Here is a 72,089-nt window from a genome sequence, read left to right on the forward strand (position 1 = left end):
GTCCCATTGACTCAGATACACTCTGGTCCTGGGGGACTGGGGAGAAAGATCAGAGAGAGTCCCATTGACTCAGATACATTCTGGTCCTGGGGGACTGGGGAGGAAGGTCAGAGAGAGTCCCATTGACTCAGATGCACTCTGGTCCTGAGCGACTGGGGAGAAAGGTCAGAGAGAGTCCCATTGACTCAGATACACACTGGTCCTGGGGGACTGGGGAGAAAGCTCAGAGACAGACCCATTGACTCAGATACACACTAGTCCTGGGGGACTGGGGAGAAAGGACAGAGAGAGTCCCATTGACTCAGATAAACACTGGTCCTGGGGATAGACCGGGGAGAAAGGTCAGAGAGAGTCCCATTGACTCAGATACACACTGGTCTTGGGGATAGACAGGGGAGAAAGGTCATTGAGAGTCCCTTTGACTCAGATACACACTGGTCCTGGGGGACTGGGGAGAAAGTTCAGAGAGAGTCCCATTGACTCAGGTACACACTCGTCCTGGGGGACTGGGGATAAAGGTCAGAGAGAGTCCCATTTACTCAGATAAACACTGGTCCTGGGGGACTGGGGAGAAAGGTCAGAGAGAGTCCCATTGACTCAGATAAACACTGCTCCTGGGGATAGACTGGGGATGAAGGTCGGAGAGAGTCCCATTGACTCAGATACACACTGTTCCTGGGGATAGACTGGGGAGAAAGGTCAGAGAGAGTCCCATTGACTCAGATACACACTGGTCCTGGGGATAGACAGGGGAGAAAGGTCATTGAGAGTCCCTTTGACTCAGATACACACTGGTCCTGGGGGACTGGGGAGAAAGTTCAGAGAGAGTCCCATTGACTCAGGTACACACTGGTCCTGGGGGACTGGGGATAAAGGTCAGAGAGAGTCCCATTTACTCAGATAAACACTGGTCCTGGGGGACTGGGGAGAAAGGTCAGAGAGAGTCCCATTGACTCAGATACACACTGGTCCAGGGGATAGACTGGGGAGAAAGATCAGAGAGAGTCCCATTGACTCAGATACACACTGTTCCTGGGGATAGACTGGGGAGAAAGGTCAGAGAGAGTCCCATTGACTCAGATACACACTGGTCCTGGGGATAGACTGGGGAGAAAGGTCAGAGAAAGTCCCATTGACTCAGATACACACTGGTCCTGGGGATAGACTGGGGAGAATGTCAGAGAGAGTCCCATTGACACAGATACACACTGGTCCTGGGGATAGACTGTGGAGAAATGTCAGAGAGAGTCCCATTGACTTTGATACACACTGGTCCTGGGGATAGACTGGGGAGAAAGGTCAGAGAGTCCCATTGACTCAGATACACACTGGTCCTGGGGGTCTGGGGTGAAAGGTCAGAGAGAGTCCCATTGACGCAGATACATACTGGTCCTGGGGGACTGGGGAGAAAGTTCAGAGAGAGTCCCATTGACTCAGGTACACACTGGTCCTGGGGGACTGGGGATAAAGGTCAGAGAGAGTCCCATTTACTCAGATAAACACTGGTCCTGGGGGACTGGGGAGAAAGGTCAGAGAGAGTCCCATTGACTCAGATATACACTGCTCCTGGGGATAGACTGGGGATGAAGGTCGGAGAGAGTCCCATTGACTCAGATGCACACTGGTCCTGGGGATAGACAGGGGAGAAAAGTCAGAGAGAGTCCCATTGACTCAGATGCACACTGGTCCTGGGGATAGACTGGGGGGAAAGGTCAGAGAGTGTCCCATTGACTCGGATACACACTGGTCCTGGGTATAGACTGGGAGAAAGGTCAGAGAGAGTCCCATTGAATCAGAAACACACTGGTCCTGGGGATAGACTGGGGAGAAAGATCAGAGAGAGTCCCATTGACTCAGATACACACTGGTCCTGGGAATAGACATGGGAGAATGTCAGAGAGAGTCCCATTGACTCAGATACACACTGGTCCTGGGGATAGATTGTGGAGAAAGGTCAGAGAGCGTCCTATTGGCTCAGATACACACTGGTCCTGGAGGACTGGGGAGAAAGGTCAGAAGAGAGTCCCATTGACTCAGATACACTCTGGTCCTGGGGCTAGACTGGGGAGAAAAGTCAGAGAGAGTCCCATTGACTCAGGTATTAACTGGTCCTGGGGGATAGACTGTGGAGAAAAGTCAGAGAGAGTCCCATTGACTCAGATAAAAACTGGTCCTAAGGATAGACTGGGTAGAAAGGTCAGAGTGTCCCATTGACTCAGATACACACTGGTCCTGGGGGATATCCTGGGGAGAAAGTTCAGAGAGAGTCCCATTGACTCAGATACACACTGGTCCTGGGGGACTGGGGGGAAAGGTCAGAGAGAGTCCCATTGACTCAAATACACACTGGTCCTGGGGATAGACAGGGGAGAAAGTTCAGAGAAAGTCCCATTGACTCAGATACACACTGGTCCTGGGGATAGACTGGGGAGAAAGTTCAGAGAGAGTCCAATTGACTCAGATACACACTGGTCCTGGGGATAGACTGGGGTAGAAAGGTAAGAGAGAGTCCCATTGACTCAGATACACACTGGTCCTGGGGATAGACTGGGGAGAAAGGTCAAAGAGTGTCCCATTGACTCAGATAAACACTGGTCCTGGGGATAGATTGGGGAGAAAGGTCAAAGAGTGTCCCATTGACTCAGATAAACATTAGTCCTGGGGATAGATTGGGGAGAATGGTCAGAGAGTCCCATTGACTCAGATACACACTGGTCCAGGGGGTCTGGTGAGAAAGGTCAGAGAGAGTCCCATTGACTCAGATACACACTGGTCCTGGGGGACTGGGGAGAAAGGTCAGAGAGAGTCCTATTGACTCAGGTACACATTGGTCCTGGGGGCATGGGTAGAAAGATCAGAGAGAGTCCCATTGACTCAGATACACACTGGTCCTGGGGGACTGGGGGGAAAGGTCAGAGAGAGATCCATTGACTCAGATACACACTGGTCCGGGGGATAGACAGGGGAGAAAGGTCATTGAGAGTCCCTTTGACACAGATACACACTGGTCCTGGGGGACTGGGGAGAAAGTTCAGAGAGAGTCCCATTGACTCAGATACACACTGGTCCAGGGGATAGACTGGGGAGAAAGATCAGAGAGAGTCCCATTGTCTCAGATACACACTGTTCCTGGGGATAGACTGGGGAGAAAGGTCAGAGAGAGTCCCATTGACTCAGATACACACTGGTCCAGGGGGTCTGGTGAGAAAGGTCAGAGAGAGTCCCATTGACTCAGATACACACTGGTCCTGGGGGACTGGGGAGAAAGGTCAGAGAGAGTCCTATTGACTCAGGTACACATTGGTCCTGGGGGCATGGGTAGAAAGATCAGAGAGAGTCCCATTGACTCAGATACACACTGGTCCTGGGGGACTGGGGGGAAAGGTCAGAGAGAGACCCATTGACTCAGATACACACTGGTCCTGGGGGACTGGGGAGAAAGGTCAGAGAGAGTCCCATTGACTCAGATACACACTGGTCCTGGGGGACTGGGGAGAAATGTCAGAGTGAATCCCATTGACTCAGATACACACTAGTTCTGGGAATAGACTGGGGAGAAAGATCCGAGAGAGTCCCTTTGACTCAGATACACACTGGTCCTGGGGATAGACTGCGGAGAAAGGTCAGAGTGAGTCCCATTGACTCAGATACACACTGGTCCTGGGGGACTGGGGAGGAAGGTCAGAGAGAGTTCCATTGACTCAGATGCACACTGATTCTGGGGATGGACTTGGGATAAAGTTCAGAGAGAGTCCCATTGACTCAGATAAACACTGGTCCTGGGGATAGACCGGGGAGAAAGGTCAGAGAGAGTCCCATTGACTCAGATACACACTGGTCCTGGGGATAGACTGGGGAGAAAGGTCAGTGAGAGTCCCATTGACTCAGATACACACTGGTCCTGGGGGACTGGGGAGAAAGTTCAGAGAGAGTCCCATTGACTCAGATACACACTGGTCCAGGGGATAGACTGGGGAGAATGATCAGAGAGAGTGCCATTGACTCAGATACACACTGTCCCTGGGGATAGACTGGGGAGAAAGGTCAGAGAGAGTCCCATTGACTCAGATACACACTGGTCCTGGGGATAGACTGGGGAGAAAGGTCAGAGAAAGTCCCATTGACTCAGATACACACTGGTCCTGGGGATAGACTGGGGAGAATGTCAGAGAGAGTCCCATTGACACGGATACACACTGGTCCTGGGGATAGACTGTGGAGAAAGGTCAGAGAGAGTCCCATTGACTCAGATACACACTGGTCCTGGGGATAGACTGGGGAGAAAGGTCAGAGAGTCCCATTGACTCAGATACACACTGGTCCTGGGAGTCTGGGGAGAAAGGTCAGAGAGAGTCCCATTGACTCAGATACATACTGGTCCTGGGGGACTGGGGAGAAAGTTCAGAGAGAGTCCCATTGACTCAGGTACACACTGGTCCTGGGGGACTGGGGAGAAAGATCAGAGAGAGTCCCATTGACTCAGATACACACTTGTCCTGGGGGACTGGGGAGAAAGTTCAGAGAGATTCCCATTGACTCAGGTACACACTGGTCCGAGGGATAGACTGGGGAGATAGGTCAGAGAGAGCCCCATTGATTCAGATACACACTGGTCCTGGGGGACTGGGGATAAAGGTCAGAGAGAGTCCCATTTACTCAGATAAACACTGGTCCTGGGGGACTGGGGAGAAAGGTCAGAGAGAGTCACATTGACTCAGATAAACACTGCTCCTGGGGATAGACTGGGGAGAAAGGTCAGAGAGAGTCCCATTGACTCAGATGCACACTGGTCCTGGGGATAGACAGGGGAGAAATGTCAGAGAGAGTCCCATTGACTCAGATGCACACTGGTCCTGGGGATAGACTGGGGGGAAAGGTCAGAGAGTCCCACTGACTCAGATACACACTGGTCCTGAGGATAGACTGGGGAGAAGGATCAGAGAGAGTCCCATTGACTCAGATACACACTGGTCCTGGGTATAGACTGGGAGAAATGTCAGAGAGAGTCCCATTGAATCAGAAACACACTGGTCCTGGGGATAGACTGTGGAGAAAGGTCAGAGAGAGTCCCATTGGCTCAGATACACACTGGTCCTGGGGATAGACTGAGGAGAAAGGTCAGAGAGAGTCACATTGACTCAGTTACACACTGGTCCTTGGGGACTGGGGACAAAGGTCAGAAGAGAGTCCCATTGACTCAGATACACTCTGGTCCTGGGGGACTGGGGAGAAAGGTCAGAGAGAGTCCCATTGACTCAGTTACACACTGGTCCTGGGGATAGACTGGGGAGAAAGGTCAGAGAGAGTCCCATTGACTCAGGTACACACTGTTCCTGGGGATAGACTGGGGAGAAAGGTCAGAGAGAGTCCCATTGACTCAGATACACACTGGTCCTGGGGATAGACTGGGGAGAAAGGTCAGAGAAAGTCCCATTGACTCAGATACACACTGGTCCTGGGGATAGACTGGGGAGAATGTCAGAGAGAGTCCCATTGACACAGATACACACTGGTCCTGGGGATAGACTGTGGAGAAATGTCAGAGAGAGTCCCATTGTCTTTGATACACACTGGTCCTGGGGATAGACTGGGGAGAAAGGTCAGAGAGTCCCATTGACTCAGATACACACTGGTCCTGGGGGTCTGGGGTGAAAGGTCAGAGAGAGTCCCATTGACGCAGATACATACTGGTCCTGGGGGACTGGGGAGAAAGTTCAGAGAGAGTCCCATTGACTGAGGTACACACTGGTCCTGGGGGACTTGGGAGAATGATCAGAGAGAGTCCCATTGACTCAGATACACACTTGTCCTGGGGGACTGGGGAGAAAGGTCAGAGAGATTCCCATTGACTCAGGTACATACTGGTCCGAGGGATAGACTGGGGAGATAGGTCAGAGAGAGCCCCATTGATTCAGATACACACTGGTCCTGGGGGACTGGGGATAAAGGTCAGAGAGAGTCCCATTTACTCAGATAAACACTGGTCCTGGGGGACTGGGGAGAAAGGTCAGAGAGAGTCCTATTGACACAGATAAACACTGCTCCTGGGGATAGACTGGGGAGGAAGGTCAGAGAGAGTCCCATTGACTCAGATGCACACTGGTCCTGGGGATAGACTGGGGGGAAAGGTCAGAGAGTGTCCCATTGACTCGGATACACACTGGTCCTGGGTATAGACTGGGAGAAAGGTCAGAGAGAGTCCCATTGAAACCGAAACACACTGGTCCTGGGGATAGACTGGGGAGAAAGATCAGAGAGAGTCCCATTGACTCAGATACACACTGGTCCTGGGAATAGACATGGGAGAAAGGTCAGAGAGCGTCCCATTGGCTCAGATACACACTGGTCCTGGAGGACTGGGGAGAAAGGTCAGAAGAGAGTCCCATTGACTCAGATACACTCTGGTCCTGGGGCTACACTGGGGAGAAAAGTCAGAGAGAGTCCCATTGACTCAGGTATTAACTGGTCCTGAAGATAGACTGTGGAGAAAAGTCAGAGAGAGTCCCATTGACTCAGATAAAAACTGGTCCTAAGGATAGACTGGGTAGAAATGTCAGAGAGTCCCATTGACTCAGATACACACTGCTCCTGGGGGATATCCTGGGGAGAAAGTTCAGAGAGAGTCCCATTGACTCAGATACACACTGGTCCTGGGGGACTGGGGGGAAAGGTCAGAGAGAGTCCCATTGACTCAGATACACACTGGTCCTGGGGATAGACAGGGGAGAAAGTTCAGAGAAAGTCCCATTGACTCAGATACACACTGGTCCTGGGGATAGACTGGGGAGAAAGTTCAGAGAGAGTCCAATTGACTCAGATACACACTGGTCCTGGGGATAGACTGGGGTAGAAAGGTAAGAGAGAGTCCCATTGACTCAGATACACACTGGTCCTGGGGATAGACTGGGGAGAAAGGTCAAAGAGTGTCCCATTGACTCAGATAAACACTGGTCCTGGGGATAGATTGGGGAGAAAGGTCAAAGAGTGTCCCATTGACTCAGATAAACACTGGTCCTGGGGATAGATTGGGGAGAATGGTCAGAGAGTCCCATTGACTCAGATACACACTGGTCCAGGGGGTCTGGTGAGAAAGGTCAGAGAGAGTCCCATTGACTCAGATACACACTGGTCCTGGGGGACTGGGGAGAAAGGTCAGAGAGAGTCCTATTGACTCAGGTACACATTGGTCCTGGGGGCATGGGTAGAAAGATCAGAGAGAGTCTCATTGACTCAGATACACACTGGTCCTGGGGGACTGGGGAGAAAGGTCAGAGAGAGACCCATTGACTCAGATACACACTGGTCCTGGGGGACTGGGGAGAAAGGTCAGAGAGAGTCCCATTGACTCAGATACACACTGGTCCTGGGGGACTGGGGAGAAATGTCAGAGAGAATCCCATTGACTCAGATACACACTAGTTCTGGGAATAGACTGGGGAGAAAGATCCGAGAGAGTCCCTTTGACTCAGATACACACTGGTCCTGGGGATAGACTGCGGAGAAAGGTCAGAGTGAGTCCCATTGACTCAGATACACACTGGTCCTGGGGGACTGGGGAGGAAGGTCAGAGAGAGTTCCATTGACTCAGATGCACACTGATCCTGGGGATGGACTTGGGATAAAGGTCAGAGAGAGTCCCATTGACTCAGATAAACACTGGTCCTGGGGATAGACCGGGGAGAAAGGTCAGAGAGAGTCCCATTGACTCAGATACACACTGGTCCTGGGGATAGACAGGGGAGAAAGGTCAGTGAGAGTCCCATTGACTCAGATACACACTGGTCCTGGGGGACTGGGGAGAATGATCAGAGAGAGTGCCATTGACTCAGATACACACTGTCCCTGGGGATAGACTGGGGAGAAAGGTCAGAGAGAGTCCCATTGACTCAGATACACACTGGTTCTGGGGATAGACTGGGGAGAAAGGTCAGAGAAAGTCCCATTGACTCAGATACACACTGGTCCTGGGGATAGACTGGGGAGAATGTCAGAGAGAGTCCCATTGACACGGATACACACTGGTCCTGGGGATAGACTGTGGAGAAAGGTCAGAGAGAGTCCCATTGACTCAGATACACACTGGTCCTGGGGATAGACTGGGGAGAAAGGTCAGAGAGTCCCATTGACTCAGATACACACTGGTCCTGGGGGTCTGGGGAGAAAGGTCAGAGAGAGTCCCATTGACTCAGATACATACTGGTCCTGGGGGACTGGGGAGAAAGTTCAGAGAGAGTCCCATTGACTCAGGTACACACTGGTCCTGGGGGACTGGGGAGAAAGATCAGAGAGAGTCCCATTGACTCAGATACACACTTGTCCTGGGGGACTGGGGAGAAAGTTCAGAGAGATTCCCATTGACTCAGGTACACACTGGTCCGAGGGATAGACTGGGGAGATAGGTCAGAGAGAGCCCCATTGATTCAGATACACACTGGTCCTGGGGGACTGGGGATAAAGGTCAGAGAGAGTCCCATTTACTCAGATAAACACTGGTCCTGGGGGACTGGGGAGAAAGGTCAGAGAGAGTCACATTGACTCAGATAAACACTGCTCCTGGGGATAGACTGGGGAGAAAGGTCAGAGAGAGTCCCATTGACTCAGATGCACACTGGTCCTGGGGATAGACAGGGGAGAAATGTCAGAGAGAGTCCCATTGACTCAGATGCACACTGGTCCTGGGGATAGACTGGGGGGAAAGGTCAGAGAGTCCCACTGACTCAGATACACACTGGTCCTGAGGATAGACTGGGGAGAAGGATCAGAGAGAGTCCCATTGACTCAGATACACACTGGTCCTGGGTATAGACTGGGAGAAAGGTCAGAGAGAGTCCCATTGAATCAGAAACACACTGGTCCTGGGGATAGACTGTGGAGAAAGGTCAGAGAGAGTCCCATTGGCTCAGATACACACTGGTCCTGGGGAAAGACTGAGGAGAAAGGTCAGAGAGAGTCACATTGACTCAGTTACACACTGGTCCTGGGGGACTGGGGACAAAGGTCAGAAGAGAGTCCCATTGACTCAGATACACTCTGGTCCTGGGGGACTGGGGAGAAAGGTCAGAGAGAGTCCCATTGACTCAGTTACACACTGGTCCTGGGGGAATGGGGAGAAATATCAGAGAGTGTCCCATTGACTCAGATACACACTGGTCCTTGGGGACTGGGGAGAAAGGTCAGAAAGAGTCCCATTGACTCAGGTAAACACTGGTCCTGGGGATAGACTGGGGAGAAAGGTCAGAGAGAGTCCCATAGACTCAGGTACACACTGGTCCTGGGGGAATGGGGAGAAATATCAGAGAGTGTCCCATTGACTCAGATACACACTGGTCCTTGGGGACTGGGGAGAAAGGTCAGAAAGAGTCCCATTGACTCAGGTAAACACTGGTCCTGGGGATAGACTGGGGAGAAAGGTCAGAGAGAGCCCCATTGACTCAGATACACACTGGTCCTGGGGGACTTGGGAGAAAGGTCAGAGAGAGTCCCATTGACTCAGATAAACACTGGTCCTGAGGATAGACTGGGGAGAATGGTCAGAGAGAGTCCCATTGACTCAGATACACTCTGGTCCTGGGGATAGACAGTGGAGAAAGGTCAGTGAGAGTCCCATTGACTCAGATACACACTGGTCCTGGGGGACTGGGGAGAAAGTTCAGAGAGAGTCCAATTGACTCAGATACACACTGGTCCTGGGGATAGACTGGGGAGAAAGATCCGAGAGAGTCCCTTTGACTCAGATACACACTGGTCCTGGGGATAGACTGGGGAAAAATTTCAGAGAGAGTCCCATTGACTCAGATACACACTGGTCCTGGGGATAGACTGGGGAGAAAGTTCAGAGAGTGTCCCATTGACTCAGATACACACTGGTCCTGGGGATAGACAGGGGAGAAAGGTCAGTGAGAGTCCCATTGACTCAGATAGACACTGGGCCTGGGGGACTCGGGAGAAAGTTCAGAGAGAGTCCCATTGATTCAGATACACACTGGTCCTGGAGATAGACTGGGGAGAGAAATCCGAGAGAGTCCCTTTGACTCAGATACACACTGGTCCTGGGGATAGACTGGGGAGAAAGGTCAGAGAGAGTCCCATTGACTCAGATACACACTGTTCCTGGGGATAGACTGGGGGGAAAGATCAGAGAGTCCCACTGACTCAGATACACACTGGTCCTGGGGACAGACTGGGGAGAATGGTCAGAGAGAGTCCCATTGACTCAGATACACACTGGTCCTGGGGATAGACTGGGGAGAAAGGTCAGAGAGAGGCCCATTGACTCAGATACACACTGGTCCTGGGGATAGACTGTGGAGAAAGGTCAGAGAGAGTCCCATTGACTCAGATACACACTGGTGCTGGGGATAGACTGGGGAGAAAGTTCAGAGAGTCCCACTGACTGAGATACACACTGGTCCTGGGGGTCTGGGGAGAAAGGTCAGAGAGAGTCCCATTGACTCAGATACACACTGGTCTTGGGGGACTGGGGAGAAAGTTCAGAGAGAGTCCCATTGACACAGGTACACACTGGTCCTGGGGGACTGGGGAGAAAGATCAGAGAGATTCTCATTGACTCAAGTACACACTGGTCCTGGGGATAGACTGGGGAGAAAGGTCAGAGAGTCCCATTGACTCAGATACACACTGGTCCTGGGGGTCTGGGGAGAAAGGTCAGAGAGAGTCCCATTGACTCAGATACATACTGGTCCTGGGGGACTGGGGAGAAAGTTCAGAGAGAGTCCCATTGACTCAGGTACACACTGGTCCGAGGGATAGACTGGGGAGATAGGTCAGAGAGAGCCCCATTGATTCAGATACACACTGGTCCTGGGGGACTGGGGATAAAGGTCAGAGAGAGTCCCATTTACTCAGATAAACACTGGTCCTGGGGGACTGGGGAGAAAGGTCAGAGAGAGTCACATTGACTCAGATAAACACTGCTGCTGGGGATAGACTGGGGAGAAAGGTCAGAGAGAGTCCCATTGACTCAGATGCACACTGGTCCTGGGGATAGACAGGGGAGAAATGTCAGAGAGAGTCCCATTGACTCAGATGCACATTGGTCCTGGGGATAGACTGGGGGGAAAGGTCAGAGAGTCCCACTGACTCAGATACACACTGGTCCTGAGGATAGACTGGGGAGAAGGATCAGAGAGAGTCCCATTGACTCAGATACACACTGGTCCTGGGTATAGACTGGGAGAAAGGTCAGAGAGAGTCCCATTGAATCAGAAACACACTGGTCCTGGGGATAGACTGTGGAGAAAGGTCAGAGAGAGTCCCATTGGCTCAGATACACACTGGTCCTGGGGATAGACTGAGGAGAAAGGTCAGAGAGAGTCACATTGACTCAGTTACACACTGGTCCTGGGGGACTGGGGACAAAGGTCAGAAGAGAGTCCCATTGACTCAGATACACTCTGGTCCTGGGGGACTGGGGAGAAAGGTCAGAGAGAGTCCCATTGACTCAGTTACACACTGGTCCTGGGGATAGACTGGGGAGAAAGGTCAGAGAGAGTCCCATAGACTCAGGTACACACTGGTCCTGGGGGAATGGGGAGAAATATCAGAGAGAGTCCCATTGACTCAGATACACACTGGTCCTTGGGGACTGGGGAGAAAGGTCAGAGAGAGTCCCATTGACTCAGGTAAACACTGGTCCTGGGGATAGACTGGGGAGAAAGGTCAGAGAGAGCCCCATTGACTCAGATACACACTGGTCCTGGGGGACTTGGGAGAAAGGTCAGAGAGAGTCCCATTGACTCAGATAAACACTGGTCCTGAGGATAGACTGGGGAGAATGGTCAGAGAGAGTCCCATTGACTCAGATACACTCTGGTCCTGGGGATAGACAGGGGAGAAAGGTCAGTGAGAGTCCCATTGACTCAGATACACACTGGTCCTGGGGGACTGGGGAGAAAGTTCAGAGAGAGTCCAATTGACTCAGATACACACTGGTCCTGGGGATAGACTGGGGAGAAAGATCCGAGAGAGTCCCTTTGACTCAGATACACACTGGTCCTGGGGATAGACTGGGGAAAAAGTTCAGAGAGAGTCCCATTGACTCAGATACACACTGGTCCTGGGGATAGACTGGGGAGAAAGGTCAGAGAGTGTCCCATTGACTCAGATACACACTGGTCCTGGGGATAGACAGGGGAGAAAGGTCAGTGAGAGTCCCATTGACTCAGATACACACTGGGCCTGGGGGACTCGGGAGAAAGTTCAGAGAGAGTCCCATTGAGTCAGATACACACTGGTCCTGGAGATAGACTGGGGAGAGAAATCCGAGAGAGTCCCTTTGACTCAGATACACACTGGTCCTGGGGATAGACTGGGGAGAAAGGTCAGAGAGAGTCCCATTGACTCAGATACACACTGTTCCTGGGGATAGACTGGGGGGAAAGATCAGAGAGTCCCACTGACTCAGATACACACTGGTCCTGGGGACAGACTGGGGAGAATGGTCAGAGAGAGTCCCATTGACTCAGATACACACTGGTCCTGGGGATAGACTGGGGAGAAAGGTCAGAGAGAGGCCCATTGACTCAGATACACACTGGTCCTGGGGATAGACTGTGGAGAAAGGTCAGAGAGAGTCCCATTGACTCAGATACACACTGGTGCTGGGGATAGACTGGGGAGAAAGTTCAGAGAGTCCCATTGACTGAGATACACACTGGTCCTGGGGGTCTGGGGAGAAAGGTCAGAGAGAGTCCCATTGACTCAGATACACACTGGTCTTGGGGGACTGGGGAGAAAGTTCAGAGAGAGTCCCATTGACACAGGTACACACTGGTCCTGGGGGACTGGGGAGAAAGATCAGAGAGATTCTCATTGACTCAAGTGCACACTGGTCCTTGGGATAGACTGGGGAGAAAGGTCAGAGAGAGCCCTATTGACTCAGATACACACTGGTCCTGGGAGACTGGGGAGAAAGGTCAGAGAGAGTCCCATTGACTCAGATACACACTGGTCCTGGGGATAGATAGGGGAGAAAGGTCAGAGAGAGTCCCATTAACTCAGATACACCCTGGTCCTGGGGATAGATAGGGGAGAAAGGTCAGAGAGAGTCCCATTAACTCAGATACACCCTGGTCCTGGGGGACTGGGGAGAAACGACAGAGAGAGTCCCATTGACGCAGATACACACTGGTCCTGGGGGACTGGGGAGAAAGGTCTGAGGGAGTCCCATTGACTCAGATAAACACTGGTCCTGGGGATAGACTGGGGAGAAAGGTCTGAGACAGACCCATTGACTCAGATGCACACTGGTCCAGGGGAGAGACTGGGGAGAAAGGTCAGAGAGAGTCCCATTGACTCAGATACACACTGGTCCTGGGGATAGATAGGGGAGAAAGGTCAGAGAGAGTCCCATTAACTCAGATACACCCTGGTCCTGGGGATAGATAGGGGAGAAAGGTCAGAGAGAGTCCCATTAACTCAGATACACCCTGGTCCTGGGGGACTGGGGAGAAACGACAGAGAGAGTCCCATTGACGCAGATACACACTGGTCCTGGGGATAGACTGGGGAGAAAATTCTGAGAGAGTCCCATTGACTCAGATACACACTGGTCCTGGGGATAGATCGGGGGGAAAGGTCAGAGAGAGTCCCATTGACTCAGATACACACTGGTCCTGGGGGTCTGGGGAGAAAGGTCAGAGAGAGTCCCATTGACTGAGATACACACTGGTCCTAAGGGACTGAGGAGAAAGATCAGAGAGAGTCCCATTGACTCAGATACACACTGGTCCTGGGGGACTGGGGAGAAAGGTCAGAGAGAGTCCCATTGACTCAGGTAAACACTGGTCCTGGGGATAGACTGGGGAGAAAGGTCAGAGAGAGCCCCATTGACTCAGATACACACTGGTCCTGGGGGACTTGGGAGAAAGGTCAGAGAGAGTCCCATTGACTCAGATAAACACTGGTCCTGAGGATAGACTGGGGAGAAAGGTCAGAGAGAGTCCCATTGACTCAGATACACACTGGTCCTGGGGATAGACAGGGGAGAAAGGTCAGTGAGAGTCCCATTGACTCAGATACACACTGGTCCTGGGGGACTGGGGAGAAAGTTCAGAGAGAGTCCAATTGACTCAGATACACACTGGTCCTGGGGATAGACTGGGGAGAAAGATCCGAGAGAGTCCCTTTGACTCAGATACACACTGGTCCTGGGGATAGACTGGGGAAAAAGGTCAGAGAGAGTCCCATTGACTCAGATACACACTGGTCCTGGGGATAGACTGGGGAGAAAGGTCAGAGAGTGTCCCATTGACTCAGATACACACTGGTCCTGGGGATAGACAGGGGAGAAAGGTCAGTGAGAGTCCCAATGACTCAGATACACACTGGTCCTGTGGGACTCGGGAGAAAGTTCAGAGAGAGTCCCATTGAGTCAGAAACACACTGGTCCTGGGGATAGACTGGGGAGAAAAATCCGAGAGAGTCCCTTTGACTCAGATACACACTGGTCCTGGGGATAGACTGGGGAGAAAGGTCAGAGAGAGTCCCATTGACTCAGATACACACTGGTCTTGGGGGACTGGGGAGAAAGTTCAGAGAGTGTCCCATTGACACAGGTACACACTGGTCCTGGGGGACTGGGGAGAAAGATCAGAGAGATTCTCATTGACTCAAGTACACACTGGTCCTTGGGATAGACTGGGGAGAAAGGTCAGAGAGAGCCCTATTGACTCAGATACACACTGGTCCTGGGAGACTGGGGAGAAAGGTCAGAAGAGACCCATTGACTCAGATACACACTGGTCCTGGGGGACTGGGGAGAAAGGTCTGAGTGAGTCCCATTGACTCAGATAAACACTGGTCCTGGGGATAGACTGGGGAGAAAGGTCTGAGACAGACCCATTGACTCAGATGCACACTGGTCCAGGGGAGAGACTGGGGAGAAAGGTCAGAGAGAGTCCCATTGACTCAGATACACACTGGTCCTGGGGATAGATAGGGGAGAAAGGTCAGAGAGAGTCCCATTAACTCAGATACACCCTGGTCCTGGGGGACTGGGGAGAAACGACAGAGAGAGTCTCATTGACGCAGATACACACTGGTCCTGGGGATAGACTGGGGAGAAAATTCAGAGAGAGTCCCATTGACTCAGATACACACTGGTCCTGGGGATAGATCGGGGGGAAAGGTCAGAGAGTACCATTGACTCAGATAAACACTGGTCCAGGGGGTCTGGGGAGAAAGGTCAGAGAGAGTCCCATTGACTTAGATACACAATCTGGTCCTGGGGGACTGAGGAGAAAGGTCAGAGAGAACCCCATTGACTCAGGTACCCACTGGTCCTGGGGGCATGGTGAGAAAGATCAGTGAGAGTCCCATTGACTCAGATACACACTGGTCCTGGGGGACTGGGGAGAAAGGTCAGAGGTAGTCCCATTGACTCAGGTACACACTGGTCCTGGGGATAGACTGGGGAGAAAGGTCAGAGTCAGCCCCATTGACTCAGATACACACTGGTCCTGGGGGACTGGGGAGAAAGGTCAGAGAGAGACCCATTGACTCAGATACAAACTAGACCTGGGGGACTGGGGAGAACGGTCAGAGAGAGTCCCATTGACTCAGATAAACATTGGTCCTGGGGATAGACTGGGGAGAAAGGTCAGAGAGAGTCCCATTGACTCAGATACACACTGGTCCTGGGGATAGACAGGGGAGAAAGGTCAGAGAGAGTCCCATTGACTCAGATACACACTGGTCCTGGGGATGGACTGGGGAGATAGGTCAGAGAGAGTCCTATTGACTCAGATACACACTGGTCCTGGGGATGGACTTGGGAGAAATGTCAGAGAGAGTCCCATTGACTCAGATACACACTGGTCCTGGGGGACTGGGGAGAAAGGTCAGAGAGAGTCCCATTGACTCAGATACAAACTAGACCTGGGGGACTGTGTAGAAAAGTCAGAGAGAGTCCCATTGACTCAGATAAACACTGGTCCTGGGGATAGACTGGGGACAAATTTCAGAGAAAGTCCCATTGACTCAGATACACACTGGTCCTGGGGATAGACTGGGGAGAAAGGTCAGAGAGAGTCCCATTGACTCAGATACACACTGGTCCTGGCGGACTGGGCAGAAAGGTCAGAGAGAGTCCCATTGACTCAGATACACACTGGTCCTGGGGATGGACTGGGGAGAAAGGTCAGAGAGAGTCCTATTGACTCAGATACACACTGGTCCTGGGGATAGACTTGGGAGAAATGTCAGAGAGAGTCCCTTTTACTCAGATACACACTGGTCCTGGGGATAGACTGGGGAGAAAGGTAAGAGAGAGTCCCATTGACTCAGGTACACACTGGTCCTGGGGGACTGGAGAGAAAGATCAGAGAGAGTGCCATTGACTCAGTTAGACACTGGTCCTGGGGGACTGGGGAGAAAGGTCAGAGAGATTCCCATTGACTCAGGTACACACTGGTCCTGGGGATAGACTGGGGAGAAAGGTCGGAGAGAGCCCCATTGACTCAGATACACACTGGTCCTGCGGGACTGGGGAGAAAGGTCTGAGAGAGTCCCATTGACTCAGATAAACACTGGTCCTGGGGATAGACTGGGGGGAAATGTCAGAGAGAGACCCATTGACTCAGATGCACACTGGTCCAGGGGAGAGACTGGGGAGAAAGGTCAGAGAGAGTCCCATTGACTCAGATACACACTGGTCCTGGGGATAGAGAGGGTAGAAAGATCAGAGAGAGTCCCATTAACACAGATACGCACTGGTCCTGGGGGACTGGGGAGAAAGGTCAGAGATAGTCCCATTGACTCAGATACACACTGGTCCTGGGGATAGACTGGGGGGAAAGGTCAGAGAGCCCCACTGACTCAGATACACACTGGTCCTGGGGATAGACTGGGGAGAAAGTTCAGAGAGAGTCCCATCGACTCAGATACCAACTGGTCCTGGGGATAGACTGGGGAGAAAGATCTGAGAGAGTCCCATTGACTCAGATACACACTGGTCCTGGGGATAGACTGGGGAGAATGGTCAGATAGAGTCCCATTGACTCAGATACACACTGGTCCTGGGGATAGACTGGGGAGAATGTCAGAGAGTGTCCCATTGACTCAGATACACACTGGTCCTGGGGATAGACTGTGGAGAAAGGTCAGAGAGAGACCCATTGACTCAGATACACACTGGTCCTGGGGATAGACTGGGGAGAAAGGTCAGAGAGAGTCCGATTGACTCAGATACACACTGGTCCTGGGGATAGACTGGGTAGAAAGGTCGGAGAGAGCCCCATTGACTCAGATACACACTGGTCCTGGGGGACTGGGGAGAAAGATCAGAGAGAGTACCATTGACTCAGTTACACACTGGTCCTGGGGGACTGGGGAGAAAGGTCAGAGAGATTCCCATTGACTCAGGTACACACTGGTCCTGGGGATAGACTGGGGAGAAAGGTCGGAGAGAGCCCCATTGACTCAGATACACACTGGTCCTGGGGGACTGGGGAGAAAAGTCTCAGAGAGTCCCATTTACTCAGATAAACACTGGTCCTGGGGATAGACTGGGGGGATATGTCAGAGAGAGACCCATTGACTCAGATGCACAATGGTCCAGGGGAGAGACTGGGGAGAAATCTCAGAGAGAGTCCCATTGACTCAGATTCACACAGGTCCTGGGGATAGAGAGGGGAGAAGGATCAGAGAGAGTCCCATTGACTCAGATACACACTGGTCCTGGGGATAGACTGGGGGGAAAGGTCAGAGAGTCCAACTGACTCAGATACACACTGGTCCTGGGGATAGACTGGGGAGAAAGGTCAAAGAGAGTCCATTGACTCAGATACACACTGGTCCTGGGGATAGACTGGGGAGAAAGATCAGAGAGAGTCCCATTGACTCAGATACACACTGGTCCTGGGGATAGACTGGGGAGAAAGGTCAGAGAGAGTCCCATTGACTCAGATATACACTTGTCCTGGGGATAGACTGGGGAGAATGTCAGAGATTGTCCCATTGACTCAGATACACACTGGTCCTGGGGATAGACTGTGGAGAAATGTCAGAGAGAGTCCCATTGACTCAGATACACACTGGTCCTGGGGATAGACTGGGGAGAAACGACAGAGAGAGTCCTATTGACTCAGATACACACTGGTCCTGGGGATAGACTTGTGAAAAATGTCAGAGAGAGTCCCATTTACTCAGATATACACTGGTCCTGGGGATAGACTGGGGAGAAAGGTAAGAGAGAGTCCCATTGACTCAGAAACACACTGGTCCTGGGGGACTGGGGAGAAAGATCAGAGAGAGTCCCATTGACTCAGTTACACACTGGTCCTGGGGGACTGGGGAGAAAGGTCAGAGAGATTCCCATTGACTCAGGTACACACTGGTCCTGGGGATAGACTGGGGAGAAAGGTCGGAGAGAGCCCCTTTGACTCAGATACACACTGGTCCTGGGGATAGATAGGGGAGAAAGATCAGAGAGAGTCCCATTAACTCAGATACACACTGGTACTTGGGGACTGGGTAGAAAGGTCAGAGAGAGTCCCATTGACTCAGTTACACACTGGTCCTGGGGATAGACTGGGGGGAAAGGTCAGAGAGTCCCACTGACTCAGATACACACTGGTCCTGGGGATAGACTGGGGAGAAAGGTCAGAGAGAGTCCCATTGACTCAGATACACACTGGTCCTGGGGATAGACAGGGGAGAAAGGTCAGAGAGAGTCCCATTGACTCAGATACACACTGGTCCTGTGGATGGACTGGGGAGAATGTCAGAGAGTGTCCCATTGACTCAGATACACACTGGTCCTGGGGATAGACTGTGGAGCAAGGTCAGAGAGAGTCCCGTTGACTCAGATACACACTGGTCCTCCGGATAGACTGGGGAGAAAGGTCAGAGACAGTCCATTGACTCAGATACACACTGGTCCTGGGGATAGACTGTGGAGAAAGGTCAGAGAGAGTCGCATTGACTCAGTTGCACACTGGTCCTGGGGGACTGGGGAGAAAGGTCAGAGAGATTCCCATTGACTCAGGTACACACTGGTCCTGGGGATAGACTGGGGAGAAAGGTCGGAGAGAGCCCCATTGACTCAGATACACACTGGTCCTGGGGGACTGTGGAGAAAGGTCAGAGTGAACCCCATTGACTCAGGTACACACTGGTCCTGGGGGCATGGTGAGAAAGATCAGTGAGAGTCCCATTGACTCAGATACACACTTGTCCTGGGGGACTGGGGAGAAAGGTCAGAGAGAGTCCCATTGACTCAGATACACACTGGTCTTGGGGGACTGGGGAGAAAGTTCAGAGAGAGTCCCATTGACACAGGTACACACTGGTCCTGGGGGACTGGGGAGAAAGATCAGAGAGATTCTCATTGACTCAAGTACACACTGGTCCTTGGGATAGACTGGGGAGAAAGGTCAGAGAGAGCCCTATTGACTCAGATACACACTGGTCCTGGGAGACTGGGGAGAAAGGTCAGAAGAGACCCATTGACTCAGATACACAGTGGTCCTGGGGGACTGGGGAGAAAGGTCTGAGGGAGTCCCATTGACTCAGATAAACACTGGTCCTGGGGATAGACTGGGGAGAAAGGTCTGAGACAGACCCATTGACTCAGATGCACACTGGTCCAGGGGAGAGACTGGGGAGAAAGGTCAGAGAGAGTCCCATTGACTCAGATACACACTGGTCCTGGGGATAGATAGGGGAGAAAGGTCAGAGAGAGTCCCATTAACTCAGATACATCCTGGTCCTGGGGGACTGGGGAGAAACGACAGAGAGAGTCCCATTGACGCAGATACACACTGGTCCTGGGGATAGACTGGGGAGAAAATTCAGAGAGAGTCCCATTGACTCAGATACACACTGGTCCTGGGGATAGATCGGGGGGAAAGTTCAGAGAGTACAATTGACTCAGATAAACACTGGTCCAGGGGGTCTGGGGAGAAAGGTCAGAGAGAGTCCCATTGACTGAGATACACACTGGTCCTGGGGGACTGAGGAGAAAGGTCAGAGAGAACCCTATTGACTCAGGTACCCACTGGTCCTGGGGGCATGGTGAGAAAGATCAGTGAGAGTCCCATTGACTCAGATACACACTGGTCCTGGGGGACTGGGGAGAAAGGTCAGAGGTAGTCCCATTGACTCAGGTACACACTGGTCCTGGGGATAGACTGGGGAGAAAGGTCAGAGTCAGCCCCATTGACTCAGATACACACTGGTCCTGGGGGACTGGGGAGAAAGGTCAGAGAGAGACCCATTGACTCAGATACAAACTAGACCTGGGGGACTGGGGAGAACGGTCAGAGAGAGTCCCAATAACTCAGATAAACATTGGTCCTGGGGATAGACTGGGGAGAAAGGTCAGAGAGAGTCCCATTGACTCAGATACACACTGGTCCTGGGGATAGACAGGGGAGAAAGGTCAGAGAGAGTCCCATTGACTCAGATACACACTGGTCCTGGGGATGGACTGGGGAGATAGGTCAGAGAGAGTCCCATTGACTCAGATACACACTGGTCCTGGGGATAGACTTGGGAGAAATGTCAGAGAGAGTCCCATTGACTCAGATACACACTGGTCCTGGGGGACTGGGGAGAAAGGTCAGAGAGAGTCCCATTGACTCAGATACAAACTAGACCTGGGGGACTGTGTAGAAAAGTCAGAGAGAGTCCCATTGACTCAGATAAACACTGGTCCTGGGGATAGACTGGGGACAAATTTCAGAGAAAGTCCCATTGACTCAGATACACACTGGTCCTGGGGATAGACTGGGGAGAAAGGTCAGAGAGAGTCCCATTGACTCAGATACACACTGGTCCTGGGGGACTGGGCAGAAAGGTCAGAGAGAGTCCCATTGACTCAGATACACACTGGTCCTGGGGATGGACTGGGGAGAAAGGTCAGAGAGAGTCCTATTGACTCAGATACACACTGGTCCTGGGGATAGACTTGGGAGAAATGTCAGAGAGAGTCCCTTTTACTCAGATACACACTGGTCCTGGGGATAGACTGGGGAGAAAGGTAAGAGAGAGTCCCATTGACTCAGGTACACACTGGTCCTGGGGGACTGGTGAGAAAGATCAGAGAGAGTCCCATTGACTCAGTTAGACACTGGTCCTGGGGATAGACTGGGGGGAAATGTCAGAGAGAGACCCATTGACTCAGATGCACACTGGTCCAGGGGAGAGACTGGGGAGAAAGGTCAGAGAGAGTCCCATTGACTCAGATACACACTGGTCCTGGGGATAGAGAGGGTAGAAAGATCAGAGAGAGTCCCATTAACTCAGATACGCACTGGTCCTGGGGGACTGGGAAGAAAGGTCAGAGATAGTCCCATTGACTCAGATACACACTGGTCCTGGGGATAGACTGGGGGGAAAGGTCAGAGAGCCCCACTGACTCAGATACACACTGGTCCTGGGGATAGACTGGGGAGAAGGTCAGAGAGAGTCCCATCGACTCAGATACAAACTGGCCCTGGGGATAGACTGGGTAGAAAGATCTGAGAGAGTCCCATTGACTCAGATACACACTGGTCCTGGGGATAGACTGGGGAGAAAGGTCAGAGAGAGTCCCATTGACTCAGATACACACTGGTCCTGAGGATAGACTGGGGAGAAAGGTCGGAGAGAGCCCCATTGACTCAGATACACACTGGTCCTGGGGGACTGGGGAGAAAGATCAGAGAGAGTACCATTGACTCAGTTACACACTGGTCCTGGGGGACTGGGGAGAAAGGTCAGAGAGATTCCCATTGACTCAGGTACACACTGGTCCTGGGGATAGACTGGGGAGAAAGGTCGGAGAGAGCCCCATTGACTCAGATACACACTGGTCCTGGGGGACTGGGGAGAAAAGTCTGAGAGAGTCCCATTGACTCAGATAAACACTGGTCCTGGGGATAGAGAGGGGAGAAAGATCAGAGAGAGTCCCATTGACTCAGATACACACTGGACCTGGGGATAGACTGGGGGGAAAGGTCAGAGAGTCCAACTGACTCAGATACACACTGGTCCTGGGGATAGACTGGGGAGAAATGTCAAAGAGAGTCCATTGACTCAGATACACACTGGTCCTGGGGATAGACTGGGGAGAAAGTTCAGAGAGAGTCCCATTGACTCAGATACACACTGGTCCTGGGGATAGACTGGGGAGAAAGGTCAGAGCGAGTCCCATTGACTCAGATATAAACTTGTCCTGGGGATAGACTGGGGAGAATGTCAGAGATTGTCCCATTGACTCAGATACACACTGGTCCTGGGGATAGACTGTGGAGAAATGTCAGAGAGAGTCCCATTGACTCAGATACACACTGGTCCTGGGGATAGACTGGGGAGAAACGACAGAGAGAGTCCTATTGACTCAGATACATACTGGTCCTGGGGATAGACTTGTGAGAAATGTCAGAGAGAGTCCCATTTACTCAGATACACACTGGTCCTGGGGATAGACTGGGGAGAAAGGTAAGAGAGAGTCCCATTGACTCAGGTACACACTGGTCCTGGGGGACTGGGGAGAAAGATCAGAGAGAGTCCCATTGACTCAGTTACACACTGGTCCTGGGGGACTGGGGAGAAAGGTCAGAGAGATTCCCATTGACTCAGGTACACACTGGTCCTGGGCATAGACTGGGGAGAAAGGTCGGAGAGAGCCCCTTTGACTCAGATACACACTGGTCCTGGGGATAGATAGGGGCGAAAGATCAGAGAGAGTCCCATTAACTCAGATACACACTGGTACTTGGGGACTGGGGAGAAAGGTCAGAGAGAGTCCCATTGACTCAGATACACACTGGTCCTGGGGATAGACTGGGGGGAAAGGTCAGAGAGTCCCACTGACTCAGATACACACTGGTCCTGGGGATAGACTGGGGAGAAAGTTCAGAGAGAGTCCCATTGACTCAGATACACACTGGTCCTGGGGATAGACTGGGGAGAAAGGTCAGAGAGAGTCCCATTGACTCAGATACACACTGGTCCTGTGGATAGACTGGGGAGAATGTCAGAGAGTGTCCCATTGACTCAGATACACACTGGTCCTGGGGATAGACTGTGGAGCAAGGTCAGAGACAGTCCATTGACTCAGATACACACTGGTCCTGGGGATAGACTGGGGAGAAATGTCAGAGAGAGTCGCATTGACTCAGTTGCACACTGGTCCTGGGGGACTGGGGAGAAAGGTCAGAGAGATTCCCATTGACTCAGGTACACACTGGTCCTGGGGATAGACTGGGGAGAAAGGTCGGAGAGAGCCCCATTGACTCAGATACACACTGGTCCTGGGGGACTGTGGAGAAAGGTCAGAGTGAACCCCATTGACTCAGGTACACACTGGTCCTGGGGGCATGGTGAGAAAGATCAGTGAGAGTCCCATTGACTCAGATACACACTTGTCCTGGGGGACTGGGGAGAAAGGTCAGAGGTAGTCCCATTGACTCAGGTACACACTGGTCCTGGGGATAGACTGGGGAGAAAGGTCAGAGTGAGCCCCATTGACTCAGATACACACTGGTCCTGGGGGACTGGGGAGAAAGTTCAGAGAGAGTCCAATTGACTCAGATACACACTGGTCCTGGGGATAGACTGGGGAGAAAGATCCGAGAGAGTCCCTTTGACTCAGATACACACTGGTCCTGGGGATAGACTGGGGAAAAAGGTCAGAGAGAGTCCCATTGACTCAGATACACACTGGTCCTGGGGATAGACTGGGGAGAAAGGTCAGAGAGTGTCCCATTGACTCAGATACACACTGGTCCTGGGGATAGACAGGGGAGAAAGGTCAGTGAGAGTCCCATTGACTCAGATACACACTGGTCCTGGGGGACTCGGGAGAAAGTTCAGAGAGAGTCCCATTGAGTCAGATACACACTGGTCCTGGGGATAGACTGGGGAGAAAGTTCAGAGAGTCCCATTGACTGAGATACACACTGGTCCTGGGGGTCTGGGGAGAAAGGTCAGAGAGAGTCCCATTGACTCAGATACACACTGGTCTTGGGGGACTGGGGAGAAAGTTCAGAGAGAGTCCCATTGACACAGGTACACACTGGTCCTGGGGGACTGGGGAGAAAGATCAGAGAGATTCTCATTGACTCAAGTACACACTGGTCCTTGGGATAGACTGGGGAGAAAGGTCAGAGAGAGCCCTATTGACTCAGATACACACTGGTCCTGGGAGACTGGGGAGAAAGGTCAGAAGAGACCCATTGACTCAGATACACACTGGTCCTGGGGGACTGGGGAGAAAGGTCTGAGGGAGTCCCATTGACTCAGATAAACACTGGTCCTGGGGATAGACTGGGGAGAAAGGTCTGAGACAGACCCATTGACTCAGATGCACACTGGTCCAGGGGAGAGACTGGGGAGAAAGGTCAGAGAGAGTCCCATTGACTCAGATACACACTGGTCCAGGGGATAGATAGGGGAGAAAGTTCAGAGAGAGTCCCATTAACTCAGATACACCCTGGTCCTGGGGGACTGGGGAGAAACGACAGAGAGAGTCCCATTGACGCAGATACACACTGGTCCTGGGGATAGACTGTGGAGAAAGGTCAGAGAGAGTCCCATTGACTCAGATACACACTGGTCCTGGGGATAGATCGGGGGGAAAGGTCAGAGAGTACCATTGACTCAGATAAACACTGGTCCAGGGGGTCTGGGGAGAAAGGTCAGAGAGAGTCCCATTGACTGAGATACACACTGGTCCTGGGGGACTGAGGAGAAAGGTCAGAGAGAACCCCATTGACTCAGGTACACACTGGTCCTGGGGGCATGGTGAGCAAGATCAGTGAGAGTCCCATTGACTCAGATACACACTGGTCCTGGGGGACTGGGGAGAAAGGTCAGAGGTAGTCCCATTGACTCAGGTACACACTGGTCCTGGGGATAGACTGGGGAGAAAGGTCAGAGTCAGCCCCATTGACTCAGATACACAGTGGTCCTGGGGGACTGGGGGAAAGGTCAGAGAGAGACCCATTGACTCAGATACAAACTAGACCTGGGGGACTGGGGAGAACGGTCAGAGAGAGTCCCATTGACTCAGATAAACACTGGTCCTGGGGATAGACTGGGGAGAAAGGTCAGAGAGAGTCCCATTGACTCAGATACACACTGGTCCTGGGGATAGACAGGGGAGAAAGGTCAGAGGGAGTCCCATTGACTCAGATACACACTGGTCCTGGGGATGGACTGGGGAGAAAGGTCAGAGAGAGTCCTATTGACTCAGATACACACTGGTCCTGGGGATAGACTTGGGAGAAATGTCAGAGAGAGTCCCATTGACTCAGATACACACTGGTCCTGGGGGACTGGGGAGAAAGGTCAGAGAGAGTCCCATTGACTCAGATACAAACTAGACCTGGGGGACTGGGTAGAAAAGTCAGAGAGAGTCCCATTGACTCAGATAAACACTGGTCCTGGGGATAGACTGGGGACAAAGTTCAGAGAAAGTCCCATTGACTCAGATACACACTGGTCCTGGGGATAGACTGGGGAGAAAGGTCAGAGAGAGTCCCATTGACTCAGATACACACTGGTCCTGGGGGACTGGGCAGAAAGGTCAGAGAGAGTCCCATTGACTCAGATACACACTGGTCCTGGGGATGGACTGGGGAGAAAGGTCAGAGAGAGTCCTATTGACTCAGATACACACTGGTCCTGGGGATAGACTTGGGAGAAATGTCAGAGAGAGTCCCTTTTTCTCAGATACACACTGGTCCTGGGGATAGACTGGGGAGAAAGGTAAGAGAGAGTCCCATTGACTCAGGTACACACTGGTCCTGGGGGACTGGGGAGAAAGATCAGAGAGAGTCCCATTGACTCAGTTAGACACTGGTCCTGGGGGACTGGGGAGAAAGGTCAGAGAGATTCCCATTGACTCAGATAAACACTGGTCCTGGGGATAGACTGGGGGGAAATGTCAGAGAGAGACCCATTGACTCAGATGCACACTGGTCCTGGGGATAGACTGGGGGGAAAGGTCAGAGAGTCCCACTGACTCAGATACACACTGGTCCTGGGGATAGACTGGGGAGAAAGGTCAGAGAGAGACCCATCGACTCAGATACAAACTGGTCCTGGGGATAGACTGGGGAGAAAGATCTGAGAGAGTCCCATTGACTCAGATACACACTGGTCCTGGGGATAGACTGGGGAGAAAGGTCAGAGAGAGTCCCATTGACTCAGATACACACTGGTCCTGGGGATAGACTGGGGAGAATGTCAGAGAGTGTCCCATTGACTCAGATACACACTGGTCCTGGGATAGACTGTGGAGAAAGGTCAGAGAGAGACCCATTGACTCAGATACACACTGGTCCTGGGGATAGACTGGGGAGAAAGGTCAGAGAGAGTCCTATTGACTCAGATACACACTGGTCCTGGGGATAGACTTGGGAGAAATGTCAATGAGAGTCCCACTGACTCAGGTACACACTGGTCCTGGGGGACTGGGGAGAAAGATCAGAGAGAGTACCATTGACTCAGTTACACACTGGTCCTGGGGGACTGGGGAGAAAGGTCAGAGAGATTCCCATTGACTCAGGTACACACTAGTGTTGGGGATAAAGTGGGGAGAAAGGTCGGAGAGAGCCCCATTGACTCAGATACACACTGGTCCTGGGGGACTGGGGAGAAAAGTCTGAGAGAGTCCCATTGACTCAGATACACACTGGTCCTGGGGATAGACTGGGGGGATATGTCAGAGAGAGACCCATTGACTCAGATGCACACTGGTCCAGGGGAGAGACTGGGGAGAAAGCTCAGAGAGAGTCCCATTGACTCAGATTCACACAGGTCCTGGGGATAGACTGGGGACAAAGTTCAGAGAAAGTCCCATTGACTCAGATACACACTGGTCCTGGGGATAGACTGGGGAGAAAGGTCAGAGAGAGTCCCATTGACTCAGATACACACTGGTCCTGGGGGACTGGGCAGAAAGGTCAGAGAGAGTCCCATTGACTCAGATACACACTGGTCCTGGGGATGGACTGGGGAGAAAGGTCAGAGAGAGTCCTATTGACTCAGATACACACTGGTCCTGGGGATAGACTTGGGAGAAATGTCAGAGAGAGTCCCTTTTTCTCAGATACACACTGGTCCTGGGGATAGACTGGGGAGAAAGGTAAGAGAGAGTCCCATTGACTCAGGTACACACTGGTCCTGGGGGACTGGGGAGAAAGATCAGAGAGAGTCCCATTGACTCAGTTAGACACTGGTCCTGGGGGACTGGGGAGAAAGGTCAGAGAGATTCCCATTGACTCAGATAAACACTGGTCCTGGGGATAGACTGGGGGGAAATGTCAGAGAGAGACCCATTGACTCAGATGCACACTGGTCCTGGGGATAGACTGGGGGGAAAGGTCAGAGAGTCCCACTGACTCAGATACACACTGGTCCTGGGGATAGACTGGGGAGAAAGGTCAGAGAGAGACCCATCGACTCAGATACAAACTGCTCCTGGGGATAGACTGGGGAGAAAGATCTGAGAGAGTCCCATTGACTCAGATACACACTGGTCCTGGGGATAGACTGGGGAGAAAGGTCAGAGAGAGTCCCATTGACAGAGATACACACTGGTCCTGGGGATAGACTGGGGAGAATGTCAGAGAGTGTCCCATTGACTCAGATACACACTGGTCCTGGGATAGACTGTGGAGAAAGGTCAGAGAGAGACCCATTGACTCAGATACACACTGGTCCTGGGGATAGACTGGGGAGAAAGGTCAGAGAGAGTCCTATTGACTCAGATACACACTGGTCCTGGGGATAGACTTGGGAGAAATGTCAATGAGAGTCCCACTGACTCAGGTACACACTGGTCCTGGGGGACTGGGGAGAAAGATCAGAGAGAGTACCATTGACTCAGTTACACACTGGTCCTGGGGGACTGGGGAGAAAGGTCAGAGAGATTCCCATTGACTCAGGTACACACTAGTGTTGGGGATAGACTGGGGAGAAAGGTCGGAGAGAGCCCCATTGACTCAGATACACACTGGTCCTGGGGGACTGGGGAGAAAAGTCTGAGAGAGTCCCATTGACTCAGATACACACTGGTCCTGGGGATAGACTGGGGGGATATGTCAGAGAGAGACCCATTGACTCAGATGCACACTGGTCCAGGGGAGAGACTGGGGAGAAAGCTCAGAGAGAGTCCCATTGACTCAGATTCACACAGGTCCTGGGGATAGAGAGGGGAGAAAGATCAGAGAGAGTCCCATTGACTCAGATACACACTGGTCCTGGGGATAGACTGGGGGGAAAGGTCAGAGAGTCCCACTGACTCAGATACACACTGGTCCTGGGGATAGACTGGGGAGAAAGGTCAAAGAGAGTCCATTGACTCAGATACACACTCGTCCTGGGGAGAGACTGGGGAGAAAGGTCAGAGAGAGTCCCATTGACTCAGATACACACTGGTCCTGGGGATAGACTGGGGAGAAAGGTCAGAGAGTGTCCCATTGACTCAGATATACACTGGTCCTGGGGATAGACTGGGGAGAATGTCAGAGATTGTCCCATAGACTCAGATACACACTGGTCCTGGGGATAGACTGTGGAGAAATGTCAGGGAGAGTCCCATTGACTCAGATACACACTGGTCCTGGGGAGAGACTGGGGAGAAAGGACAGAGAGAGTCCTATTGACACAGATACACACTGGTCCTGGGGATAGACTTATGAGAAATGTCAGAGAGTGTCCCATTGACTCAGATACACACTGGTCCTGGGGATAGACTGGGGAGAAAGGTCAGAGAGAGTCCCATTGACTCAGATATACACTGGTCCTGGGGATAGACTGGGGAGAATGTCAGAGATTGTCCCATTGAATCAGATACACACTGGTCCTGGGGATAGACTGTGGAGAAATGTCAGAGAGAGTCCCATTGACTCAGATACACACTGGTCCTGGGGATAGACTGGGGAGAAAGGTAAGAGAGAGTCCCATTGACTCAGGTACACACTGGTCCTGGGGGACTGGGGAGAAAGATCAGAGAGAGTCCCATTGACTCAGTTACACACTGGTCCTGGGGGACTGGGGAGAAAGGTCAGAGAGATTCCCATTGACTCAGGTACACACTGGACCTGGGGATAGACTGGGGAGAAAGGTCGGAGAGAGCCCCTTTGACTCAGATACACACTAGTCCTGGGGATAGATAGGGGAGAAAGATCAGAGAGAGTCCCATTAACTCAGATACACACTGGTCCTTGTGGACTGGGGAGAAAGGTCAGAGAGAGTCCCATTGACTCAGATACACAGTGGTCCTGGGGATAGACTGGGGGGAAAGGTCAGAGAGTCCCACTGACTCAGATACACACTGGTCCTGGGGATAGACTGGGGAGAAAGGTCAGAGAGAGTCCCATTGACTCAGATACACACTGGTCCTGGAGATAGACGGGGGAGAATGGTCAGAGAGAGTCCCATTGACTCAGATACACACTGGTCCTGTGGATAGACTGGGGAGAATGTCAGAGAGTGTCCCATTGACTCAGATACACACTGGTCCTGGGGATAGACTGTGGAGCAAGGTCAGAGAGAGTCCCGTTGACTCAGATACACACTGGTCCTCCGGATAGACTGGGGAGAAAGGTCAGAGAGAGTCCTATTGACTCAGATACACACTGGTCCTGGGGATAGACTGGGGAGAAAGGTCAGAGAGAGTCCTATTGACTCAGATACACACTGGTCCTGGGGATAGACTTGGGAGAAATGTCAATGAGAGTCCCACTGACTCAGGTACACACTGGTCCTGGGGGACTGGGGAGAAAGATCAGAGAGAGTACCATTGACTCAGTTACACACTGGTCCTGGGGGACTGGGGAGAATGGTCAGAGAGAGTCCCATTGACTCAGATACACACTGGTCCTGGGGATAGACTGGGGGGAAAGGTCAGAGAGTCCCACTGACTCAGATACACACTGGTCCTGGGGATAGACTGGGGAGAAAGGTCAGAGAGAGTCCCATTGACTCAGATACACACTGGTCCTGGGGATAGACGGGGGAGAATGGTCAGAGAGAGCCCCTTTGACTCAGATACACACTGGTCCTGGGGATAGATAGGGGAGAAAGATCAGAGAGAGTCCCATTAACTCAGATACACACTGGTCCTTGGGGACTGGGGAGAAAGGTCAGAGAGAGTTCCATTGACTCAGATATACACTGGTCCTGGGGATAGACTGGGGAGAATGTCAGAGATTGTCCCATTGACTCAGATACACACTGGTCCTGGGGATAGACTGTGGAGAAATGTCAGAGAGAGTCCCATTGACTCAGATACACACTGGTCCTGGGGATAGACTGGGGCGAAAGGACAGAGAGAGTCCTATTGACTCAGATACACACTGGTCCTGGGGATAGACTTATGAGAAATGTCAGAGAGAGTCCCATTTACTCAGATACACACTGGTCCTGGGGATAGACTGGGGAGAAAGGTAAGAGAGAGTCCCATTGACTCAGGTACACACTGGTCCTGGGGGACTGGGGAGAAAGATCAGAGAGAGTCCCATTGACTCAGTTACACACTGGTCCTGGGGGACTGGGGAGAAAGGTCAGAGAGAGTCCCATTGACTCAGATACACACTGGTCCTGGGGATAGACTGGGGGGAAAGGTCAGAGAGTCCCACTGACTCAGATACACACTGGTCCTGGGGATAGACTGGGGAGAAAGGTCAGAGAGAGTCCCATTGACTCAGATACACACTGGTCCTGGGGATAGACGGGGGAGAATGGTCAGAGAGAGTCCCATTGACTCAGATACACACTGGTCCTGTGGATAGACTGGGGAGAATGTCAGAGAGTGTCCCATTGACTCAGATACACACTGGTCCTGGGGATAGACTGTGGAGCAAGGTCAGAGAGAGTCCCGTTGACTCAGATACACACTGGTCCTCCGGATAGACTGGGGAGAAAAGTCAGAGAGAGTCCTATTGACTCAGATACACACTGGTCCTGGGGATAGACTGGGGAGAAAGGTCAGAGAGAGTCCTATTGACTCAGATACACACTGGTCCTGGGGATAGAATTGGGAGAAATGTCAATGAGAGTCCCACTGACTCAGGTACACACTGGTCCTGGGGGACTGGGGAGAAAGATCAGAGAGAGTACCATTGACTCAGTTACACACTGGTCCTGGGGGACTGGGGAGAATGGTCAGAGAGAGTCCCATTGACTCAGATACACACTGGTCCTGGGGATAGACTGGGGGGAAAGGTCAGAGAGTCCCACTGACTCAGATACACACTGGTCCTGGGGATAGACTGGGGAGAAAGGTCAGAGAGAGTCCCATTGACTCAGATACACACTGGTCCTGGGGATAGACGGGGGAGAATGGTCAGAGAGAGCCCCTTTGACTCAGATACACACTGGTCCTGGGGATAGATAGGGGAGAAAGATCAGAGAGAGTCCCATTAACTCAGATACACACTGGTCCTTGGGGACTGGGGAGAAAGGTCAGAGAGAGTCCCATTGACTCAGATACACACTGGTCCTGGGGATAGACTGGGGGGAAAGGTCAGAGAGTCCCACTGACTCAGATACACACTGGTCCTGGGGATAGACTGGGGAGAAAGGTCAGAGAGAGTCCCATTGACTCAGATACACACTGGTCCTGGGGATAGACGGGGGAGAATGGTCAGAGAGAGTCCCATTGACTCAGATACACACTGGTCCTGTGGATAGACTGGGGAGAATGTCAGAGAGTGTCCCATTGACTCAGATACACACTGGTCCTGGGGATAGACTGTGGAGCAAGGTCAGAGAGAGTCCCGTTGACTCAGATACACACTGGTCCTCCGGATAGACTGGGGAGAAAGGTCAGAAAGAGTCCTATTGACTCAGATACACACTGGTCCTGGGGATAGACTGGGGAGAAAGGTCAGAGAGAGTCCTATTGGCTCAGATACACACTGGTCCTGGGGATAGACTTGGGAGAAATGTCAATGAGAGTCCCACTGACTCAGGTACACACTGGTCCTGGGGGACTGGGGAGAAAGATCAGAGAGAGTACCATTGACTCAGTTGCACACTGGTCCTGGGGGACTGGGGAGAAAGGTCAGAGATATTCCCATTGACTCAGGTACACACTGGTCCTGGGGATAGACTGGGGAGAAAGATCGGAGAGAGCCCCATTGACTCAGATACACACTGGTCCTGGGGGACTGGGGAGAAAAGTCTGAGAGAGTCCCATTGACTCAGATAAACACTGGTCCTGGGGATAGACTGGGGGGATATGTCAGAGAGAGACCCATTGACTCAGATGCACACTGGTCCAGGGGAGAGACTGGGGAGAAAGCTCAGAGAGAGTCCCATTGACTCAGATTCACACAGGTCCTGGGGATAGAGAGGGGAGAAAGATCAGAGAGAGTCCCATTGACTCAGATACACACTGGTCCTGGGGATAGACTGGGGGGAAAGGTCAGAGAGTCCCACTGACTCAGATACACACTGGTCCTGGGGATAGACTGGGGAGAAAGGTCAAAGAGAGTCCATTGACTCAGATACAAACTGGTCCTGGGGATAGACTGGGGAGAAAGTTCAGAGAGAGTCCCATTGACTCAGATACACACTGGTCCTGGGGATAGACGGGGGAGAATGGTCAGAGAGAGTCCCATTGACTCAGATACACACTGGTCCTGTGGATAGACTGGGGAGAATGTCAGAGAGTGTCCCATTGACTCAGATACACACTGGTCCTGGGGATAGACTGTGGAGCAAGGTCAGAGAGAGTCCCGTTGACTCAGATACACACTGGTCCTCCGGATAGACTGGGGAGAAAAGTCAGAGAGAGTCCTATTGACTCAGATACACACTGGTCCTGGGGATAGACTGGGGAGAAAGGTCAGAGAGAGTCCTATTGACTCAGATACACACTGGTCCTGGGGATAGAATTGGGAGAAATGTCAATGAGAGTCCCACTGACTCAGGTACACACTGGTCCTGGGGGACTGGGGAGAAAGATCAGAGAGAGTACCATTGACTCAGTTACACACTGGTCCTGGGGGACTGGGGAGAATGGTCAGAGAGAGTCCCATTGACTCAGATACACACTGGTCCTTGGGGACTGGGGAGAAAGGTCAGAGAGAGTCCCATTGACTCAGATACACACTGGTCGTGGGGATAGACTGGGGGGAAAGGTCAGAGAGTCCCACTGACTCAGATACACACTGGTCCTGGGGATAGACTGGGGAGAAAGGTCAGAGAGAGTCCCATTGACTCAGATACACACTGGTCCTGGGGATAGACGGGGGAGAATGGTCAGAGAGAGTCCCATTGACTCAGATACACACTGGTCCTGTGGATAGACTGGGGAGAATGTCAGAGAGTGTCCCATTGACTCAGATACACACTGGTCCTGGGGATAGACTGTGGAGCAAGGTCAGAGAGAGTCCCGTTGACTCAGATACACACTGGTCCTCCGGATAGACTGGGGAGAAAGGTCAGAAAGAGTCCTATTGACTCAGATACACACTGGTCCTGGGGATAGACTGGGGAGAAAGGTCAGAGAGAGTCCTATTGGCTCAGATACACACTGGTCCTGGGGATAGACTTGGGAGAAATGTCAATGAGAGTCCCACTGACTCAGGTACACACTGGTCCTGGGGGACTGGGGAGAAAGATCAGAGAGAGTACCATTGACTCAGTTGCACACTGGTCCTGGGGGACTGGGGAGAAAGGTCAGAGATATTCCCATTGACTCAGGTACACACTGGTCCTGGGGATAGACTGGGGAGAAAGATCGGAGAGAGCCCCATTGACTCAGATACACACTGGTCCTGGGGGACTGGGGAGAAAAGTCTGAGAGAGTCCCATTGACTCAGATAAACACTGGTCCTGGGGATAGACTGGGGGGATATGTCAGAGAGAGACCCATTGACTCAGATGCACACTGGTCCAGGGGAGAGACTGGGGAGAAAGCTCAGAGAGAGTCCCATTGACTCAGATTCACACAGGTCCTGGGGATAGAGAGGGGAGAAAGATCAGAGAGAGTCCCATTGACTCAGATACACACTGGTCCTGGGGATAGACTGGGGGGAAAGGTCAGAGAGTCCCACTGACTCAGATACACACTGGTCCTGGGGATAGACTGGGGAGAAAGGTCAAAGAGAGTCCATTGACTCAGATACAAACTGGTCCTGGGGATAGACTGGGGAGAAAGTTCAGAGAGAGTCCCTTTGACTCAGATACACACTGGTCCTGGGGATAGACTGGGGAGAAAGGTTAGAGAGAGTCCCATTGACTCAGATACACACTGGTCCTGGGGATAGACTGGGGAGAATGTCAGAGATTGTCCCATTGACTCAGATACACACTGGTCCTGGGGATAGACTGTGGAGAAATGTCAGAGAGAGTCCCATTGACTCAGATACACACTGGTCCTGGGGATAGACTGGGGAGAAAGGACAGAGAGAGTCCTATTGACTCAGATACACACTGGTCCTTGGGATAGACTTGTGAGAAATGTCAGAGAGAGTCCCATTTACTCAGATACACACTGGTCCTGGGGATAGACTGGGGATAAAGGTAAGAGAGAGTCCCATTGACTCAGGTACACACTGGTCCTGGGGGACTGGGGAGAAAGATCAGAGAGTGTCCCATTGACTCAGTTACACACTGGTCCTGGGGGACTGTGGAGAAAGGTCAGAGAGATTCCCATTGACTCAGGTACACACTGGTCCTGGGGATAGACTGGGGAGAAAGGTCGGAGAGAGCCCCTTTGACTCAGGTACACACTGGTCCTGGGGATAGATAGGGGAGAAAGATCAGAGAGAGTCCCATTAACTCAGATACACACTGGTCCTTGGGGACTGGGGAGAAAGGTCAGAGAGAGTCCCATTGACTCAGATACACACTGGTGCTGGGGATAGACTGGGGGGAAAGGTCAGAGAGTCCCACTGACTCAGATACACACTGGTCCTGGGGATAGACTGGGGAGAAAGGTCAGAGAGAGTCCCATTGACTCAGATACACACTGGTCCTGGGGATAGACTGGGGAGAATGTCAGAGATTGTCCCATTGACTCAGATACACACTGGTCCTGGGGATAGACTGTGGAGAAATGTCAGAGAGAGTCCCATTGACTCAGATACACACTGGTCCTGGGGATAGACTGGGGAGAAAGGACAGAGAGAGTCCTATTGACTCAGATACACACTGGTCCTGGGGATAGACTTGTGAGAAATGTCAGAGAGAGTCCCATTTACTCAGGTACACACTGGTCCTGGGGATAGACTGGGGATAAAGGTAAGAGAGAGTCCCATTGACTCAGGTACACACTGGCCTGGGGGACTGGGGAGAAAGATCAGAGAGAGTCCCATTGACTCAGTTACACACTGGTCCTGGGGGACTGGGGAGAAAGGTCAGAGAGATTCCCATTGACTCAGGTACACACTGGTCCTGGGGATAGACTGGGGAGAAAGGTCGGAGAGAGCCCCTTTGACTCAGGTACACACTGGTCCTGGGGATAGATAGGGGAGAAAGATCAGAGAGAGTCCCATTAACTCAGATACACACTGGTCCTTGGGGACTGGGGAGAAAGGTCAGAGAGAGTCCCATTGACTCAGATACACACTGGTGCTGGGGATAGACTGGGGGGAAAGGTCAGAGAGTCCCACTGACTCAGATACACACTGGTCCTGGGGATAGACTGGGGAGAAAGGTCAGAGAGAGTCCCATTGACTCAGATACACACTGGTCCTGGGGATAGACTGGGGAGAAAGGTCAGAGAGAGTCCCATTGACTCAGATACACACTGGTCCTGTGGATAGACTGGGGAGAATGTCAGAGAGTGTCCCATTGACTCAGATACACACTGGTCCTGGGGATAGACTGTGGAGCAAGGTCAGAGAGAGCCCCGTTGACTCAGATACACACTGGTCCTCCGGATAGACTGGGGAGAAAGGTCAGAGAGAGTCCATTGACTCAGATACACACTGGTCCTGGGGATAGACTGGGGAGAAAGGTCAGAGAGAGTCGCATTGACTCAGTTGCACACTGGTCCTGGGGGACTGGGGAGAAAGGTCAGAGAGATTCCCATTGACTCAGGTACACACTGGTCCTGGGGATAGACTGGGGAGAAAGGTCGGAGAGAGCCCCATTGACTCAGATACACACTGGTCCTGGGGGACTGTGGAGAAAGGTCAGAGTGAACCCCATTGACTCAGGTACACACTGGTCCTGGGGGCATGGTGAGAAAGATCAGTGAGAGTCCCATTGACTCAGATACACACTTGTCCTGGGGGACTGGGGAGAAAGGTCAGAGGTAGTCCCATTGACTCAGGTACACACTGGTCCTGGGGATAGACTGGGGAGAAAGGTCAGAGTGAGCCCCATTGACTCAGATACACACTGGTCCTGGGGGACTGGGGAGAAAGGTCAGAGAGAGACCCATTGACTCAGATACAAACTAGACCTCGGGGAATGGGGAGAAAGGTCAGAGAAAGTCCCATTCACTCAGATAAACACTGGTCCTGGGGATAGACTGGGGAGAAAGGTCAGAGAGAGTCCCATTGACTTAGATACTCTCTGGTCCTGGGGGACTGGGGAGAAAGGTCACAGAGAGTCCCATTGACTCAGATACACACTGGTCCTGGGGATAGACTGGTGAGAAAGGTCAGAGAGAGACCTATTGACTCAGATTACCCCCTGGTCCTGGGGATAGACTTGGGAGAAATGTCAGAGAGAGACCCATTGACTCAGATGCACACTGTTCCAGGGGAGAGACTGGGGAGAAAGGTCAGAGAGAGTCCCATTGACTCAGATACACACTGGTCCTGGGGATAGAGAGGGGAGAAAGATCAGAGAGAGTCCCATTAACTCAGATACACACTGGTCCTGGGGGACTGGGGAGAAAGTTCAGAGAGAGTCCCATTGACTCAGACACACACGTCCTGGGGATAGACTGGGGGGAAAGGTCAGAGAGTCCCACTGACTCAGATTCACACTGGTCCTGGGGATGGACTGGGGAGAAATGTCAGAGAGAGTCCCATTGACTCAGATAAACACTGGTCCTGGGGATAGACTGGGGAGAAAGGTGAGAGAGAGTCCCATTGACTCAGATACACACTGGTCCTGGTGATAGACTGGGGAGAAAGGTCAGAGAGAATCCCATTGACTCAGATACACACTGGTCCTGGGGATAGACTGGGGAGAATATCAGAGAATGTCCCATTGACTCAGATGCAGACTGGTCCTGGGGATAGACTGTGGAGAAAGGTCAGAGAGATTCCCATTGACTCAGATACACACTGGTCCTGGGGATAGACTGGGGAGAAAGGTCAGAGAGAGTCCTATTGACTCAGATACACACTGGTCCTGGGGATAGACTTGGGAGAAATGTCAGGGAGAGTCCCATTTACTCAGATACACAGTGGTCCTGGGGATAGACTGGGGAGAAAGGTAAGAGAGAGTCCCATTGACTCAGCTACACACTGGTCCTGGGGGACTGGGGAGAATGATCAGAGAGAGTCCCATTGACTCAGTTACACACTGGTCCTGGGGGACTGGGGAGAAAGGTCAGAGAGATTCCCATTGACTCAGGTACACACTGGTCCTGGGGATAGACTGGAAGAAAGGTCGGAGAGAGCCCCATTGACTCAGATACATACTGGTCCTGGGGCACTGGGGAGAAAGGTCAGAGAGAGACCCATTGACTCAGATACACACTGGTCCTGGGGGACTGGGGAGAAAGGTCTGAGAGAGTCCCATTGACTCAGATAAACACTGGTCCTGGGGATAGACTGGGGGGAAATGTCAGAGAGAGACCCATTGACTCAGATGCACACTGATACAGGGGAGAGACTGGGGAGAAAGGTTAGAGAGAGTCCCATTGACTCAGATACACACTGGTCCTGTGGATAGACTGGGGAGAATGTCAGAGAGTGTCCCATTGACTCAGATACACACTGGTCCTGGGGATAGACTGGGGAGAAAGGTCAGAGAGAGTCCCATTGATTCAGATACACACTGGTCCTGGGGATAGACTGGGGAGAAAGGACAGAGAGAGTCCCATTGACTCAGATACACACTGGTCCTGTGGATAGACTGAGGAGAAAGGTCAGAGACAGTCCCATTGACTCAGATACACACTGGTCCTGTGGATAGACTGGGGAGATTGTCAGAGAGTGTCCCATTGACTCAGATACACACTGGTCCTGGGGATAGACTGTGGAGCAAGGTAAGAGAGAGTCCCGTTGACTCAGATACACACTGGTCCTCCGGATAGACTGGGGAGAAAGGTCAGAGAGAGTCCTATTGACTCAGATACACACTGGTCCTGGGGATAGACTTGGGAGAAATGTCAGAAAGAGTCCCATTTACGCAGATACGCACTGGTCCTGGGGATAGACTGGGGAGAAATGTAAGAGAGAGTCCCATTGACTCTGGTACACACTGGTCCTGGGGGACTGGGGAGAATGATCAGAGAGAGTCGCATTGACTCAGTTGCACACCGGTCCTGGGGGACTGGGGAGAAAGGTCAGAGAGATTCCCATTGACTCAGGTACACACTGGTCCTGGGGATAGACTGGGGAGAAAGGTCGGAGAGAGCCCCATTGACTCAGATACACACTGGTCCTGGGGGACTGTGGAGAAAGGTCAGAGAGAGACCCATTGACTCAGATACACACTGGTCCTGGGGGACTGGGGAGAAAGGTCAGAGTGAACCCCATTGACTCAGGTACACACTGGTCCTGGGGGCATGGTGAGAAAGATCAGTGAGAGTCCCATTGACTCAGATACACACTTGTCCTGAGGGACTGGGGAGAAAGGTCAGAGGTAGACCCATTGACTCAGGTACACACTGGTCCTGGGATAGACTGGGGAGAAAGGTCAGAGTGAGCCCCATTTACTCAGATACACACTGGTACTGGGGGACTGGGGAGAAAGGTCAGAGAGAGACCCATTGACTCAGATACACACTGGTCCTGGGGATAGACTGGGGAGAAAGGTAAGAGAGAGTCTAATTGACTCAGGTATACACTGGTCCTGGGGGACTGGGGAGAAAGATCAGAGAGAGTCCCATTGACTCAGTTACACACTGGTCCTGGGGGAATGGGGAGAAAGGTCAGAGAGATTCCCATTGACTCAGGTACACACTGGTCCTGGGGATAGACTGGAAGAAAGGTCGGAGAGAGCCCCATTGACTCAGATACATACTGGTCCTGGGGCACTGGGGAGAAAGGTCAGAGAGAGACCCATTGACTCAGATACACACTGGTCCTGGGGGACTGGGGAGAAAGGTCTGAGAGAGTCCCATTGACTCAGATAAACACTGGTCCTGGGGATAGACTGGGGGGAAATGTCAGAGAGAGACCCATTGACTCAGATGCACACTGTTCCAGGGGAGAGACTGGGGAGAAAGGTCAGAGAGAGTCCCATTGACTCAGATACACACTGGTCCTGGGGATAGAGAGGGGAGAAAGATCAGAGAGAGTCCCATTAACTCAGATACACACTGGTCCTGGGGGACTGGGGAGAAAGTTCAGAGAGAGTCCCATTGACTCAGATACACACTGGTCCTGGGGATAGACTGGGGGGAAAGGTCAGAGAGTCCCACTGACTCAGATACACACTGGTCCTGGGGATAGACTGGGGAGAAATGTCAGAGAGAGTCCCATTGACTCAGATACACACTGGTCCTGGGGATAGACTGGGGAGAAAGGTGAGAGAGAGTCCCATTGACTCAGATACACACTGGTCCTGGTGATAGACTGGGGAGAAAGGTCAGAGAGATTCCCATTGACTCAGGTACACACTGGTCCTGGGGATAGACTGGGGAGAAAGGTCGGAGAGAGCCCCATTAACTCAGAAACACACTGGTCCTGGGGGACTGGGGAGAAAGGTCAGAGAGAGACCCATTGACTCAGATACACACTGGTCCTGGGGGACTGGGGAGAAAGGTCTGAGAGAGTCCCATTGACTCAGATAAACACTGGTCCTGGGGATAGACTGGGGAGAAAGGTCAGAGAGAGTCCCATTGACTCAGATACACACTGGTCCTTGGGGACTGGGGAGAAAGGTCAGAGAGAGTCCCATTGACTCAGATACACACTGGTCCTGGGGATAGACTGGCAGGAGAGGTCAGAGAGTCCCACTGACTCAGATACACACTGGTCCTGGGGATAGACTGGGGAGAAAGGTCAGAGAGAGTCCCATTGACTCAGATACACACTGGTCCTGTGGATAGACTGGGGTGAAAGGTCAGAGAGAGTCCCATTGACTCAGATACACACTGGTCCTGGGGATAGATTGGGGAGAAAGGTCAGAGAGAGTCCCATTGTCTCAGATACACACTGGTCCTGGGGATAGACTGGGGAGAATGTCAGAGAGTGTCCCATTGACTCAGATACAAACTGGTCCTGGGGATAGACTGTGGAGAAAGGTCAGAGAGAGTCCCATTGACTCAGATACACACTGGTCCTGGGGATAGACTGGGGAGAAAGGTCAGAGAGAGTCCTATTGACTCAGAGACACACTGGCCCTGGGGATAGACTTGGGAGAAATGTCAGAGAGAGTCCCATTTACTCAGATACACACTGGTCCTGGGGATAGACTGGGGAGAAAGGTAAGAGAGAGTCGTATTGACTCAGGTACACACTGGTCCTGGGGGACTGGGGAGAAAGTTCAGAGAGAGTCCCATTGACTCAGTTACACACTGGTCCTGGGGGACTGTGAAGAAAGGTCAGAGAGATTCCCATTGACTCAGGTACACACTGGTCCTGGGGAATAACTGGGGAGAAAGGTCGGAGAGAGCCCCATTGACTCAGATACACACTGGTCCTGGGGGACTGGGGAGAAAGGTCAGAGAGAGACGCATTGTCTCAGATACACACTGGTCCTGGGGGACTGGGGAGAAAGGTCTGAGAGAGTCCCATTGACTCAGATACACACTGGTCCTGGGGATAGACTGGGGAGAAATGTCAGAGAGAGTCCCATTGACTCAGATACACACTGGTCCTGGGGATAGACTGGGGAGAAAGGTCAGAGAGAGTCCTATTGACTCAGATACACACTGGTCCTGGGGATAGACTTGGGAGAAATGTCAGAGAGAGACCCATTGACTCAGATGTACACTGTTCCAGGGGAGAGACTGGGGAGAAAGGTCAGAGAGAGTCCCATTGACTCAGATACACACTGGTCCTGGGGATAGAGAGGGGAGAAAGATCAGAGAGAGTCCCATTAACTCAGATACACACTGGTCCTGGGGGACTGGGGAGAAAGTTCAGAGAGAGTCCCATTGACTCAGATACACACTGGTCCTGGGGGACTGGGGAGAAAGGTCTGAGAGAGTCCCATTGACTCAGATAAACACTGGTCCTGGGGATAGACTGGGGAGAAAGGTCAGAGAGAGTCCCATTGACTCAGATACACACTGGTCCTGGGGATAGAGAGGGGAGAAAGATCAGAGAGAGTCCCATTAACTCAGATACACACTGGTCCTGGGGGACTGGGGAGAAAGGTCAGAGAGAGTCCCATTGACTCAGATACACACTGGTCCTGGGGATAGACTGGGAGGAGAGGTCAGAGAGTCCCACTGACTCAGATACACACTGGTCCTGGGGATAGACTGGGGAGAAAGGTCAGAGAGAGTCCCATTGACTCAGATACACACTGGTCCTGGGGATAGACTGGGGAGAAAGGTCAGAGAGAGTCCCATTGACTCAGATACACACTGGTCCTGGGGATAGATTGGGGAGAAAGGTCAGAGAGAGTCCCATTGTCTCAGATACACACTGGTCCTGGGGATAGACTGGGGAGAATGTCAGAGAGTGTCCCATTGACTCAGATACACACTGGTCCTGGGGATAGACTGTGGAGAAAGGTCAGAGAGAGTCCCATTGACTCAGATACACACTGGTCCTGGGAATAGACTGGGGAGAAAGGTCAGAGAGAGTCCTATTGACTCAGGTACACACTGGTCCTGGGGGACTGGGGAGAAAGTTCAGAGAGAGTCCCATTGACTCAGTTACACACTGGTCCTGGGGGACTGTGAAGAAAGGTCAGAGAGATTCCCATTGACTCAGGTACACACTGGTCCTGGGGAATAACTGGGGAGAAAGGTCGGAGAGAGTCCCATTTACTCAGATACACACTGGTCCTGGGGATAGACTGGGGAGAATGTCAGAGAGTGTCCCATTGACTCAGATACACACTGGTCCTGGGGATAGACTGTGGTGAAAGGTCAGAGAGAGTCCCATTGACTCAGATACACACTGGTCCTGGGGATAGACTGGGGAGAAAGGTCAGAGAGAGTCCTATTGACTCAGAGACACACTGGTCCTGGGGATAGACTTGGGAGAAATGTCAGAGAGAGTCCCATTTACTCAGATACACACTGGTCCTGGGGATAGACTGGGGAGAAAGGTAAGAGAGAGTCGTATTGACTCAGGTACACACTGGTCCTGGGGGACTGGGGAGAAAGTTCAGAGAGAGTCCCATTGACTCAGTTACACACTGGTCCTGGGGGACTGTGAAGAAAGGTCAGAGAGATTCCCATTGACTCAGGTACACACTGGTCCTGGGGAATAACTGGGGAGAAAGGTCGGAGAGAGCCCCATTGACTCAGATACACACTGGTCCTGGGGATAGACTGGGGAGAAAGGTCAGAGAGAGTCCCATTGACTCAGATACACACTGGTCCTGGGGATAGACTGGGAGGAGAGGTCAGAGAGTCCCACTGACTCAGATACACACTGGTCCTGGGGATAGACTGGGGAGAAAGGTCAGAGAGAGTCCCATTGACTCAGATACACACTGGTCCTGGGGATAGACTGGGGAGAAAGGTCAGAGAGAGTCCCATTGACTCAGATACACACTGGTCCTGGGGATAGATTGGGGAGAAAGGTCAGAGAGAGTCCCATTGTCTCAGATACACACTGGTCCTGGGGATAGACTGGGGAGAATGTCAGAGAGTGTCCCATTGACTCAGATACACACTGGTCCTGGGGATAGACTGTGGAGAAAGGTCAGAGAGAGTTCCATTGACTCAGATACACACTGGTCCTGGGGATAGACTGGGGAGAAAGGTCAGAGAGAGTCCTATTGACTCAGAGACACACTGGTCCTGGGGATAGACTTGGGAGAAATGTCAGAGAGAGTCCCATTTACTCAGATACACACTGGTCCTGGGGATATACTGGAGAGAAAGGTAAGAGAGAGTCGTATTGACTCAGGTACACACTCGTCCTGGGGGACTGGGGAGAAAGTTCAGAGAGAGTCCCATTGACTCAGTTACACACTGGTCCTGGGGGACTGTGAAGAAAGGTCAGAGAGATTCCCATTGACTCAGGTACTCACTGGTCCTGGGGAATAACTGGGGAGAATCGTCGGAGAGAGCCCCATTGACTCAGATACACACTGGTCCTGGGGATAGACTGGGGAGAAAGGTCAGAGAGAGTCCTATTGACTCAGATACACACTGGTCCTGGGGATAGACTTGGGAGAAATGTCAGAGAGAGACCCATTGACTCAGATGTACACTGTTCCAGGGGAGAGACTGGGGAGAAAGGTCAGAGAGAGTCCCATTGACTCAGATACACACTGGTCCTGGGGATAGAGAGGGGAGAAAGATCAGAGAGAGTCCCATTAACTCAGATACACACTGGTCCTGGGGGACTGGGGAGAAAGGTCAGAGAGAGTCCCATTGACTCAGATACACACTGGTCCTGGGGATAGACTGGGAGGAGAGGTCAGAGAGTCCCACTGACTCAGATACACACTGGTCCTGGGGATAGACTGGGGAGAAAGGTCAGAGAGAGTCCCATTGACTCAGATACACACTGGTCCTGGGGATAGACTGGGGAGAAAGGTCAGAGAGAGTCCCATTGACTCAGATACACACTGGTCCTGGGGATAGATTGGGGAGAAAGGTCAGAGAGAGTCCCATTGTCTCAGATACACACTGGTCCTGGGGATAGACTGGGGAGAATGTCAGAGAGTGTCCCATTGACACAGATACACACTGGTCCTGGGGATAGACTGTGGAGAAAGGTCAGAGAGAGTCCCATTGACTCAGATGCACACTGGTCCTGGGGATAGACTGGGGAGAAAGGTCAGAGAGAGTCCTATTGACTCAGAGACACACTGGTCCTGGGGATAGACTGGGGAGAAAGGTCGGAGAGAGCCCCATTGACTCAGATACACACTGGTCCTGGGGGACTGGGGAGAAAGGTCAGAGAGAGACCCATTGACGCAGATACACACTGGTCCTGGGGGACTGGGGAGAAAGTTCTGAGAGAGTCCCATTGACTCAGATAAACACTGGTCCTGGTGATAGACTGGGGAGAAAGGTCAGAGAGATTCCCATTGACTCAGGTACACACTGGTCCTGGGGATAGACTGGGGAGAAAGGTCGGAGAGAGCCCCATTAACTCAGAAACACACTGGTCCTGGGGGACTGGGGAGAAAGGTCAGAGAGAGACCCATTGACTCAGATACACACTGGTCCTGGGGGACTGGGGAGAAAGGTCTGAGAGAGTCCCATTGACTCAGATAAACACTGGTCCTGGGGATAGACTGGGGAGAAAGGTCAGAGAGAGTCCCATTGACTCAGATACACACTGGTCCTTGGGGACTGGGGAGAAAGGTCAGAGAGAGTCCCATTGACTCAGATACACACTGGTCCTGGGGATAGACTGGCAGGAGAGGTCAGAGAGTCCCACTGACTCAGATACACACTGGTCCTGGGGATAGACTGGGGAGAAAGGTCAGAGAGAGTCCCATTGACTCAGATACACACTGGTCCTGTGGATAGACTGGGGTGAAAGGTCAGAGAGAGTCCCATTGACTCAGATACACACTGGTCCTGGGGATAGATTGGGGAGAAAGGTCAGAGAGAGTCCCATTGACTCAGATACAAACTGGTCCTGGGGATAGACTGGGGAGAAAGGTCAGAGAGAGTCCTATTGACTCAGAGACACACTGGCCCTGGGGATAGACTTGGGAGAAATGTCAGAGAGAGTCCCATTTACTCAGATACACACTGGTCCTGGGGATAGACTGGGGAGAAAGGTAAGAGAGAGTCGTATTGACTCAGGTACACACTGGTCCTGGGGGACTGGGGAGAAAGTTCAGAGAGAGTCCCATTGACTCAGTTACACACTGGTCCTGGGGGACTGTGAAGAAAGGTCAGAGAGATTCCCATTGACTCAGGTACACACTGGTCCTGGGGAATAACTGGGGAGAAAGGTCGGAGAGAGCCCCATTGACTCAGATACACACTGGTCCTGGGGGACTGGGGAGAAAGGTCAGAGAGAGACGCATTGTCTCAGATACACACTGGTCCTGGGGGACTGGGGAGAAAGGTCTGAGAGAGTCCCATTGACTCAGATACACACTGGTCCTGGGGATAGACTGGGGAGAAATGTCAGAGAGAGTCCCATTGACTCAGATACACACTGGTCCTGGGGATAGACTGGGGAGAAAGGTCAGAGAGAGTCCTATTGACTCAGATACACACTGGTCCTGGGGATAGACTTGGGAGAAATGTCAGAGAGAGACCCATTGACTCAGATGTACACTGTTCCAGGGGAGAGACTGGGGAGAAAGGTCAGAGAGAGTCCCATTGACTCAGATACACACTGGTCCTGGGGATAGAGAGGGGAGAAAGATCAGAGAGAGTCCCATTAACTCAGATACACACTGGTCCTGGGGGACTGGGGAGAAAGTTCAGAGAGAGTCCCATTGACTCAGATACACACTGGTCCTGGGGGACTGGGGAGAAAGGTCTGAGAGAGTCCCATTGACTCAGATAAACACTGGTCCTGGGGATAGACTGGGGAGAAAGGTCAGAGAGAGTCCCATTGACTCAGATACACACTGGTCCTGGGGATAGAGAGGGGAGAAAGATCAGAGAGAGTCCCATTAACTCAGATACACACTGGTCCTGGGGGACTGGGGAGAAAGGTCAGAGAGAGTCCCATTGACTCAGATACACACTGGTCCTGGGGATAGACTGGGAGGAGAGGTCAGAGAGTCCCACTGACTCAGATACACACTGGTCCTGGGGATAGACTGGGGAGAAAGGTCAGAGAGAGTCCCATTGACTCAGATACACACTGGTCCTGGGGATAGACTGGGGAGAAAGGTCAGAGAGAGTCCCATTGACTCAGATACACACTGGTCCTGGGGATAGATTGGGGAGAAAGGTCAGAGAGAGTCCCATTGTCTCAGATACACACTGGTCCTGGGGATAGACTGGGGAGAATGTCAGAGAGTGTCCCATTGACTCAGATACACACTGGTCCTGGGGATAGACTGTGGAGAAAGGTCAGAGAGAGTCCCATTGACTCAGATACACACTGGTCCTGGGAATAGACTGGGGAGAAAGGTCAGAGAGAGTCCTATTGACTCAGGTACACACTGGTCCTGGGGGACTGGGGAGAAAGTTCAGAGAGAGTCCCATTGACTCAGTTACACACTGGTCCTGGGGGACTGTGAAGAAAGGTCAGAGAGATTCCCATTGACTCAGGTACACACTGGTCCTGGGGAATAACTGGGGAGAAAGGTCGGAGAGAGTCCCATTTACTCAGATACACACTGGTCCTGGGGATAGACTGGGGAGAATGTCAGAGAGTGTCCCATTGACTCAGATACACACTGGTCCTGGGGATAGACTGTGGTGAAAGGTCAGAGAGAGTCCCATTGACTCAGATACACACTGGTCCTGGGGATAGACTGGGGAGAAAGGTCAGAGAGAGTCCTATTGACTCAGAGACACACTGGTCCTGGGGATAGACTTGGGAGAAATGTCAGAGAGAGTCCCATTTACTCAGATACACACTGGTCCTGGGGATAGACTGGGGAGAAAGGTAAGAGAGAGTCGTATTGACTCAGGTACACACTGGTCCTGGGGGACTGGGGAGAAAGTTCAGAGAGAGTCCCATTGACTCAGTTACACACTGGTCCTGGGGGACTGTGAAGAAAGGTCAGAGAGATTCCCATTGACTCAGGTACACACTGGTCCTGGGGAATAACTGGGGAGAAAGGTCGGAGAGAGCCCCATTGACTCAGATACACACTGGTCCTGGGGATAGACTGGGGAGAAAGGTCAGAGAGAGTCCCATTGACTCAGATACACACTGGTCCTGGGGATAGACTGGGAGGAGAGGTCAGAGAGTCCCACTGACTCAGATACACACTGGTCCTGGGGATAGACTGGGGAGAAAGGTCAGAGAGAGTCCCATTGACTCAGATACACACTGGTCCTGGGGATAGACTGGGGAGAAAGGTCAGAGAGAGTCCCATTGACTCAGATACACACTGGTCCTGGGGATAGATTGGGGAGAAAGGTCAGAGAGAGTCCCATTGTCTCAGATACACACTGGTCCTGGGGATAGACTGGGGAGAATGTCAGAGAGTGTCCCATTGACTCAGATACACACTGGTCCTGGGGATAGACTGTGGAGAAAGGTCAGAGAGAGTTCCATTGACTCAGATACACACTGGTCCTGGGGATAGACTGGGGAGAAAGGTCAGAGAGAGTCCTATTGACTCAGAGACACACTGGTCCTGGGGATAGACTTGGGAGAAATGTCAGAGAGAGTCCCATTTACTCAGATACACACTGGTCCTGGGGATATACTGGAGAGAAAGGTAAGAGAGAGTCGTATTGACTCAGGTACACACTCGTCCTGGGGGACTGGGGAGAAAGTTCAGAGAGAGTCCCATTGACTCAGTTACACACTGGTCCTGGGGGACTGTGAAGAAAGGTCAGAGAGATTCCCATTGACTCAGGTACTCACTGGTCCTGGGGAATAACTGGGGAGAATCGTCGGAGAGAGCCCCATTGACTCAGATACACACTGGTCCTGGGGATAGACTGGGGAGAAAGGTCAGAGAGAGTCCTATTGACTCAGATACACACTGGTCCTGGGGATAGACTTGGGAGAAATGTCAGAGAGAGACCCATTGACTCAGATGTACACTGTTCCAGGGGAGAGACTGGGGAGAAAGGTCAGAGAGAGTCCCATTGACTCAGATACACACTGGTCCTGGGGATAGAGAGGGGAGAAAGATCAGAGAGAGTCCCATTAACTCAGATACACACTGGTCCTGGGGGACTGGGGAGAAAGGTCAGAGAGAGTCCCATTGACTCAGATACACACTGGTCCTGGGGATAGACTGGGAGGAGAGGTCAGAGAGTCCCACTGACTCAGATACACACTGGTCCTGGGGATAGACTGGGGAGAAAGGTCAGAGAGAGTCCCATTGACTCAGATACACACTGGTCCTGGGGATAGACTGGGGAGAAAGGTCAGAGAGAGTCCCATTGACTCAGATACACACTGGTCCTGGGGATAGATTGGGGAGAAAGGTCAGAGAGAGTCCCATTGTCTCAGATACACACTGGTCCTGGGGATAGACTGGGGAGAATGTCAGAGAGTGTCCCATTGACACAGATACACACTGGTCCTGGGGATAGACTGTGGAGAAAGGTCAGAGAGAGTCCCATTGACTCAGATGCACACTGGTCCTGGGGATAGACTGGGGAGAAAGGTCAGAGAGAGTCCTATTGACTCAGAGACACACTGGTCCTGGGGATAGACTGGGGAGAAAGGTCGGAGAGAGCCCCATTGACTCAGATACACACTGGTCCTGGGGGACTGGGGAGAAAGGTCAGAGAGAGACCCATTGACGCAGATACACACTGGTCCTGGGGGACTGGGGAGAAAGTTCTGAGAGAGTCCCATTGACTCAGATAAACACTGGTCCTGGGGATAGACTGGGGAGAAAGGTCAGAGAGAGTCCCATTGACTCAGATACACACTGGTCCTGGGGATAGAGAGGGGAGAAAGATCAGAGAGAGTCCCATTAACTCAGATACACACTGGTCCTGGGGGACTGGGGAGAAAGGTCAGAGAGAGTCCCATTGACTCAGATACACACTGGTCCTGGGGATAGACTGGGGGGAAAGTTCAGAGAGTCCCACTGACTCAGATACACACTGGTCCTGGGGATAGACTGGGGAGAAAGGTCAGAGAGAGTCCCCTTGACTCAGATACACACTGGTCCTGGGGATAGACTGGGGAGAAAGGTCAGAGAGAGTCCCATTGACTCAGATACACACTGGTCCTGGGGATAGACTGGGGAGAAAGGTCAGAGAGAGTCCCATTGACTCAGATACACACTGGTCCTGGGGATAGACTGGGGAGAATGTCAGAGAGTGTCCCATTGACTCAGATACACACTGGTCCTGGGGATAGACTGTGGAGAAAGGTCAGAGAGAGTCCCATTGACTCAGATACACACTGGTCCTGGGGATAGACTGGGGAGAAAGGTCAGAGAGAGTCCTATTGACTCAGATACACACTGGTCCTGGGGATAGACTTGGGAGAAATGTCAGAGAGAGTCCCATTTACTCAGATACACACTGGTCCTGGGGATAGACTGGGGAGAAAGGTAAGAGAGAGTCCCATTGACTCAGGTACACACTGGTCCTGGGGGACTGGGGAGAAAGTTCAGAGAGAGTCCCATTGACTCAGTTACACACTGGTCCTGGGGGACTGTGGAGAAAGGTCAGAGATATTCCCATTGACTCAGGTACACACTGGTCCTGGGGATAGACTGGGGAGAAAGGTCGGAGAGAGCCCCATTGACTCAGATACACACTGGTCCTGGGGGACTGGGGAGAAAGGTCAGAGAGAGACCCATTGTCTCAGATACACACTGGTCCTGGGGGACTGGGGAGAAAGGTCTGAGAGAGTCCCATTGACTCAGATAAACACTAGTCCTGGGGATAGACTGGGGGGAAATGTCAGAGAGAGTACCTCCGACTCAGATACACACTGGTCTTGGGGATAGACTGGGGAGAAAGTTCAGAGAGAGTCCCATTGACTCAGATACACACTGGTCCTGGGGATAGACTGGGGAGAAAGGTCAGAGAGAGTCCCATTGACTCAGATACACACTGGTCCTGGGGATAGACTGGGGAGAATGTCAGAGAGTGTCCCATTGACACAGATACACACTGGTCCTGGGGATAGACTGTGGAGAAATGTCAGAGAGAGTCCCATTGACTCAGATACACACTGGTCCTGGGGAAAGACTGGGGAGAAAGTTCAGAGAGTCCCATTGACTCAGATACACACTGGTCCTGGGGGTCTGGGGAGAAAGGTCAGAGAGAGTGCCATTGACTCAGATACACACTGGTCTTGGGGGACTGGGGAGAAAGTTCAGAGAGAGTCCCATTGACACAGGTACACACTGGTCCTGGGGGACTGGGGAAAAAGATCAGAGAGAGTCCCATTGACTCAGTTACACACTGGTCCTGGGGTACAGGGGAGAAATGTCAGAGAGATTCCCATTGATTCAGGTACACACTGGTCCTGAGGATAGACTGGGGAGAAATGTCAGAGAGAGTCCCATTGACTCAGATACACACTGGTCCTGGGGATAGACTGGGGAGAAAGGTCAGAGAGAGTCCTATTGACTCAGATACACACTGGTCCTGGGGATAGACTTGGGAGAAATGTCAGAGAGAGACCCATTGACTCAGATGTACACTGTTCCAGGGGAGAGACTGGGGAGAAAGGTCAGAGAGAGTCCCATTGACTCAGATACACACTGGTCCTGGGCATAGAGAGGGGAGAAAGATCAGAGAGAGTCCCATTAACTCAGATACACACTGGTCCTGGGGGACTGGGGAGAAAGTTCAGAGAGAGTCCCATTGACTCAGATACACACTGGTCCTGGGGATAGACTGGGAGGAAAGGTCAGAGAGTACCACTGACTCAGATACACACTGGTCCTGTGGATAGACTGGGGAGAAATGTCAGAGAGAGCCCCATTGACTCAGATACACACTGGTCCTGGGGATAGACTGGGGAGAAAGGTGAGAGAGAGTCCCATTGACTCAGATACACACTGGTCCTGGTGATAGTCTGGGGAGAAAGTTCAGAGAGATTCCCATTGACTCAGGTACACACTGGTCCTGGGGATAGACTGGGGAGAAAGGTCGGAGAGAGCCCCATTGACTCAGATACACACTGGTCCTGGGGGACTGGGGAGAAAGGTCAGAGAGAGACCCATTGACTCAGATACACACTGGTCATGGGGGACTGGGGAGAAAGTTCTGAGAGAGTCCCATTGACTCAGATAAACACTGGTCCTGGGGATAGACTGGGGAGAAAGGTCAGAGAGAGTCCAATTGACTCAGATACACACTGGTCCTGGGGATAGAGAGGGGAGAAAGATCAGAGAGAGTCCCATTAACTCAGATACACACTGGTCCTGGGGGACTGGGGAGAAAGGTCAGAGAGAGTCCCATTGACTCAGATACACACTGGTCCTGGGGATAGACTGGGGGGAAAGGTCAGAGAGTCCCACTGACTCAGATACACACTGGTCCTGGGGATAGACTGGGGAGAAAGGTCAGAGAGAGTCCCCTTGACTCAGATACACACTGGTCCTGGGGATAGACTGGGGAGAAAGGTCAGAGAGAGTCCCATTGACTCAGATACACACTGGTCCTGGGGATAGACTGGGGAGAAAGGTCAGAGAGAGTCCCATTGACTCAGATACACACTGGTCCTGGGGATAGACTGGGGAGAATGTCAGAGAGTGTCCCATTGACTCAGATACACACTGGCCCTGGGGATAGACTGTGGAGAAAGGTCAGAGAGTGTCCCATTGACTCAGATACACACTGGTCCTGGGGATAGACTGGGGAGAAAGGTCAGAGAGAGTCCTTTTGACTCAGATACACACTGGTCCTGGGGATAGACTTGGGAGAAATGTCAGAGAGAGTCCCATTTACTCAGATACACACTGGTCCTGGGGATAGACTGGGGAGAAAGGTAAGAGAGAGTCCCATTGACTCAGGTACACACTGGTCCTGGGGGACTGGGGAGAAAGTTCAGAGAGAGTCCCATTGACTCAGTTACACACTGGTCCTGGGGGACTGTGGAGAAAGGTCAGAGAGATTCCCATTGACTCAGGTACACACTGGTCCTGGGGATAGACTGGGGAGAAAGGTCGGAGAGAGCCCCATTGACTCAGATACACACTGGTCCTGGGGGACTGGGGAGAAAGGTCAGAGAGAGACCCATTGTCTCAGATACACACTGGTCCTGGGGGACTGGGGAGAAAGGTCTGAGAGAGTCCCATTGACTCAGATAAACACTAGTCCTGGGGATAGACTGGGGGGAAATGTCAGAGAGAGTACCTTCGACTCAGATACACACTGGTCTTGGGGATAGACTGGGGAGAAAGTTCAGAGAGAGTCCCATTGACTCAGATACACACTGGTCCTGGGGATAGACTGGGGAGAAAGGTCAGAGAGAGTCCCATTGACTCAGATACACACTGGTCCTGGGGATAGACTGGGGAGAATGTCAGAGAGTGTCCCATTGACACAGATACACACTGGTCCTGGGGATAGACTGTGGAGAAATGTCAGAGAGAGTCCCATTGACTCAGATACACACTGGTCCTGGGGAAAGACTGGGGAGAAAGTTCAGAGAGTCCCATTGACTCAGATACACACTGGTCCTGGGGGTCTGGGGAGAAAGGTCAGAGAGAGTGCCATTGACTCAGATACACACTGGTCTTGGGGGACTGGGGAGAAAGATCAGAGAGAGTCCCATTGACACAGGTACACACTGGTCCTGGGGGACTGGGGAGAAAGATCAGAGAGAGTCCCATTGACTCAGTTACACACTGGTCCTGGGGGACAGGGGAGAAATGTCAGAGAGATTCCCATTGACTCAGGTACACACTGGTCCTGAGGATAGACTGGGGAGAAAGGTCAGAGAGAGCCCCATTGACTCAGATACACACTGGTCCTGGGGGGCTGGAGAGAAAGGTCAGAGAGTCCCATTGACTCAGATATACACTGGTCCTGGGGATAGACTTGGGAGAAATGTCAGAAAGAGTCCCATTTATTCAGATACACACTGGTCCTGGGGATAGACTGGGGAGAAAGGTAAGAGAGAGTCCCATTGACTCAGGTACACACTGGTCCTGGGGGACTGGGGAGAAAGATCAGAGAGAGTCCCATTCACTCAGTTGCACACTGGTCCTGGGGTAGACTGGGGAGAATGTCAGAGAGTGTCCCATTGAGACACAGATACACACTGGTCCTGGGGATAGACTGTGGAGAAATGTCAGAGAGAGTCCCATTGACTCAGATACACATTGGTCCTGGGGATAGACTGGGGGGAAAGTTCAGAGAGTCCTATTGACTCAGATACACACTGGTCCTGGGGGTCTGGGGAGAAAGGTCAGAGAGAGTCCCATTGACTCAGATACAAACTGGTCTTGGGGGACTGGGGAGAAAGTTCAGAGAGAGTCCCCTTGACACAGGTACACACTGGTCCTGGGGGACTGGGGAGAAAGATCAGAGAGAGTCCCATTGACTCAGTTACACACTGGTCCTGGGGGACTGGGGAGAAAGGTCAGAGAGATTCCCATTGACTCAGGTACACACTGGTCCTGGGGATAGACTGGGGAGAAATGTCAGAGAGAGCCCCATTTACTCAGATACACACTGGTCCTGGGGGACTGGGGTGAAAGGTCAGAGAGAGACCCATTGACTCAGATACACACTGGTCCTGGGGAACTGGGGAGAAAGGTCTGAGAGAGTCCCATTGACTCAGATAAACACTGCTCCTGGGGATAGACTGGGGAGAAAGGTCAGAGACAGACTCATTGACTCAGATGCACACTGGTCCAGGGGAGAGACTGGGGAGAAAGGTCAGAGAGAGTACCATTGACTCAGATACACACTGGTCCTGGGGATAGACTTGGGAGAAAGGTCACAGAGAGTCCCATGAACTCAGATACACACTGGTCCTGGGGGCTGGGGAGAAACGACAGAGAGAGTCCCATTGACTCAGATACACATTGGTCCTGGGGGGCTGGGGAGAAAGGTCAGAGAGAGTCCCATTGACTCAGATACACACTGGTCTTGGGGGACTGGGGAGAAAGTTCAGAGAGTGTCCCATTGACACAGGTACACACTGGTCCTGGGGGACTGGGGAGAAAGATCAGAGAGAGTCCCATTGACTCAGTTACACACTGGTCCTGGGGGACTGGGGAGAAAGGTCAGAGAGATTACCATTGACTCAGGTACACACTGGTCCTGGGGATAGACTGGGGAGAAATGTCAGAGAGAGCCCCATTGACTCAGATACGCACTGGTCCTGGGGACTGGGGAGAAAGGTCAGAGAGAGACCCATTGACTCAGATACACACTGGTCCTGGGGGACTGGGGAGAAAGGTCTGAGAGAGTCCCATTGACTCAGATAAACACTGCTCCTGGGGATAGACTGGGGAGAAAGGTCAGAGACAGACCCATTGACTCAGATTCACACTGGTCCAGGGGAGAGACTGGGGAGAAAGGTCAGAGAGAGTCCCATCGACTCAGATACACACTGGTCCTGGGGGCTGGGGAGAAACGACAGAGAGAGTCCCATTGACTCAGATACACACTGGTCCTGGGGATAGACTGGGGGGAAAGATCAGAGAGTCCCATTGACTCAGATACACACTGGTCCTGGGGATAGACTTGGGAGAAATGTCAGAAAGAGTCCCATTACTCAGATACACACTGGTCCTGGGGATAGACTGGGGAGAAATGTAAGAGAGAGTCCCATTGACTCAGGTACACACTGGTCCTGGGGGACTTTGGAGAAAGATCAGAGAGAGTCCCATTGACTCAGTTGCACACTGGTCCTGGAGGACTGGGGAGAAAGGTCAGAGAGATTCCCATTGACTCAGGTACACACTGGTCCTGGGGATAGACTAGGGGAGAAAGGTCGGAGAGAGCCCCATTGACTCAGATACACACTGGTCCTTGGGATAGACTGGGGAGAAAGGTCAGAGAGAGCCCTATTGACTCAGATACACACTGGTCCTGGGAGACTGGGGAGAAAGGTCAGAGAGAGACCCATTGACTCAGATACACACTGGTCATGGGGGACTGGGGAGAAAGGTCTGAGGGAGTCCCTTTGACTCAGATAAACACTGGTCCTGGGGATAGACTGGGGAGAAAGGTCAGAGACAGACCCATTGACTCAGATGCACACTGGTCCAGGGGAGAGACTGGGGAGAAAGGTCAGAGAGAGTCCCATTGACTCAGATACACACTGGTCCTGGGGATAGATAGAGGAGAAAGGTCAGAGGGAGTCCCATTAACTCAGATACACCTTGGTCCTGGGGGACTGGGGAGAAACGACAGAGAGAGTCCCATTGACTCAGATACACACTGGTCCTGGGGATAGACTGGGGAGAAAGGTCAGAGAGAGTCCCATTGACTCAGATACACACTGGTCCTGGGTATAGATCGGGGGGAAAGGTCAGAGAGTACCATAGAATCAGATAAACACTGGTCCAGGGGGTCTGGGGAGAAAGGTCAGAGAGAGTCCCATTGACTCAGATACACACTGGTCCTGGGGATAGACTGGGGGGAAAGGTCAGAGAGTCCCACTGACTCAGATACACACTGGTCCTGGGGATAGACTGGGCAGAAAGGTCAGAGAGAGTCCCATTGACTCAGATGCACACTGGTCCTGGGGATAGACTGGGGAGAAAGGTCAGAGAGAGTCCCATTGACTCAGATACACACTGGTCCTGGGGATAGACTGGGGAGAAAGGTCAGAGACAGACTCATTGACTCAGATGCACACTGGTCCAGGGGAGAGACTGGGGAGAAAGGTCAGAGAGAGTACCATTGACTCAGATACACACTGGTCCTGGGGATAGACTTGGGAGAAAGGTCACAGAGAGTCCCATGAACTCAGATACACACTGGTCCTGGGGGCTGGGGAGAAACGACAGAGAGAGTCCCATTGACTCAGATACACATTGGTCCTGGGGGGCTGGGGAGAAAGGTCAGAGAGAGTCCCATTGACTCAGATACACACTGGTCTTGGGGGACTGGGGAGAAAGTTCAGAGAGTGTCCCATTGACACAGGTACACACTGGTCCTGGGGGACTGGGGAGAAAGATCAGAGAGAGTCCCATTGACTCAGTTACACACTGGTCCTGGGGGACTGGGGAGAAAGGTCAGAGAGATTACCATTGACTCAGGTACACACTGGTCCTGGGGATAGACTGGGGAGAAATGTCAGAGAGAGCCCCATTGACTCAGATACGCACTGGTCCTGGGGACTGGGGAGAAAGGTCAGAGAGAGACCCATTGACTCAGATACACACTGGTCCTGGGGGACTGGGGAGAAAGGTCTGAGAGAGTCCCATTGACTCAGATAAACACTGCTCCTGGGGATAGACTGGGGAGAAAGGTCAGAGACAGACCCATTGACTCAGATTCACACTGGTCCAGGGGAGAGACTGGGGAGAAAGGTCAGAGAGAGTCCCATCGACTCAGATACACACTGGTCCTGGGGGCTGGGGAGAAACGACAGAGAGAGTCCCATTGACTCAGATACACACTGGTCCTGGGGATAGACTGGGGGGAAAGATCAGAGAGTCCCATTGACTCAGATACACACTGGTCCTGGGGATAGACTTGGGAGAAATGTCAGAAAGAGTCCCATTACTCAGATACACACTGGTCCTGGGGATAGACTGGGGAGAAATGTAAGAGAGAGTCCCATTGACTCAGGTACACACTGGTCCTGGGGGACTTTGGAGAAAGATCAGAGAGAGTCCCATTGACTCAGTTGCACACTGGTCCTGGAGGACTGGGGAGAAAGGTCAGAGAGATTCCCATTGACTCAGGTACACACTGGTCCTGGGGATAGACTAGGGGAGAAAGGTCGGAGAGAGCCCCATTGACTCAGATACACACTGGTCCTTGGGATAGACTGGGGAGAAAGGTCAGAGAGAGCCCTATTGACTCAGATACACACTGGTCCTGGGAGACTGGGGAGAAAGGTCAGAGAGAGACCCATTGACTCAGATACACACTGGTCATGGGGGACTGGGGAGAAAGGTCTGAGGGAGTCCCTTTGACTCAGATAAACACTGGTCCTGGGGATAGACTGGGGAGAAAGGTCAGAGACAGACCCATTGACTCAGATGCACACTGGTCCAGGGGAGAGACTGGGGAGAAAGGTCAGAGAGAGTCCCATTGACTCAGATACACACTGGTCCTGGGGATAGATAGAGGAGAAAGGTCAGAGGGAGTCCCATTAACTCAGATACACCTTGGTCCTGGGGGACTGGGGAGAAACGACAGAGAGAGTCCCATTGACTCAGATACACACTGGTCCTGGGGATAGACTGGGGAGAAAGGTCAGAGAGAGTCCCATTGACTCAGATACACACTGGTCCTGGGTATAGATCGGGGGGAAAGGTCAGAGAGTACCATAGAATCAGATAAACACTGGTCCAGGGGGTCTGGGGAGAAAGGTCAGAGAGAGTCCCATTGACTCAGATACACACTGGTCCTGGGGATAGACTGGGGGGAAAGGTCAGAGAGTCCCACTGACTCAGATACACACTGGTCCTGGGGATAGACTGGGCAGAAAGGTCAGAGAGAGTCCCATTGACTCAGATGCACACTGGTCCTGGGGATAGACTGGGGAGAAAGGTCAGAGAGAGTCCCATTGACTCAGATACACACTGGTCCTGGGGATAGACTGGGGAGAAAGGTCAGAGAGAGTCCCATTGACTCAGATACACACTGGTCATGGGGATAGACTGGGGAGAATGTCAGAGAGTGTCCCATTGACTCAGAGACACACTGGTCCTGGGGATAGACTGTGGAGAAAGGTCAGAGAGACTCCCATTGACTCAGATACACACTGGTCCTGGGGATAGACTGGGGAGAAAGGTCAGAGAGAGTCCTATTGACTCAGATACACACTGGTCCTGGGGATAGACTTGGGAGAAATGTCAGAGAGAGTCCCATTTACTCAGATACACACTGGTCCTGGGGATAGACTGGGGAGAAAGGTAAGAGCGAGTCCCATTGACTCAGGTACACACTGGTCCTGGGGGACTGGGGAGAAAGTTCAGAGAGAGTCCCATTGACTCAGTTACACACTGGTCCTGGGGGACTGTGGAGAAAGGTCAGAGAGATTCCCATTGACTCAGGTACACACTGGTCCTGGGGATAGACTGGGGAGAAAGGTCGGAGAGAGCCCCATTGACTCAGATACACACTGGTCCTGGGGGACTGGGGAGAAAGGTCTGAGAGAGTCCCATTGACTCAGATAAACACTAGTCCTGGGGATAGACTGGGGGGAAATGTCAGAGAGAGTACCTTCGACTCAGATACACACTGGTCTTGGGGATAGACTGGGGAGAAAGTTCAGAGAGAGTCCCATTGACTCAGATACACACTGGTCCTGGGGATAGACTGGGGAGAAAGGTCAGAGAGAGTCCCATTGACTCAGATACACACTGGTCCCGGGGATAGACTGGGGAGAATGTCAGAGAGTGTCCCATTGACACAGATACACACTGGTCCTGGGGATAGACTGTGGAGAAATGTCAGAGAGAGTCCCATTGACTCAGATACACACTGGTCCTGGGGAAAGACTGGGGAGAAAGTTCAGAGAGTCCCATTGACTCAGATACACACTGGTCCTGGGGGTCTGGGGAGAAAGGTCAGAGAGAGTGCCATTGACTCAGATACACACTGGTCTTGGGGGACTGGGGAGAAAGTTCAGAGAGAGTCCCATTGACACAGGTACACACTGGTCCTGGGGGACTGGGGAGAAAGATCAGAGAGAGTCCCATTGACTCAGTTACACACTGGTCCTGGGGGACAGGGGAGAAATGTCAGAGAGATTCCCATTGACTCAGGTACAAACTGGTCCTGAGGATAGACTGGGGAGAAAGGTCAGAGAGAGCCCCATTGACTCAGATACACACTGGTCCTGGGGGGCTGGAGAGAAAGGTCAGAGAGTCCCATTGACTCAGATATACACTGGTCCTGGGGATAGACTTGGGAGAAATGTCAGAAAGAGTCCCATTTACTCAGATACACACTGGTCCTGGGGATAGACTGGGGAGAAAGGTAAGAGAGAGTCCCATTGACTCAGGTACACACTGGTCCTGGGGGACTGGGGAGAAAGATCAGAGAGAGTCCCATTCACTCAGTTGCACACTGGTCCTGGGGAACTGGGGAGAAAGGTCAGAGAGATTCCCATTGACTCAGGTACACACTGGTCCTGGGGATAGACTGGAGAGAAAGGTCGGAGAGAGCCCCATTGACTCAGATACACACTGGTCCTGGGGGACTGTGGAGAAAGGTCAGAGCGAGACCCATTGACTCAGATACACACTGGTCCTGGGGGACTGGGGAGAAAGGTCAGAGAGAGTCTCATTGACTCAGATACACACTGGTCTTGGGGATAGACTGTGGGGAAAGGTCAGAGAGTACCACTGACTCAGATACACACTGGCCCTGGGGATAGACTGGGGAGAAAGTTCAGAGAGAGTCCCATTGACTCAGATACACACTGGTCCTGGGGATAGACTGGGGAGAAAGGTCTGAGAGAGTCCCATTGACTCAGATACACACTGGTCCTGGGGATAGACTGGGGAGAAAGGTCAGAGAGAGTCCCATTGACTCAGATACACACTGGTCCTGGGGATAGACTGGGGAGAATGTCAGAGAGTGTCCCATTGAGACACAGATACACACTGGTCCTGGGGATAGACTGTGGAGAAATGTCAGAGAGAGTCCCATTGACTCAGATACACATTGGTCCTGGGGATAGACTGGGGGGAAAGTTCAGAGAGTCCTATTGACTCAGATACACACTGGTCCTGGGGGACTGGGGAGAAAGATCAGAGAGAGTCCATTGACTCAGTTACACACTGGTCCTGGGGGACTGGGGAGAAATGTCAGAGAGAGCCCCATTTACTCAGGTACACACTGGTCCTGGGGGACTGGGGAGAAAGGTCAGAGAGAGACCCATTGAATCAGATACACACTGGTCCTGGGGGACTGGGGAGAAAGGTCTGAGAGAGTCCCATTGACTCAGATAAACACTGCTCCTGGGGATAGACCGGGGAGAAAGGTCAGAGACAGACTCATTGACTCAGATGCACACTGGTCCAGGGGAGAGACTGGGGAGAAAGTTCAGAGAGAGTCCCATTGACTCAGATACACACTGGTCCTGGGGATAGACTGGGGAGAAAGGTCACAGAGAGTCCCATGAACTCAGATACACACTGGTCCTGGGGGCTGGGGAGAAACGACAGAGAGAGTCCCATTGACTCAGATACACATTGGTCCTGGGGGTCTGGGGAGAAAGGTCAGAGAGAGTCCCATTGACTCAGATACACAATGGGCTTGGGGGACTGGGGAGAAAGTTCAGAGAGAGTCCCATTGACACAGGTACACACTGGTCCTGGGGGACTGGGGAGAAAGATCAGAGAGAGTCCCATTGACTCAGTTACACACTGGTCCTGGGGGACTGGGGAGAAAGGTCAGAGAGATTACCATTGACTCAGGTACACACTGGTCCTGGGGATAGACTGGGGAGAAATGTCAGAGAGAGCCCCATTGACTCAGATACACACTGGTCCTGGGGGACTGGGGAGAAAGGTCAGAGAGAGACCCATTGACTCAGATACACACTGGTCCTGGGGGACTGGGGAGAAAGGTCTGAGAGAGTCCCATTGACTCAGATAAACACTGCTCCTGGGGATAGACTGGGGAGAAAGGTCAGAGACAGACCCATTGACTCAGATTCACACTGGTCCAGGGGAGAGACTGGGGAGAAAGGTCAGAGAGATTCCCATTGACTCAGATACACACTGGTCCTGGGGATAGACTTGGGAGAAAGGTCAGAGAGAGTCCCATGAACTCAGATACACACTGGTACTGGGGGCTGGGGAGAAACGACAGAGAGAGTCCCATTGACTCAGATACACACTGGTCCTGGGGATAGACTGGGGAGAAAGGTCAGAGAGAGTCCCATTGACTCAGATACACACTGGTCCTGGGGATAGACTGGGTGGAAAGGTCAGAGAGTCCCATTGACTCAGATACACACTGGTCCTGGGGATAGACTTGGGAGAAATGTCAGAAAGAGTCCCATTACTCAGATACACACTGGTCCTGGGGATAGACTGGGGAGAAATGTAAGAGAGATTCCCATTGACTCAGGTACACACTGGTCCTGGGGGACTGGGGAGAAAGATCAGAGAGAGTCCCATTGACTCAGTTGCACACTGGTCCTGGGGGACTGGGGAGAAAGGTCAGAGAGATTCCCATTGACTCAGGTACACACTGGTCCTGGGGATAGACTGGGGAGAAAGGTCGGAGAGAGCCCCATTGACTCAGATACACACTGGTCCTTGGGATAGACTGGGGAGAAAGGTCAGAGAGAACCCTATTGACTCAGATACACACTGGTCCTGGGAAACTGGGGAGAAAGATCAGAGAGAGACCCATTGACTCAGATACACACTGGTCATGGGGGACTGGGGAGAAAAGTCTGAGGGAGTCCCTTTGACTCAGATAAACACTGGTCCTGGGGATAGACTGGGGAGAAAGGTCAGAGACAGACCCATTGACTCAGATGCACACTGGTCCAGGGGAGAGACTGGGGAGAAAGGTCAGAGAGAGTCCCATTGACTCAGATACACACTGGTCCTGGGGATAGATAGAGGAGAAAGGTCAGAGGGAGTCCCATTAACTCAGATACACCCTGGTCCTGCGGGACTGGAGAGAAACGACAGAGAGAGTCCCATTGACTCAGATACACACTGGTCCTGGGGATAGACTGGGGAGAAAGGTCAGAGAGAGTCCCATTGACTCAGATACACACTGGTCCTGGGTATAGATCGGGGGGAAAGGTCAGAGAGTACCATTGACTCAGATAAACACTGGTCCAGGGGGTCTGGGGAGAAAGGTCAGAGAGAGTCCCATTGACTGAGATACACACTGGTCCTGGGGGACTGGGGAGAAAATTCAGAGAGAGACCCATTGACTCAGATACAAACTAGACCTGGGGGACTGGGGAGAAAGGTCAGAGAGAGTCCCATTGACTCAGATAAACACTGGTCCTGGGGATAGACTGGGGAGAAAGGTCAGAGAGAGTCCCATTGACTCAGATACACACTGGTCCTGGGGATAGACAGGGGAGAAAGGTCAGAGAGAGGCCCATTGACTCAGATACACACTGGTCCTGGGGATGGACTGGGGAGAAAGGTCAGAGAGAGTCCTATTGACTCAGATAAACACTGCTCCTGGGGAGAGACTGGGGAGAAAGGTCAGAGACAGACCCATTGACTCAGATTCACACTGGTCCTGGGGGCTGGGGAGAAACGACAGAGAGAGTCCCATTGACTCAGATACACGCTGGTCCTGGGGATAGACTTGGGAGAAATGTCAGAAAGAGTCCCATTACTCAGATACACACTGGTCCTGGGGATAGACTGGGGAGAAAGGTAAGAGAGAGTCCCATTGACACAGGTACACACTGGTCCTGGGGAACTGGGGAGAAAGATCAGAGAGAGTCCCATTGACTCAGTTGCACACTGGTCCTGGGGGACTGGGGAGAAAGGTCAGAGAGATTCCCATTGACTCAGGTACACACTGGTCCTGGGGATAGACTGGGGAGAATGGTCGGAGAGAGCCCCATTGACTCGGATACACACTGGTCCTTGGGATAGACTGGGGAGAAAGGTCAGAGAGAGCCCTATTGACTCAGATACACACTGGTCCTGGGAGACTGGGGAGAAAGGTCAGAGAGAGACCCATTGACTCAGATACACACTGGTCCTGGGGGACTGGGGAGAAAGGTCTGAGTGAGTCCCTTTGACTCAGATATACACTGGTCCTGGGGATAGACTGGGGAGAAAGGTCAGAGACAGACCCATTGACTCAGATGCACACTGGTCCAGGGGAGAGACTGGGGAGAAAGGTCAGAGAGAGTCCCATTGACTCAGATACACACTGGTCCTGGGGATAGAAACATAGAAACATAGAAACATAGAAAATAGGTGCAGGAGCAGGCCATTCAGCCCTTCTAGCCTGCACCGCCATTCAATGAGTTCATGGCTGAACATGAAACTTCAGTACCCCCTTCCTGCTTTCTCGCCATAACCCTTGATCCCCCGAGTAGTAAGGACTTCATCTAACTCCCTTTTGAATATATTTAGTGAATTGGCCTCAACTACTTTCTGTGGTAGAGAATTCCACAGGTTCACCACTCTCTGGGTGAAGAAGTTTCTCCTCATCTCGGTCCTAAATGGCTTACCCCTTATCCTCAGACTGTGACCCCTGGTTCTGGACTTCTCCAACATTGGGAACATTCTTTCTGCATCTAACCTGTCTAAACCCGTCAGAATTTTAAACGTTTCTATGAGGTCCCCTCTCATTCTTCTGAACTCCAGTGAATACAAGCCCAATTGATCCAATCTTTCTTGATAGGTCAGTCCCGCCATCCCGGGAATCAGTCTGGTGAACCTTCGCTGCACTCCCTCAATAGCAAGAATGTCCTTCCTCAAGTTAGGAGACCAAAACTGTACACAATACTCCAGGTGTGGCCTCACCAAGGCCCTGTACAACTGTAGCAACACCTCCCTGCCCCTGTATTCAAATCCCCTCGCTATGAAGGCCAACATGCCATTTGCTTTCTTAACCGCCTGCTGTACCTGCATGCCAACCTTCAATGACTGATGTACCATGACACCCAGGTCTCGTTGCACCTTCCCTTTTCCTAATCTGTCACCATTCAGATAATAGTCTGTCTCTCTGTTTTTACCACCAAAGTGGATAACCTCACATTTATCCACATTATACTTCATCTGCCATGCATTTGCCCACTCACCTAACCTATCCAAGTCACTCTGCAGCCTAATAGCATCCTCCTCGCAGCTCACACTGCCACCCAACTTAGTATCATCCGCAAATTTGGAGATACTGCATTTAATCCCCTCGTCTAAATCATTAATGTACAATGTAAACAGCTGGGGCCCCAGCACAGAACCTTGCGGCACTCCACTAGTCACTGCCTGCCATTCTGAAAAGTACCCGTTTACTCCTACTCTTTGCTTCCTGTCTGACAACCAGTTCTCAATCCACGTCAGCACACTACCCCCAATCCCATGTGCTTTAACTTTGCACATTAATCTCTTGTGTGGGACCTTGTCGAAAGCCTTCTGAAAGTCCAAATATACCACATCAACTGGTTCTCCTTTGTCCACTTTACTGGAAACATCCTCAAAAAATTCCAGAAGATTTGTCAAGCATGATTTCCCTTTCACAAATCCATGCTGACTTGGACCTATCATGTCACCATTTTCCAGATGCACTGCTATGACATCCTTAATAATTGATTCCATCATTTTACCCACTACTGAGGTCAGGCTGACCGGTCTATAATTCCCTGTTTTCTCTCTCCCTCCTTTTTTAAAAAGTGGGGTTACATTGGCTACCCTCCACTCCATAGGAACTGATCCAGAGTCAATGGAATGTTGGAAAATGACTGTCAATGCATCCGCTATTTCCAAGGCCACCTCCTTAAGTACTCTAGGATGCAGGCCATCAGGCCCTGGGGATTTATCTGCCTTCAATCCCATCAATTTCCCCAACACAATTTCCCGACTAATAAAGATTTCCCTCAGTTCCTCTTCCTTACTAGACCCTCTGACCCCTTTTATATCCGGAAGGTTGTTTGTATCCTCCTTAGTGAATACCGAACCAAAGTACTTGTTCAATTGATCCGCCATTTCTTTGTTCCCCGTTATGACTTCCCCTGATTCTGACTGCAGGGGACCTACGTTTGTCTTCACCAACCTTTTTCTCTTTACATACCTATAGAAACTTTTGCAATCCGCCTTAATGTTCCCTGCAAGCTTCTTCTCGTACTCCATTTTCCCTGTCCTAATCAAACCCTTTGTCCTCCTCTGCTGAGTTCTAAATTTCTCCCAGTCCCCAGGTTCGCTGCTATTTCTGGCCAATTTGTATGCCACTTCCTTGGCTTTAATACTATCCCTGATTTCCCTAGATAGCCACGGTTGAGCCACCTTCCCCTTTTTATTTTTACGCCAGACAGGAATGTACAATTGTTGTACTTCATCCATGCGGTCTCTAAATGTCTGCCATTGCCCATCCACAGTCAACCCCCTAAGTATCATTCGCCAATCTATCCTAGCCAATTCTCGCCTCATACCTTCAAAGTTACCCTTCTTTAAGTTCTGGACCATGGTCTCTGAATTTACTGTTTCATTCTCCATCCTAATGCAGAATTCCACCATATTATGGTCACTCTTCCCCAAGGGGCCTCGCACAATGAGATTGCTAATTAATCCTCTCTCATTACACAACACCCAGTCTAAGATGGCCTCCCCCCTAGTTGGTTCCTCAACATATTGGTCTAGAAAACCATCCCTTATGCACTCCAGGAAATCCTCCTCCACCGTATTGCTTCCAGTTTGGCTAGCCCAATCTATGTGCATATTAAAGTCACCCATTATAACTGCTACACCTTTATTGCATGCACCCCTAATTTCCTGTTTGATGCCCTCCCCAACATCCCTATTACTGTTTGGAGGTCTGTACACAACTCCTACTAACGTTTTTTGCCCTTTGGTGTTCTGCAGCTCTACCCATATAGATTCCACATCATCCAAGCTAATGTCTTTCCTAACTATTGCATTAATCTCCTCTTTAACCAGCAATGCTACCCCACCTCCTTTTCCTTTTATTCTATCCTTCCTGAATGTTGAATACCCCTGAATGTTGAGTTCCCAGCCCTGATCATCCTGGAGCCACGTCTCCGTAATCCCAATCACATCATATTTGTTAACATCTATTTGCACAATTAATTCATCCACCTTATTGCGGATACTCCTTGCATTAAGACACAAAGCCTTCAGGCTTGTTTTATTAACACCCTTTGTCCTTTTAGAATTTTGCTGTACAGTGGCCCTTTTTGTTCTTTGCCTTGGGTTTCTCTGCCCTACACTTTTCCTCATCTCCTTTCTGTCTTTTGCTTTTGGCTCCTTTTTGTTTCCCTCTGTCTCCCTGCATTGGTTCCCATCCCCCTGCCATATTAGTTTAAATCCTCCCCAACAGCACTAGCAAACACTCCCCCGAGGACATTGGTTCCAGTCCTGCCCAGGTGCAGACCGTCCGGTTTGTACTGGTCCCACCTCCCCCAGAACCGGTCCCAATGCCCCAGGAATTTGAATCCCTCCCTGCTGCACCACTGCTCAAGCCACGTATTCATCTGCGCTATCCTGCGATTCCTACTCTGACTATCACGTGGCACTGGTAGCAATCCCGAGATTACTACTTTTGAGGTCCTACTTTTTAATTTAGCTCCTAGCTCCTTAAATTCGTTTCGTAGGACCTCATCCCTTTTTTTGCCTATGTCGTTGGTACCAATGTGCACCACGACAACTGGCTGTTCTCCCTCCCATTTCAGAATGTCCTGCACCCGCTCCGAGACATCCTTGACCCTTGCACCAGGGAGGCAACATACCATCCTGGAGTCTCGGTTGCGGCCGCAGAAACGCCTATCTATTCCCCTCACAATTGAATCCCCTATCACTATCGCTCTCCCACTCTTTTTCTTGCCCTCCTGTGCAGCAGAGCCAGCCACGGTGCCATGAACTTGGCTGCTGCTGCCCTCCCCTGATGAGTCATTCCCCTCAACAGTACCCAAAGCGGTGTATCTGTTTTGCAGGGGGATGACCGCAGGGGACCCCTGCACTACCTTCCTTGCTCTACTCTTCCTGCTGGTCTTCCATTCCCTATCTGGCTGTGGACCCTTTCCCTGCGGTAAGACCAACTCACTACACGTGATACTCACGTCATTCTCAGCATCGTGGATGCTCCAGAGTGAATCCACCTTCAGCTCCAATTCCGTAACGCGGACCGTCAGGAGCTGGAGGCGGATACACTTCCCGCACACATAGTCGTCAGGGACACCGGAAGCGTCCCTGAGTTCCCACATGGTACAGGAGGAGCACAACACCCGACTGAGCTCTCCTGCCATGTCTTAACCCTTAGATACACTTAAACTGGTAATAACAATGTTAAAAGTTACTGACCAATATAAGAAGAAAAAGAAAAACTACTCACCAATCACCAGCCAATCACTTACCCCCTAGGCTGTGACGTCACCTTTGTTTTTTTGCCTTCTCCCTGTAGCTGCACCGGTACGCCTCTCACCGACCCTGGACTCGCGCTGCTCCGAGCTCCCGCCTCCTCGACTGACTGCTCGACTCCCGCTGGCCTTTATAGGCCTCTCACCGACCCCGGACTCACGCTGCTCCGAGCTCCCGCCTCCTCGACCTGCTCGACTCCCGCTGGCCTTTATAGGCCTCTCGCCGACCCCGGACTCGCGCTGCTCCGAGCTCCCGCCTCCTCGATAGGGGAGAAAGGTCAGAGAGAGTCCCATTAACTCAGATACACCCTGGTCCTGGGGGACTTGGGAGAAACGACAGAGAGAGTCCCATTGACTCAGATACACACTGGTCCTGGGGATAGACTGGGGAGAAAGGTCAGAGAGAGTCCCATTGACTCAGATACACACTGGTCCTGGGTATAGATCGGGGGGAAAGGTCAGAGAGTACCATTGACTCAGATAAACACTGGTCCAGGGGGTCTGGGGAGAAAGGTCAGAGAGAACCCCATTGACTCAGATACACACTGGTCCTGGGGGACTGGGGAGAAAGGTCAGAGAGAGACCCATTGACTCAGATACAAACTAGACCTGGGGGACTGGGGAGAAAGGTCAGAGAGAGTCCCATTGACTCAGATAAACACTTGTCCTGGGGATAGACTGGGGAGAAAGGTCAGAGAGAGTCCCATTGACTCAGATACACACTGGTCCTGGGGATAGACAGGGGAGAAATTCAGAGAGAGTCCCATTGACTCAGATACACACTGGTCCTGGGCATGGACTGGGGAGAAAGGTCAGAGAGAGTCCTATTGACTCAGATACACACTGGTCCTGGGGATAGACTTGGGAGAAATGTCAGAGAGAGTCCCATTGACTCAGATACACACTGGTCCTGGGGGACTGGGGAGAAAGGTCAGAGAGAGTCCCATTGACTCAGATACAAACTAGACCTGGGGGAATGGGCAGAAAGGTCAGAGAGAGTCCCATTGACTCAGATCAACACTGCTCCTGGGAATAGACTGGGGACAAAGTTCAGAGAAAGTCCCATTGACTCAGATACACACTGGTCCTGGGGATAGACTGGGGAGAAAGGTCAGAGAGAGTCCCATTGACTCAGATACACACTGGTCCTGGGGGACTGGGGAGAAAGGTCAGAGAGAGTCCCATTGACTCAGATACACACTGGTCCTGGGGATGGACAGGGGAGAAAGGTCAGAGAGAGTCCTATTGACTCAGATACACACTGGTCCTGGGGATAGACTTGGGAGAAATGTCAGAGAGAGTCCCTTTTACTCCGATACACACTGGTCCTGGGGATAGACTGGGGAGAAAGGTAAGAGAGAGTCCCATTGACTCAGATGCACACTGGTCCAGGGGAGAGACTGGGGAGAAAGGTCAGAGAGAATCCCATTGACTCAGATACACACTTGTCCTGGGGATAGACTGGGGAGAAAGGTCAGAGAGAGTCCCATTGACTCAGATACACACTGGTCCTGGGGATAGACTTGGGAGAAATGTCAGAAAGAGTCCCATTTACTCAGATACACACTGGTCCTGGGAGACTGGGGAGAAAGGTCAGAGAGAGACCCATTCACTCAGATACACACTGGTCCTGGGGGACTGGGGAGAAAGGTCTGAGGGAGTCCCTTTGACTCAGATAAACACTGGTCCTGGGGATAGACTGGGGAGAAAGGTCAGAGACAGACCCATTGACTCAGATGCACACTGGTCCAGGGGAGAGACTGGGGAGAAAGGTCAGAGAGAGTCCCATTGACTCAGATACACACTGGTCCTGGGGATAGATAGGGGAGAAAGGTCAGAGAGAGTCCCATTAACTCAGATACACACTGGTCCTGGGGGACTGGGGAGAAAGGTCTGAGGGAGTCCCTTTGACTCAGATAAACACTGGTCCTGGGGATAGACTGGGGAGAAAGGTCAGAGACAGACCCATTGACTCAGATGCACACTGGTCCAGGGGAGAGACTGGGGAGAAAGGTCAGAGAGAGTCCCATTGACTCAGTTACACACTGGTCCTGGGGATAGATAGGGGAGAAAGGTCAGAGAGAGTCCCATTAACTCAGATACACCCTGGTCCTGGGGGACTGGGGAGAAACGACAGAGAGAGTCCCATTGACTCAGATACACACTGGTCCTGAGGATAGACTGGGGAGAAAGGTCAGAGAGAGTCCCATTGACTCAGATACACACTGGTCCTAGGTATAGATCGGGGGGAAAGGTCAGAGAGTACCATTGACTCAGATAAACACTGGTCCAGGGCGTCTGGGGAGAAAGGTCAGAGAGAGTCCCATTGACTGAGATACACACTGGTCCTGGGGGACTGGGGAGAAAGGTCAGAGAGAACCCCATTGACTCAGGTACACACTGGTCCTGGGGGCATGGTGAGAAAGATCAGTGAGAGTCCCATTGACTCAGATACACACTGGTCCTGGGGGACTGGGGAGAAAGGTCAGAGGTAGTCCCATTGACTCAGGTACACACTGGTCCTGGGGATAGACTGGGGAGAAAGGTCAGAGTGAGCCCCATTGACTCAGATACACACTGGTCCTGGGGGACTGGGGAGAAAGGTCAGAGAGAGACCCATTGACTCAGATACAAACTAGACCTGGGGGACTGGGGAGAAAGGTCAGAGAGAGTCCCATTGACTCAGATAAACACTGGTCCTGGGGATAGACTGGGGAGAAAGGTCAGAGAGAGTCCCATTGACTCAGATACACACTGGTCCTGGGGACAGACAGGGGAGAAAGGTCAGAGAGAGTCCCATTGACTCAGATACACACTGGTCCTGGGGATGGACTGGGGAGAAAGGTCAGAGAGAGTCCTATTGACTCAGATACACACTGGTCCTGGGGATAGACTTGGGAGAAATGTCAGAGAGAGTCCCATTGACTCAGCTACAAACTAGACCTGGGGGACTGGGTAGAAAGGTCAGAGAGAGTACCATTGACTCAGATAAACACTGGTCCTGGGGATAGACTGGGGACAAAGTTCAGAGAAAGTCCCATTGACTCAGATACACACTGGTCCTGGGGATAGACTGGGGAGAAAGGTCAGAGAGAGTCCCATTGACTCAGATACACACTGGTCCTGGGGGACTGGGGAGAAAGGTCAGAGAGAGTCCCATTGACTCAGATACACACTGGTCCTGGGGATGGACTGGGGAGAAAGGTCAGAAAGAGTCCTATTGACTCAGATACACACTGGTCCTGGGGATAGACTTGGGAGAAATGTCAGAGAGAGTCCCTTTTACTCAGATACACACTGGTCCTGGGGATAGACTGGGGAGAAAGGTAAGAGAGTGTCCCATTGACTCAGGTACACACTGGTCCTGGGGGACTGGGGAGAAAGATCAGAGAGAGTTCCATTGACTCAGTTAGAAACTGGTCCTGGGGGACTGGAGAGAAGGGTCAGAGAGATTCCCATTGACTCAGGTAGACACTGGTCCTGGGGATAGACCGGGGAGAAAGGTCGGAGAGAGCCCCATTGACTCAGATACACACTGGTCCTGCGGGACTGGGGAGAAAGGTCTGAGAGAGTCCCATTGACTCAAATAAACACTGGTCCTGGGGATTTACTGGGGGGAAAGGTCAGAGAGAGTCCCATTGACTCAGACACACACTGGTCCTGGGGATAGAGAGGGGAGAAAGATCAGAGAGAGTCCCATTAACTCAGATACACACTGGTCCTGGGGGACTGGGGAGAAAGGTCAGAGATAGTCCCATTGACTCAGATACACACTGGTCCTGGGGATAGACTGGGGAGAAAGGTCAGAGAGAGTCCCATTGACTCAGATACACACTGGTCCTGGGGATAGACTGGGGAGAAAGTCAGAGAGTGTCCCATTGACTCAGATACACACTGGTCCTGGGGATAGAATGTGGAGAAAGGTCAGAGAGCGACCCATTGACTCAGATACACACTTGTCCTGGGGATAGACTGGGGAGAAAGGTCAGAGAGAGTCCTATTGACTCAGATACACACTGGTCCTGGGGATAGTCTTGGGAGAAATGTCAATGAGAGTCCCATTTACTCAGATACACACTGGTCCTGGGGATGGACTGGGGAGAAAGGTCAGAGAGAGTCCTATTGACTCAGATACAAACTGGTCCTGGGGATAGACTTGGGAGAAATGTCAGAGAGAGTCCCATTGACTCAGATACAAACTAGACCTGGGGGACTGGGTAGAAAGGTCAGAGAGAGTACCATTGACTCAGATAAACACTGGTCCTGGGAATAGACTGGGGACAAAGTTCAGAGAAAGTCCCATTGACTCAGATACACACTGGTCCTGGGGATAGACTGGGGAGAAAGGTCAGAGAGAGTCCCATTGACTCAGATACACACTGGTCCTGGGGGACTGGGGAGAAAGGTCAGAGAGAGTCCCATTGACTCAGATACACACTGGTCCTGGGGATGGACTGGGGAGAAAGGTCAGAGAGAGTCCTATTGACTCAGATACACACTGGTCCTGGGGATAGAATTGGGAGAAATGTCAGAGAGAGTCCCTTTTACTCAGATACACACTGGTCCTGGGGATAGACTGGGGAGAAAGGTAAGAGAGTGTCCCATTGACTCAGGTACACACTGGTCCTGGGGGACTGGGGAGAAAGATCAGAGAGAGTCCCATTGATTCAGGTAGACACTGGTCCTGGGGATAGACCGGGGAGAAAGGTCGGAGAGAGCCCCATTGACTCAGATATACACTGGTCCTGCGGGACTGGGGAGAAAGGTCTGAGAGAGTCCCATTGACTAAAATAAACACTGGTCCTGGGGATATACTGGGGGTAAATGTCAGAGAGAGACCCATTGACTCAGATGCACACTGGTCCAGGGGAGAGACTGGGGAGAAAGGTCAGAGAGAGTCCCATTGACTCAGATACACACTGGTCCTGGGGATAGAGAGGGGAGAAAGATCAGAGAGAGTCCCATTAACTCAGATACACACTGGTCCTGGGGGACTGGGGAGAAAGGTCAGAGATAGTCCCATTGACTCAGATACACACTGGTCCTGGGGATAGACTGGGGAGAAAGGTCAGAGAGAGTCCCATTGACTCAGATACACACTGGTCCTGGGGATAGACTGGGGAGAAAGTCAGAGAG

This window comes from Pristiophorus japonicus, unplaced genomic scaffold, assembly GCF_044704955.1.
Source record: "Pristiophorus japonicus isolate sPriJap1 unplaced genomic scaffold, sPriJap1.hap1 HAP1_SCAFFOLD_45, whole genome shotgun sequence".
NCBI classification, from domain to species: Eukaryota; Metazoa; Chordata; class Chondrichthyes; family Pristiophoridae; genus Pristiophorus; species Pristiophorus japonicus.